The sequence below is a fragment of the Trachypithecus francoisi genome, unplaced genomic scaffold (genome assembly GCF_009764315.1).
Source record: "Trachypithecus francoisi isolate TF-2019V2 unplaced genomic scaffold, Tfra_2.0 Lachesis_group5, whole genome shotgun sequence".
NCBI classification, from domain to species: Eukaryota; Metazoa; Chordata; class Mammalia; order Primates; family Cercopithecidae; genus Trachypithecus; species Trachypithecus francoisi.
Window position 1 is genome coordinate 132373615 of NW_022681470.1, and position 68417 is coordinate 132442031.

Genomic DNA, 68417 nt, shown 5'->3' on the forward strand with positions numbered 1-68417 from the left:
GACACCCTGGCTTTCTTTGTTATCTGCGATGATTTGGCTCCTTCATTTGCTCATTGTCTCGGGGCCAGATCACAAGTTCCAAGAGGCCAGGCCGGATCCACCTGGTTTTTTAGGACTGGGCCCAGGGCACCACAGGCAGAAGTGGGTCATTATCTCTCCCTGAGTCTTTTTTTTTTTTTTTTTGAAACGGAGTCCTGCTCTGTTGCCAGGCTAGAGTGCAGTGGTGCCATCTCGTCTCACTGCAACCTCTGCCTGCTAGGTTCAAGCAATCCTCCCACCTCAGCCTCCCGAGTAGCTGGGATTACAGGCATCACCAGGCCTGGCTAATTTTCCTATTTTTAGTAGAGATGGGGTTTCATCATATTGGCCAGGCTGGTCTCAAACTCCTGACTTCAAGTGATCCGCCCACCTCAGCCTCCCAAAGTGCTGCCACAGGCCACCACGCCTGGCTAATTTTTGTATTTTTAGTAGAGACGGAGTTTTGCTATGTTGGCTAGGCTGGTCTCAAACTCCTGATCTCAAGTGACCGCCTGCCTCAGCCTCCCAGAGTGCTGGGATTATAGGCATGAGCCACTGCGTCCAGCGTCTCCCTGAGTCTTAAGGGAGAAATACCTCAAAGAAGAACTTGACCTTCCTCTGGGGCAACTTCCCTGCTTCCCTCCTGGGCAGATCCAGCCAGGTTTCCTTCCCCGGGTGCAAAATTAGTTCCACTGGGTGCTCAACTCACACATGCTACAGATGGATTAACTGAGGCAACAAGGGACGGGCCAGAGCCCCCACTTAACAAGTGGGTCTAGAGTCAGCTGAGCCCCTGGTGTGACCCAGACCCTTCTCTGTGTTATCATCAGTTCCTCTGGGTTAGGGGTCTCCAGCAGCCTGTCTGAGCGGGGCGGCTGCTGCAGAGGCTTCCGGAACTTTCTGCCCCTCCTTGGCCACCTCCCCGCCCCCGTCTCCCACAGGGCCCTGACTTTCGGTAAATGACAGTGGCTCAGGAAACCAAGGGGCCCACACAGGAAGGAGCCGAGTGGGACTTTCCTCTTGCTGCCTCCCGGCTCTGCTCTCCCTTCGAAGGCCCAGGGTCCCTGCCTGCTAGGTAAGAGCTGGTGATGCCGCAGGGCTCTGCCCAGACACTGGGGGAGGACGGTGGTGGCTGGGGATGGCTGGGCTGGCACAGGGGGCTGCCAGGGCAAAGGTGAGCTCGCCTTCCAGGCCTCAGAGGAAAGCTGCCAGACAGATGCGAGCTGGGACTCGCATCCTCCGATTGCTCGCTTCTCTGGACCTCAGCTTTTAATAAGACCCGGAGTTGCCCGCCTTGCGGACCTGGAGGGGTCACTGCGCATGCGCAATGGGGGCTGTGCGGTTGAGGGGTGGGAAGGAGGGGTTGGGGGGCGGAGCTCCCATCCCCGACCCTCGGAGCCTTCCCGGTCCAGACACAGGGTGCCCGACCATGCCAGGATGTAGAACGCTGGGGATTATAAACGGGATACCGAGGCAGAAGGATAGCTTGAGGCCAGGAGTTCAAGACCAGCCTGGGCAACGTAGCCAGACCCCCATTTCAACAAACATTTTAAAAAAACCAAACCAAAACAAAACAAAACAAAAATGGCGTTTTCTAGGCCCAAACATCACCTCTGACTTCATTGTTTTCGTTCAATATTAAAAAAAATAATATTTTGTTAAGTTTTTTTTTTTTTTGGAGACGGGGGTCTTGCTATGTTGTTCAGGCAGGTCTGTAACTCCTGGCCTCAAGCCATCCTGCTGCCTCAGCCTCCTGAGTAAGCTGGGATTGCAGTGGGGTGCTATTGCCACTGGAGCTTTATTTTAAACTTGATTGGGGCTGGGCACAGTGGCCCATGCCTGTAATCCCAACACTTTGGGAGGCTGAGGCAGGTGGATCACTGGAGGTCAGGAGTTTGAGATCAGACTGGTCAACATGGTGGAACCCCATCTCTACTAAAAACACAAAAATTAGCCAGGCATGGTGGTAGGTGCCTGTAATTCCAGCTACTCGGGAGGCCGAGGCAGGAGAATTGCTTGAACCTGGGAGGTGGAGTTTGCAGTGAGCCGAGATCATGCCACTGCACCCCAGCCTGGGAGACAGAATGAGAATCCGTCTCAAAAAAAAAAAAAAAAAAGGCTGGGCAAGGTGGCTCACGCCTGTAATCCCAGCATTTTGGGAGGCCGAGACGGGCGGATCACCTGAGGTCAGGAGTTTGAGACCAGCCTGGCCAACATGGTGAAACCCCGTCTCTACTAAAAATACAAAAATTAGCCAGGCACAGCGGTGTGCACCTGTAATCCCAGCTACTCGGAAAGCTGAGACTGAATAGCTTCAACCCAGGAGGCAGAGGCTACAGTGAGCCAGGATCGTGTGACTGTACTCCAGCCTGGGTGACAGTGCGAGACTCCGTCTCAAAACAAAACAAAACAGCTTGATTGACTGATGTTGAGGGGAAGATAAAGAGGACATGCTGTGTGATTTTATTTCTATAAAGGGCAAAACTAGGCATCATCTCTCTTTGGGAGACATGGGGCTTCTCCAAGGTTCCTGGGACGAGGAATGTGCTCATTCTTGGTCTGGGCATTGGTGACATCAAAGTGTCCCTTTGGTAAGGTTCTTTCCCCCACAAGACTTCCCTTCCCATGGTAACCACCATACCGCTGTGCCAACTGCCCTTCCTGTTTGGTTTAACAGGCGCTTGTTGATTGCTTACTGGCACATCATCAAGAAGTATACAAATTAATGCAGATTAATTGAGTTGACACTTTAGGCCTGGACTGGGCTCAGCAAAGCGCCTCACTGAGGCTGCTGTGGAGTCAGCCCATTTCACAGCTGCAAAAGCTGAGTCCTAGGGGTCCTAGTCCTCTGGTTGTCTTAAACCTCATTAGGCCACGAGCAGTTTCTCACACTGGTAATCCCAGCACTTTGGGAGGCTGAGGCGGGAGGATCACTTGAGGTCAGGAGTTCCAGACCAGCCTCGCCAACAAGGTGAAACCCCGTCTCTACCAAAAATACAAAAATTAGCCGGGCATGGTGGCATGCCCCTGTAATCCCAGCTACTCGGGAGGCTGAGGCAGGAGAATCACTTGAACCCAGGATGCAGAGTAAGCTGAGATTGTGCCACTGCACTCCATCCTGGGAGACAGAGCTAGATCCTGTCTCACAAAAAAAACAAAAACAAAAACAAAAAAGACCCTTATTAATGCCGCCCCACCCCAGCCCTGGGGCATTATTTTGGATCATAGTTTTGTATCGTGTTGTTGTTGTTTTTTTTTCTAGAGATAAGGTCTTGCTCTGTCAACCAGGCTGGAATGCAGTGGTGTGATCATAGCACAATGCAGCCTCAACCTGCAGAGCTGAAGGTATCCTCCCGCCTCAGCCTCCCAAGTAGCTGGGACTATGGGGGTGTGCCACCGTGCCTTGCTAATTTTTTAGAGATGAGGTCTCAATTTCCTAGCCTCAAGTGATCCACCCGACTCCGCCTGTCAAAGTGCTGGGATTACAAGGCATTTTTTTCTTTTTAAGAGGCGGTCTCACTATATTGCCCAAGCTGGTTTCAAACTCCTGGTCTCAGCCAGGCGTGGTGGCTCACACATTAATCCAGCATTTTGGGAGGCTGAGGCAGGCAGATCACTTGAGGCCAGGAGTTTGAGACCAGCCTGGACAACATAGTGAAACTCCATCTCTACTAAAAATACAAAAAAAATTAGCTGGGCATGGTGGTGCCCACCTGTAATCCCAGCTACTGGGGTGGCTGAGGCACGAGAATCTCTTGAACTTGGGAGGCGGAAGTTGCAGTGAGCTGAGATCACACCACTGCACTTCAGCCTGGGCGACAGCACGAGACTCTGTCTCAAAAAAACAAAAAACATAAAACAAACTCCTGGTCTCAAGCTATCCTTCCTACTTGGCCTCCCAAAGTGATGGGGTTACAGGTATGAGCCACTGCCCCCTGCTGGAACATAGGTTTTTGTTTGTTTGTGTTTGTTTTTCCCGATATTTTCTTCAGATCTTCTTCATTCAGGTCAATTTGAGTGACCTGCTTTTTCTCCCCGGTTTTTCTCAGGGGACTCGAAGCCCCACCACTTGCCCCACCCAGCTGGGGGCCCTGAGCGCTGAGGTTTCTGAGGGCAAGTGAGCGAGAGGGTGGGAGGTGTTGGGAGCTGGGAAGCAGGGAGTCAGTTTCCTCCTGGGCCCATCCCAGGGAGGCTTTCCTTCTTTATTTCTTTTCTTTTTTTTTTTTTTGAGACAGAGGCTCACTCTGTTGTCCAGGCTGGAGTGCAGTGGCATGATCTTGTCTCACTGCAAGCTCTGCCTCCCGGGTTCAAGTGATTATCCTGCCTCAGCCTCCTGAGTTGCTGGGATTACAGGGGCACATCACCACACCCGGCTAAGTTTTGCACTTTTTAGAGACAGGGTTTTGCCATGTTGGCCAGGCTGGTCTCAGACTCCTGACCTCAAGTGATCCCCCTGCCTTGGTTTCCCAAAATACGGTGATTACAGGCATGAGCCGCCGTGCCTGGCCTCCATTACTCCTTTCCATGCCCTCCCCGCTCAGAAGTCCAGTCCTCTCTGAGCAGGACTGAAGGGCTTTTTCTCTCCGTGGCCCAGGCAAGTTGCACTCATGGCACCTCCAAGTGAGGAGACACCCCTGATCCCTCAGCGCTCCTGCAGCCTCTTGTCCACGGAGGCTGGTGCCCTGCACGTGCTACTGCCCGCTCGGGGCCCCGGGCCCCCCCAGCGCCTATCTTTCTCCTTTGGGGACCACTTGGCTGAAGACCTGTGCGTGCAGGCTGCCAAGGCCAGCGGTGAGTGCATCCCTAGTAGATCAGGCCAGAGGGAAGGATAGGGCTGTGTGGGGCCGAGATTGGGAGCTGGAATAGTTGCCTGCAGAAGTCAGCATTGGAGTTGGGGCTTTGGGGGATGAGTAGGAGTTTGGTCATGGAGAAGGGTGTGCAGAGGGAGCCTCTGAGGCAGTAGGAATGGCCTGTGCAGACTGCGAGGTGTGACGGCACATGAAGGGAACAGCTGGTCATCTCTTGAGGTATGGAACGATCTGGATGGTTGGGTATGATCCTGGCACTCCTGAAGCCACCGATGGGGTGACTCAGGAGGGAGCTGATGGGACCGTCACCTGTAGGCATCCTGCCTGTGTACCACTCCCTCTTTGCTCTGGCCACGGAGGACCTGTCCTGCTGGTTCCCCCCGAGCCACATCTTCTCTGTGGAGGATGCCAGCACCCAAGTCCTGCTCTACAGGATTCGGTAGGAAGTGCCCCCTCCAACCCCCAGGGATTGATCATCTCCTTGCATCTCGAGGTGCCCACACCCCTGCCCCAGGGAGGATATGATCACTACCCATTTCTCAGATGAGGAAACGGAACAGAGAGGGTGGGTCACTTCCCAAGGTCACACAGCAAATTAAAGGTACAAGCTGGGCTCTGTGAGGCCTCTGCAGAATCTGTCCCCCCCTCCCCCGCCCCACCACCATACTGTCACTCCTACTGAGGCTGGGTTGCACTTTCATCCCAGGGTTCTCTCCTCTCCTAACAGCTTTTACTTCCCCAATTGGTTTGGGCTGGACAAGTGCCACCGCTTCGGGCTACGCAAGGATTTGGCCAGCGCTATCCTTGACCTGCCAGTCCTGGAGCACCTCTTTGCCCAGGTGAGGTTCCGCCTGGGGTTTGACCCAGGGGTTGGGGGCCCAAGGGACAACATCAGGGCTGGCTTGCAATCAGGTGGGGCCTCGTCTGACCCTCCCTGTGGCAGTCCAGGGGTGGGGGTCAGCCCAGGATTGGGGGGATCTGCAGGTTAACATCAGGGCTTGAAGTTGGGTGGCCTCAGTTGATGCTCCCTGTGGCGGCCCCCCAGCACCGCAGTGACCTGGTGAGTGGACGCCTCCCTGTGGGCCTCAGCCTCAAGGAGCAGGGTGAGTGTCTCAGCCTGGCCGTGCTGGACCTGGCCCGGATGGCGCGAGAGCAGGCCCAGCGGCCAGGAGAGCTGCTGAAGACTGTCAGGTGAGAGCCACCAGACTGTGGAGACGGCCTCTGCTTGGGAGTAAACAACATGGGCTCCATTGGGGCTTTGCCGGGCTCCCAAAATGGAGTTCCCCTGCAAGCTTTCAGGGTGTTCCTATGACCCAGGGCCTCCCACGAACCCAGCCCTCTCCACCTCCAGGCTCCAGCTGGAAAGACACCTGACCTCCCCCAGCTAAAAGGCCTGTGGGGTCCCTGTCCGACCTGTGGGCACCAATGGCCCTCCCCTACTCTGAGGTCCTGTCCCCATATCTGACCCTGAATGAGAGTCTGTATGTGCCTCTTGCTCCAACTGGGGCCGCACCCCAGCCCCTGGCCTAAAGCCTGGGTTTGTGTGTGTCCTCCCGACGCTGAAGACCGGCTCCCTCCCCTCCAACCCCCGCAGCTACAAGGCCTGCCTACCCCCAAGCCTGCGCGACCTGATCCAGGGCCTGAGTTTCGTGACGCGGAGGCGTATTCGGAGGACAGTGCGCAGGGCCCTGCGCCGCGTGGCCGCCTGCCAGGCCGACCGGCACTCGCTCATGGCCAAGTACATTATGGATCTGGAGCAGCTGGATCCGGCTGGGGCCGCCGAGACCTTCCATGTGGGCCTCCCTGGGGTCCCTGGTGGCCAGGACGGGATGGGGCTGCTCCGCGTGGCTGGTGACGGAGGCATCGCCTGGACCCAGGGAGAACAGGAGGTGAGGGTAGACCCTCCGCTGGGCGGGGCCAAAGTGGGGTGGGGCTCGGGAGGGGCCGGAGAGTGGGCGGGGATGTGGGGCGGAGCCAAAGCGAAAGAGATGGGGAAGTGGGCGAGGCTTAACGAGGGGCGGGGCTTAGGAAGGGAGGAGACTACGGGAGTGGGAGGGGCAAGATGAGTGAAGGGTGGGGCTGAACGACGCCGGAATGAAAATGGGAGGGGTTGAGGAGGGGAGTGGGTGGGTGGGCGCTGGAACGGGGCAGAACTAAGAGACGGAGTGAGGCTCCGAAAGCTGGGAGGCTGCGAAGTGGGGCAGGGATCAAGGAGCGGGGTACCAGCAGAGAGAAGGAGGCGGGGATTGGCAGAGTGGGTGGGAGATGTTTGGGGATGGGCAGGGGAGGGGTTGAGAGGGTTAGAGTTGATAGGAGGGGGCACGGCTTGGAAGGGTTGAGTGGGAAAGGGGTAGGGAAGGGGATGGCGTGGTTTGGGGAGCTCATGGGCATGGTTTGGTGGGGTCCAGCAGGGCCCCCACTTCGGTATCCCCCTCCTTCCCAGGTCCTCCAGCCCTTCTGCGACTTTCCAGAAATCGTAGACATTAGCATCAAGCAGGCCCCGCGCGTTGGCCCGGCCGGGGAGCACCGCCTGGTCACTGTCACCAGGACAGACAACCAGATTTTGGTGGGTACAGGATCCCCCTCCCCTCCAGCCTTACCCCGAGGGCGGGACCGGCACCCTCCGGTTGCACTGGGCTCTGACGCTTGTCCCTCGCAGGAGGCCGAGTTCCCAGGGCTGCCCGAGGCTCTGTCTTTCGTGGCGCTCGTGGACGGCTACTTCCGGCTGACCACGGACTCCCAGCACTTCTTCTGCAAGGAGGTGGCACCGCCGAGGCTGCTGGAGGAGGTGGCAGAGCAGTGCCACGGCCCCATCACGTGAGAACCTGCCCCCCATTCCCGGCCTCTGCGGCCACGCAGAATGTCCATGCTTCAGTGTTCTCACCTTCCAGGAGCCCTGGACAGGGGTCAAGTGCTCAAACCACACCTGCGGCACAGTCAGCGCTCAGTGAAGCTGAAGTATTCCTTCTGCTGCACAGGGCGACTACTACTCTCTCTCTCTCTCTCTGACCCCAGGGCCATTTCCTGGAGATGGATAAGTCGCCTACCTTCACCTACAGCCTCTTGTTTAATCTCCCAGGAAGGGCCAGGCATAGTGGTGCACACCTGCAATCCCAGCACTTTGAGGAGCCAAGGCGGGAGGATTGTTTGAACTCAGGAGTTGGAGACCAGTCTAGGCAACAAGAGAGACCCCATCTCTACAAAAAAAAAAAAAAAAAAATAGCTGGCTTTGATGGTTGACCTGTAGTCCCAGCGACTCTGGAGGCTGAGGCAGGAGGATCACTTGAGCCTAGGAGTTGGAGGCTGCCGTGAGCTGAGATAGCACTCCAGCTTGGGCAACCAAACCGAGCAAGACCCTGTCTCTTAATACAAACAAACAAACAATCTCTCGGGAAGACTCCAAGACTTACGGCCGATTTTTTTTTTTTTTTTTTGAGATGGAGTCTGGTTCTGTCGCCCAGGCTGGAGTGCAGTGGCGTGATCTCGGCTCACTGCAGCTTCCGCTTCCTGGGTTCACACCATTCTCCTGCCTCAGCCTCCTGTGTAACTGGGACTCGCCATCACGCCTGGCTAATTTTTTGTATTATTAGTAGACACGGAGTTTTACCGTGTTAGCCAGGAAGGTGTTGATCTCCTGACCTCGTGATCCGCCTGCCTCAGCCTCCCAAAGTGCTGGGATTATAGGCTTCAGCCACCATTCCCTGCCTGTGGCTGATTTTATAAATGGGGGGAGAGTATCACCTGGCAAGGATCCCAGGGCTACAGAGGTACCTGAATTTGAGCCCAGGTCTCTCTGTCTTCTTCTGTTTCTGACTCCTCCCCATTCCCTCTCACCTTTTCCCACAGTCTGGACTTTGCCATAAACAAGCTTAAGACTGGGGGCTCACGTCCTGGCTCCTATGTTCTCCGCCGCAGCCCCCAGGACTTTGACAGCTTCCTCCTCACTGTCTGTGTACAGGTCGGTCTACGGCTAGGGTGGGTAGTGGAGGGCTTTCTGGAGGAGGTGACGTTTGAGTTGAGATTTAAAAGATCAGTCAGCATTTGGTTCCTGAAGAATAGGAGGGAAAAGACACCCTCAGTGAACAGAACAGCATATTCAAAGGTCTAGAGACTGGAATGAGTTTGTGGTGCTTTAGGAGGAAGGACTGAGACTGGGCATGGTGGCTCACGCCTGTAATTCCAGCATTTTGGGAGGCCAAGGCAGGCAAATCACCTGAGGTCAGGTGTTCGAGACCAGCCTGGCCAACATGGTGAAACCCTGTCTCTACTAAAAATACAAAAATTATCTGTGCGTGTTGGCACAAGCCTGTAATCCCAGCTACTCGGGAGGCTGAGGCAGGAGAGTCGCTTGAATCTGGGAGATGGAGGTTGCAGTGAACAGAGATCATGCCATTGCACTCTAGCCTGGGGCAACAGAGCGAGACTGTCTCAAAAAAAAAAAAAAAAAAAGGCCTGGCACAGTGGCTCACACCTGTAATTTCAGCACTTTGGGAGGCCAAGGCAGGCGGATCACAAGGTCAAGAGATCGAAACCATCCTGGCCAGAATGGTGAAACCCTGTCTCTACTAAAAATACAAAACTTAGCTGGGCGTGGTGGCACACACCTATAGTCCCAGCTACTCGGGAGGCTGAGGCAGGAGAATCGCTTGAACTCAGGAGGCGGAGGTTGCAGTGAGCCGAGATCGCACCATTGCACTCCAGCCTGGGCAACAGAGCCAGATTCCGTCTCCAAGAAAAAAAAGGAAGAAGGACTCAGAGGAAAAGTGTCACTCACTCTCACTCAGGGTTCACTCTTCTTTTGCAGAGCCCCCTTGGTCCTGATTATAAGGGTTGCCTCATTCGGCGCAGCCCCACAGGGACCTTCTTTCTGGTTGGCCTCAGCCGATCGCACAGCAGCCTTCGAGAGCTCCTGGCAGCCTGCTGGGATGGGGGGCTGCACGTAGATGGGGTCGCAGTGACCCTCACCTCCTGCTGTATCCCCAGACCCAAAGGTGAGCCCCCTCCTCCCCTGAAATGAGTGGCTGATCTGGGACCCTGGCTTTCTATGTCTGTGACAACTCCTGTGTGGGTGGCAAATGGCAGAAACTGCAGATCAAGGTGGGTTAGGGAAGAAAAGGTGATTTATTGGCTCAGGAAGTTAGAGATATATAACCTTTAGGTCTGGCTTGATCTAGGCACAGCTAGATGTGAGCCATGTCACCTGCACCTAGTCTGTCTCCATCTCTCAGCTCTGGGTGAATTTCACTCTTCAACAAACCCCTCTGATGGGACAACTATGAGATGTGAGTTCTTCAGAGTCTCCCAGAATCCCTAATAGAACCGAGCTCTGGTTGTCCACAGTGCCACTTGCTCATTAAAGCCCCCTGCAGGGCTCTTTCCTTCCTTGTCTCTCATCTGAAATCCCTATGAGGGCTTTCTGGATCTCCTTTCAAGTAAACCATATGCCAGCCAGGTGCAATGGCTCACATCTGTAATCCCAGCACTTTGGGGGGCTGAGGCAGGTGGATCACTTGAGGTCAGGAGTTTGAGACCAGCATGGCCAACATGGTGAAACTCCATCTCCACTAAAATACAAAAATTAGCCGGGTGTGGTGGCGCACACGTGTAGTCCCAGCTACTCTGGAGGCTGAGGCAGGAGAATCACTTGAACCTGGGAGGCAGAGGTTGCAGTGAGCTGAGATCGCGCCACTGCACTCCAGCCTGGGTGACAGAGTGAGACTCTGTCTCAATAAAGAAAAAAAGATTAGCCGGGCATGGTGGCACACACCTGTAGTCCCAGCTACTCAGGAGGCTGAGGCAGGAGAATCGCTTGAACCTGAGAGGCGGAGGTTGCAGTGAGCTGAGATCTCGCCACTGCCCCCCTAACCTGGGTGACAGAGTGAGACTCCGTCTCAACAACAGCAGCAACAACAAAACAAAAGCAACAACAACAGAAAACCATGTGCCCTGGAGTCTTCATCAGGGGCGGCTTCTAGAGGTACCCCAAACTAAGGCATGAGTTAGCTAACCCTTGGGGACTTTTCACCTCTGATTTCTGGTTTTTGTCCCTCATCCTCTCCCCATAGAAAAGTCCAACTTGATCGTGGTCCAGAGAGGTTGCAGCCCACCCACGTCCTCCCTGGTTCAACCCCAATCCCAATGCCAGCTGAGTCAGATGACATTTCACAAGATCCCCGCTGAGAGCCTAGAGTGGGTAAGCAGCCCTGGGAAATGGGACGATAGCTCAGTCTGTGGACCAGAGACTCAGATGTGTGGCCGCAGCCACACGCTATCACTTTGCCTTGCTTCGGTTTTCCCATCTGTAAAATGGGGCCAGCAGCTGTGTATCACTTGGCCTGGGATCCTGCAGGAACCCCCTCACTGGCCCCTTCTGCTGTCCCCTCACCATTCAGCATGAGAACCTGGGCCATGGGTCCTTCACCAAGATTTACCGGGGCTGTCGCCACGAGGCGGTGGATGGGGAGTCCCGAAAGACAGAGGTGCTGCTAAAAGTGATGGATGCTAAGCACAAGAACTGCATGGAGGTGAGAGCGGTGGGGACCAGACATTTGGAGTCAGGGCTGGCTGGAGAGGGGGTCATGGATACAGAGAAATTTAAAAACACACAGGGGCCTGGGCGCGGTGGCTCATGCCTGTAATCCCAGCACTTTGGGAGGCTGAGGCAGGAGGATGCTTTGAAGCCAGGAGTTCAAGAACAGCCTAGGCAACCTAGCGACACCTCATCTTTATAAATTTTAGGCCGGGCACAGTGGCTTACGCCTATAATCCCAGCACTCTGGGAGGGTGAGGCGGGCAGACCATCTGAGGTCAGGAGTTGGAGACCAACCTGACCAAAATGGAGAAACCCGGTCTCTACTAAAATTACAAAATTAGCCAAGCATGGTGGTGCACGCCTGTAATCCCAGCTACTCGGGAGGCTGAGGCAGGAGAATCGCTTGAGCCTGGGAAGTGGAGGTTGCACTGAGCCAAGATTGCGCCACTGCACTCCAGCCTGGGTGACAGAGGGAGACTCCATCTCAAAAAAAAAAAAAAAGAGAAAAGGTAGATGATAGTGGGAGCTTCCGTCCTGTATCAGAAAATCATGCTGCTGTGTGCACTAATGGCAGACTCCAGGGCCAAAGGTGAACTGTGGCCAGATGTTCACCTAAGGCAGGTTTGTGAGCCCAAAATTTGGGATTGTTGGAGTGGAAGGAACCCACGTTATCTTCTCTCCCTTCCCATCTTCCCCAGTCATTCCTGGAAGCAGCGAGCTTGATGAGCCAAGTGTCATACCGGCATCTCGTGCTGCTCCACGGCGTGTGCATGGCTGGAGACAGTGAGAGCCCCTCACCCTCCCACCCCACCCCTGCCTCACCCAAGTCCAGGCTGTTCTTCCCGCCTCTGTTCTGAGCCTCTATATGACAGCACCGGCAACACACTAGGCCTCCGTGGATGGGGACCATGTTCATAACCCTTTATTTATGTCTCTTCATCATCACTGCTTGGAAAGTGGCTCCAGGTTCCCACCCATACCCAGCCCCAGAATGATCTGAAGTCAGACAAACCTGAATTTCTAATCTCTGCAGCTTTGCACGGGTCACACAACCTTTCTGAGCCTTGGTTTCATTGTTTGGGAGTCCAAGATGGGCCAAGAGCTGGGGACAGAGGCTAGAATGTGACAGGCAGGGCATGATGAGGGGCGAGGAGGGCAGCATGGGGCACTGTGGATGATCAGAGAGGCTGCTGGGCCAGCCTGGGGGTCAGGCAATGCTTGTGGGTAGACAGAGATGCATTCTAACCTGGAAAGATAAGGACAAGTGTGAATTAGGAAAGGAAGAGGGGTGTTCTAGGCAGAGGACACAGAACATGCAAAGGGTTAGAAGTAAGATACAAAGGCTGGGCATGGTGGCTCACGCCTGTAACTGAAAAGCCAAGGCCGGGCGCGGTGGCTCAAGCCTGTAATCCCAGCACTTTGGGAGGCTGAGACGGGCGGATCATGAGGTCAGGAGATCGAGACCATCCTGGCTAACACGGTGAAACCCCATCTCTACTAAAAATACAAAAAAAAAAAAAAAAAAAAAACTAGCCGGGCGAGGTGGCGGGCGCCTGTAGTCCCAGCTACTCGGGAGGCTGAGGCAGGAGAATGGCGTAAACCCGGGAGGCGGAGCTTGTAGTGAGCTGAGATCCGGCCACTGCACTCCAGCCTGGGCCACAGAGCGAGACTCCGTCTCAAAAAACAAAAAACAAAAAACAAAAACAACAACAACAAAAAAGAAAAGCCGAGGCGGGTGGATCACCTGAGATCAGGAGTTCAAGACCAGCCTGGTCAACATGGCAAGACCCTGTCTCTACTAAAAATACAAAATCAGCTGGGTATGCTGGCATGCGCCTGTAGTTCCAGCTACTTGGGAGGCTGAGGCAGGAGAATAGGTTGAATCCAGGAGGCAGAGGTTGTAGTAAGCCGAGATCACGCCACTGCACTCCAGCCTGGGCAACAGAGTGAGACTGTGAAAGAAAGAGAAAGAAAGAAAAGAAAGAGAAAGAAAAGAAAAGAAAGAAAGAGAGAGAGAGAGAGAAAAGAAAGAAAAGAAAGAAAAGAAAAGAAAAGAAAAGAAAAGTGAGATACAGATACAGAGAGGGCTCAGCACCTTCCAGGCATTGCAGGCAAATCATTCAGAGATGGAGGTGGGAGGAGAGGTGAGTACAGTATGAACAGAGGTAGCAGGGGAGGGAACAGAGATGAGAGTTTGAGAGACCCTGAGAGCCAGGGTGTTGGCAGAACCTGCTCAACAAACCCAATCCCGCCTCTCCCTGCTGCCAACCAGGCACCATGGTGCAAGAATTTGTACACCTGGGGGCGATAGACATGTATCTGCGAAAACGTGGCCACCTGGTGCCAGCCAGCTGGAAGCTGCAGGTGGTCAAACAGCTGGCCTACGCCCTCAACTATCTGGTGAGTGCTCCTCTGCCTGCTCCACCCTCCATTCCCAGGGAAGGCTTTCTCTGGGTGGAAGAGGAATTGGGAGTGGGCTCTGTAGTGTGCATAGGAGTTTGGTACGTGTTCAAGGGGAGGGCATTTTAGGTTGAGGCTGTGAGAACACTAGAAGACAACAAGTCATTTATGGATGTCAGGGGCTGTAGTGAATGATAAGGCTGGGCACGGAAAAAGGCTTCCTAGAAGAAGGAACACTGGAGATGGGGCCTTGAAGATTGAGTAGAAGTTCATCAAGAGAAGAAAGGAGGCCGGGCGCGGTGGCTCAAGCCTGTAATCCCAGCACTTTGGGAGGCCGAGACGGGCGGATCACGAGGTCAGGAGATCGAGACCATCCTGGCTAACACGGTGAAACCCCGTCTCTACTAAAAATACAAAAAACTAGCCGGGCGACGAGGCAGGCGCCTGTAGTCCCAGCTACTCGGGAGGCTGAGACAGGAGAATGGCGTGAACCCGGGAGGCGGAGCTTGCAGTGAGCTGAGAGCCGGCCACTGCACTCCAGCCTGAGCGGCAGAGCAAGACTCCGTCTCAAAAAAAAAAAAAAAAAAAAAAAAAAAAAAAAAAAAGAAGAAAGGAAGGCAGGCACGTCAGGCTGTGGGAACAGCCTAGGCAAAGGCCTGCAGGCTAGATAGTGTGTGGCATCCCCTGGGGTCTATCAGGCAGTTCTGTTGGCAGGAGACCAGGGTGCAAGTGTGGAAGGGAAGTTCATTGGAAGCTTGAGCAAGGGCCTTCAATGCCAGGCTGAGGAGCTTCACTTTGTGTCAAAGGCACTGGGGAGTCACAGGATGGGGTGGTGTTTGAGAAGGGGAGGGACATAGCCAGGTCAATGTAGGGGGTGAACTAGAGGGGCAAGACAGGATGTCAGGAATCATTGGAGCATGTCTGAGCAGTACCAAATGGGCTTTGAAGGATGTCTAGGAGTTTGCCAAACAGACTCTTCATTCATCAAACCCTCCCTGGCATTTCCCTATGCCTGGCCCCCTTAGGAGGACAAAGGCCTCCCCCACGGCAATGTCTCCGCCCGGAAGGTGCTCCTGGCTCGGGAGGGGGCTGATGGGAGCCCGCCCTTCATCAAGCTGAGTGACCCTGGGGTCAGCCCCGCTGTGTTAAGCCTGGAGAGTAAGTTCCTGGAGGTGGAGGAGGGAGGGGCTGAGCAGGGTAAGGAAGTGGATGCCTGATCCCACTTCCATTCCTCAGTGCTCACCGACAGGATCCCCTGGGTGGCTCCCGAGTGTCTTCGGGAGGCCCAGACACTTAACTTGGAAGCTGACAAGTGGGGCTTCGGTGCCACGGTCTGGGAGGTGTTTAGTGGCGTCACCATGCCCATCAGCGCCCTGGATCCTGCTAAGGTCAGAGTCCCTCACCTGGCATCGGTCTCCGAGCCCCTACTTTGATAGAGGGTAGACTGATATCCAGTTTGGGGAGATTGGGGTGCATCTGGTGGGATGGGGATTACCAACTCCTCCTCTCACCCTCAGAAACTCCAATTTTATGAGGACCGGCAGCAGCTGCCGGCCCCCAAGTGGACAGAGCTGGCCCTGCTGATTCAACAGTGCATGGCCTATGAGCCGGTCCAGAGGCCCTCCTTCCGAGCCGTCATTCGTGACCTCAACAGCCTCATCTCTTCAGGTGCCTGCTGGGCCGGGTTGGGTGGGAAGGGCTGTGATGTCATATTAGGCCCAGGGGAAGCAGTGTGGTTTGCAGCAGGCCACACCTTGTGTGTCTGGCAAGGTTGGAGGGGTTGGTGACTGTGACAGTGTGAGCTTCAATGGCTGCTGTAACAAACAGTCCCCTCAGTCAAGGTTCAACATGATGATATTTTATTTATGTATGTATTTATTTATTTTTGAGACGGAGTCTCGCTCTGTTGCTCAGGCTGGAGTGCAGTGGCACAATCTCGGCTCACTGCAACCTCTGCCTCCTTGAACCTCTGGTTCAAGCGATTCTCCTGCCTGAGACTCCCAAGTAGCTGGGATTACAGGTGCATACCATCATGCCCAGCTAATTTTTGTATTTTTGGTAGATGTGGGATTTCACCATATTGGTCAGGCTGGTCTTGAACTCCTGACCTCAAGTGATCCTCCCGCCTCGGCCTCCCAAAGTGCTGGGATTACAGGCATGAACCACCATGCCTGGCCCATTTTATTCTTTTAAAAAAATGTTTGGCTGGGTGCAGTGGCTCATGCCTGTAGTTCCAGCTATAGGGAGGTGTATCACTTGAGCCCAGGAGTTCCAGACCAGCCTGGGCAACATGGCAAAACTCCATCTCTCAAAAAAAAAAAAAAAAAAAAAAACATTTAGCCAGGCATGGTGATGCATGCCTGTATGCATTTTTATTTTATTTTATTTTATATTTTTGAGACACCATCTTCCTCTGTCACCTAGGCTGGAATGCAGTGGTATGATCTTGGCTCACTGCAACCTCCCTGGTTCAAGCAATTCTCGTGCCTCAGACTCCCAAGTAGCTAGGATTATAGGGGTGTGCCACCAAACATGGCTACATTTTTGTATTTTTTAGTAAAGACAGGGTTTTGACATGTTGGCCGAGCTAGTCTCAAACTCCCGGTCTCAAAAAGATCCATCCACCTCAGCCTCCAGTATTGGGATTACAGCCATGAGCCACCACACCTGGCTGGATTTTTTTTTTTTTTTTTTGTGATGGGGTCTTGCTATGTTCCCCAGGCTGGTCTTGAATTACCGGCTCAAACAATCCTCCTGCCTTAGTCTCCCAAGTAGCTGGGATTACAGGCACACACAACCATGCCCAGTGTGATATTTAATCTTCGTTCGATGAGGGTGTCCAGGCCCACAGGAACCTCTCACCTTGTGGCTACACTCACCTCTGGTGTTGGGTCTCTGTTGGATCCTTTGCGGATAAAAGAGAGAGTGTGGAGGGCCCCATACTAAGTTTCCATGGGCCAGGACTGGAGGGGCACCCAGCATATCTTGTCCATCAGCCTGAGCTCAGTCATGTGGCCACATTTCATAGCAGTGGAACTGGGGAAATGAGTTCTCATTATATCCTCCATCTTTGTAGCCATGTGGAGTTGCACAGGGTGTGCACTGCACAAGGAGGCTTCCTTTGCCTGGGATGGGGTGCGAGACAACTTTTTCCAGTCTCCTTTGGCTTGCAATGGCCCTGCCATAGTGCACAGAGAGGGTCAACATGCAGATGGAGGTTGCACAGCAAGTCAACTCAGGAGTGGGGCGCAGGATGAGAGGCGCTGCTTACCACTGCCCATGCCCCCACCCCAGACTATGAGCTCCTCTCAGACCCCACACCTGGTGCCCTGGCACCTCGTGATGGGCTGTGGAATGGTGCCCAGCTCTATGCCTGCCAAGACCCCACGATCTTCGAGGAGAGACACCTCAAGTACATCTCACAGCTGGGCAAGGTAAGGTGGGCAGGGCCAGGATGGGTTGGAGAGGGCAGAGCAGCATCCAGATGCCTGGACGCCAGTCCTGCTATCCCCCAGGGCAACTTTGGCAGTGTGGAGCTGTGCCGCTATGACCCGCTAGGCGACAACACAGGTGCCCTGGTGGCCGTGAAACAGCTGCAGCACAGCGGGCCAGACCAGCAGAGGGACTTCCAGCGGGAGATTCAGATCCTCAAAGCACTGCACAGTGATTTCATTGTCAAGTATCGTGGTGTCAGCTACGGCCCGGGTGAGCCAGGTCCCGAATGAGTGAACTGAGACGTATGGGTGCTTTTCTTTTTTTTTTTTTTTTTTTTTTTTTTTTTTTTTGAGGCGGAGTCTCGCTCTGTCGCCGGGAATGGAGTGCAGTGGCCAGATCTCAGCTCACTGCAAGCTCCGCCTCCCGGGTTTATGCCATTCTCCTGCCTCAGCCTCCCGAGTAGCTGGGACTACAGGCGCCCGCCATCTCGCCCGGCTAGTTTTTGTATTTTTAGTAGAGACGGGGTTTCACCGTGTTAGCCAGGATGGTCTCGATCTCCTGACCTCGTGATCCGCCCGTCTCGGCCTCCCAAAGTGCTGGGATTACAGGCTTGAGCCACCGCGCCCGGCCATGGGTGCTTTTCAAAGTGCACATTCGTACCTTCCTGCCAGGCCACTTTATATAGGCTGGGAACGTGATTATTGATTGATCCAGATTCACATGAGTTACAGGTTTGAATCCTGACTCTACCCCTTACCAGTTGTGCAACCTTAACTTCTCTGAGCCTGTTTCTCTAGCTGAAAAATGGGTCATTGTGATATTTACTTTGTTATTGTTGTTTGTTTGTTTGTTTTTGAGACGGAGTCTCGCTCTGTCACCCAGGCTGGAATGCAGTGGCTCAATCTCGGCTTACTGCAACCTCTGCTTCCCAGGTTCAAGTGATTCTCCTGCCTCAGCCTCCCGAGTAGCTGGGATTACAGGAGCATGCCACCGCACCCAGCTAATTTTTATGTTTTTAGTGGAGATGGGTTTTCACCATGTTGGCCAGGCTGGTCTTGATCTCCTGACCTCAAGTGAGGCTTCAAAGTGCTGGGATTACAGGCGTGAGCCACTATGCCTGGCCGTGATATATAAACACATCAATGTATGCTGTAGAAAGTACTCAAGAGATATTAGCAATGTGTAATTGTCGCGGTTCCCATATTACAGTCAGCAAAACTGAGGGCGAGAGGGACACAAGGTCCCACTGTGAAACGGGGAAGAATGAGGGGAGGAGCACAGCTGGGCCCTGCTGTGACAGCTCCTGCTTTCTCCAGGCCGCCAGAGCCTGCGGCTGGTCATGGAGTACCTGCCCAGCGGCTGCTTGCGCGACTTCCTGCAGCGGCACCGCGCGCGCCTCGATGCCAGCCGCCTCCTTCTCTACTCCTCGCAGATCTGCAAGGTGCGAGGGGGCGCTCCGGGACTTGTGGGGATTCAGCTGGCTCGGCCTGGGCAGGGGTCTGCGTGGAGGTTGTGGTGAAGGCTGAGGAGTGAAGTTTGGGGTCCAGGTCTCGGAGGTGGTGGGGCTGGCTTAGGGTTCAGGATCAGAACTTCAGTGAAGGATGGCTCGAGGGTAGGGTTAGAGTTGGGGTCTGGGTTAGGGTTAGAGTCCAGGTCAGGCTAAGGGTGCCTGCCGGATTATCCTGGGATCCTCACTGCACGCTCACACCGCCCGCCCACAGGGCATGGAGTACCTGGGCTCCCGCCGCTGCGTGCACCGCGACCTGGCCGCCCGAAACATCCTGGTGGAGAGCGAGGCACACGTCAAGATCGCTGACTTCGGCCTAGCTAAGCTGCTGCCGCTTGACAAAGACTACTACGTGGTCCGCGAGCCGGGCCAGAGCCCCATTTTCTGGTGGGGAACCCGCGCCCAGGCTCCGCCCCTACTCCCCACGGCTCTGGCTCCTCCCCTAACATGGCCCCGCCCCCTGCCGCTGCTTTGTTCCCCAGCCTTAGCCCCGCCCTTCTCTCAGCTCTCGCCCCGCCCAAACATCAGAGCCCCGCTCCTCCAACACCCTGGCTCCGCCCCTCAGTGCTGGCCCCTTCTTAGTTCCGCCCTTTCCCCAGTTCTGGCCCCTCCCCCTCCCTCGGCTCTGGCTCCGCCCCATCTCCGCCCCTCCACGCTGGCCCCGCCCCCTCCCCTTGGCTCTTCCCAGGCACCTCCCAGGGCTGGAGAATCCGCCCATCCCACAGCCAGGGAAACCGAGACCCTGGAGACGGGACTGACCTGCTCACAGTCCCCACCTACCCTGACCAGTTAGTTCCCCATTCCAAGGCTGCCCCCCTCTTCCTGTCTTTTCTCCACTCTCGCATCTCAAGACCTCCCTGTCCCCTCTCCAGGTATGCCCCCGAATCCCTCTCGGACAACATCTTCTCTCGCCAGTCAGACGTCTGGAGCTTCGGGGTCGTCCTCTACGAGCTCTTCACCTACTGTGACAAAAGCTGCAGCCCCTCGGCCGTGAGTCGGCTCCCGTAGGCCCCCAGCCTCCTTCTCCCTCCACGCCCCTCGTGGCCAGTCTCCAACCTGTCTGCGCCTGCGTCCCTCTTTAGCATGGGGTCACTTGGTCCCAGCATCATAGGCCTCAGTGGGGAGGACCCTACCTCACCTTTCTGACCCCTTCACGGTGCAGGCAGCCCCTCCCCGCTCCATCACATGGCCCCTCCCCACGCCACGGGTGGCCCCTCCCCCACCACATGCGCTCCCCCTTGGCTCCAGGAGTTTCTGCGGATGATGGGATGTGAGCGGGATGTCCCCGCCCTCTGCCGCCTCTTGGAACTGCTGGAGGAGGGCCAGAGGCTGCCGGCGCCTCCTGCCTGCCCTGCTGAGGTGAGCACCGCAGGGCCAGCCTCAGTTTCCCAGTCTGTAGATTGGGCCGGGGTTTCGGGCCAGCCAGCTGGCGCCTAAGTGTCTGGACTGAGAGGAGAGGCTAGAGTGTGAGGCTGATGAGGATCCTGACCCCCCACTTGGCTACTTTCTCACTGTGAAGCAAGTCAGAGCACTTTCAGAGCCTCAGTTTACCCTTTTCCAAAATGAGCATAGTAACGCCTTATAGCGTGAGGGAAGATCAGACTCCTGAACACCTGTGCCTATGAGGGCTCAGCTCAAAGCCGAGCACACAGTCTATGCTCCGTAAATGTTGGTGAGGTTCATGTTTTTTTTTTTTTTTAAGAGATGGGGGTCACTCTGTTGCCCAGGCTGGGGCACAATTATAGCTCACTACAACCTCCACCTCCTGAGCTCAAGTGATCCCCCTAGTTCAGCGTCTGTAGTAGCAGGGACTACAGGTGTACACCACCACGCCTGGCTAATTTAAAAGTAATTTTTTAGAGATGGGGGGGGGGGGTCTCATTATGTTGCCCAGGCTGGTCCTGAACTTGTGAACTCAAGTGATTCTCCTTCTTCGGCCTCCCAAAGTGCTGGGACTACAGGTGTACACCCCCATGCCTGGCTAATTTAAAAATAATTTTGGCCAGGTGTGGTGGCTCACAGCTGGTAATCCCAGCACTTTTGAAAGCTGAGGCAGTCAGACCACCTGAGGTCAGGAGTTCGAGACCAGCCTGGCCAACATGGTGAAACCCTGTCTCTACTAAAAATACAAAAATTCCCCGTGTGTGGCGGTGGGTGCCTGTGATCCCAGCTACTTGGGAGGCTGAGGCAGGAGAATTGCTTGAACCTGGGAGGGGAAAGTTGCAGTGAGCTGAGATCATGCCACTGCACTCCAGCCTGGGCAAAAGAGAGAGTCTCCATCTCAAAATAAATAAATAAATAAAATAAAAATAATTTGCTTTTTAGAGACGGGGGTCTCGCTATGTTGCCCAGGCTGGTCTTGAACTCCTGGACTCAAGCGATCCTCCCAAAGTGCTGGGATTTACGGGCATGAGCCACTGTGCCTGGCTAATTAAAAAAAAAATTTTTGGCCGGGCGCGGTGGCTCAAGCCTGTAATCCCAGCACTTTGGGAGGCCGAGACGGGCAGATCACGAGGTCAGGAGATCGAGACCATCCTGGCTAATACGGTGAAACCCCGTCTCTACTAAAAAATACAAAAAACGAGCCGGGCGACGAGGCGGGCGCCTGTAGTCCCAGCTACTCGGGAGGCTGAGACAGGAGAATGGCGTGAACCCGGGAGGCGGAGCTTGCAGTGAGCTGAGAGCCGGCCACTGCACTCCAGCCTGGGCGGCAGAGCAAGACTCCGTCTCAAAAAAAAAAAAAAAAAAAAATTTTTAGAGATGGGGTCTCTCTGTGTTGCCCAGGCTGGTCTTGAGCTCCTGGGCTCAAGTGATCCTCCTGGTCTGGCCTCCCAGAGTGCTGGGATTACAGATGTGAGCCACCACATCCCACCCTCTCATGGTTTATAATCATGTAATCATAACCTTTGTGGAAGTGTCTAACATGCGGTTGGTTGGTCATTGATAAATTAATTCACTCAGGCCAAAAACATTTATTGAGTGCCAACTGTGTGCCAGGACTTGTTGGGTGCTGAAGACCCAGATAGGGAGAGAACCCTGTCCCCCCAGTAACTAGCAGAAGCTGATAAGAACATTCTAGGCTGGGTGTGATGGCTCATGCCTGTAATCCCAACACTTTGGGAGGCTGAGGCGGAAGGATCACTGGAGCCCAGGTGTTCAAACCAGCCTGGGCAACATAGTGAGACCCTGTCTCTACAATAGTACAAGCATTAGCCGGTGTTGTGACATGCACCTGTGGTTTCAGCTACTAGGGAGGTTGAGGCAGGAGGATTGCTCGAGCCCAGGAGGTCAAGGCTGCAGTGAGCCATTATTGTGCCACTGCACTCCAGCCTGGACAACAGAGTGACACCCTGTCTCAAAACAAAACAAAACGAAACAGAAAAACAAAATTCTGGTAATGATAAGTGCCTTGAAAGAGATGAACAGAGGGAAATGGTGGGGTGGGGGTGGTCAAAGAGGGCCTCTTAGGGGGGCAATGCTGGAAGGAGGAGAAGCCTACCTACGAGTAAAGCTAGGAGAAGAAATTTCCAGTGGGAGACACAGAAGGAACAAAGGCCTTGGGGAGGGAATGAGCTGGGTGCGTTTAAGCACCAGTGCGATGGAGGCAGGTGTGACTGCCTGGAACAAATAAGGCAAGGAGGGATGGAGATGAGCAAAGGAGGGCATCAGGGAAGACGTTTTTTTTTTTTTTTTTTTTTTTGAGACCGGTTTCGCTCTTGTTGCCCGGGCTGGAGTGCAATGGCGTGATCTTGGCTCACTGCAACCTCCACCATCCAGGTTCAAGCAATTCTCCTGCCTTAGACTCCTGGGTAGCTAGGATTATAGGCGCACGCTACCACGCCCAGCTAATTTTGTTTTTTCTTTTTTTTTTTTTGAGACGGAGTTTTGCTCTGTCACCCAGGCTGGAGTGCAGTGGTGCAATTTCGGCTCACTGCAAACTCCGCCTCCCGGGTTCACGCCATTCTCCTGCCTCAGCCTCCCGAGTAGCTGGGACTACAGGCAACTGCCACCACACCCGGCTAATTTTTTGTATTTTTAGTAGAGATGGGGTTTCACCATGTTAGCCAGGATGGTCTCGATCTCCTGACCTCATGATCTGCCCGCCTCGGCCTCCCAAAGTGCTGGGATTACAGGCGTGAGCCACCGCGCCCGGCCTAATTTTTTTTATTTTTATTTTTAGTTAAGACGGGGTTTCTCCATGTTGGTCAGGGTGGTCTCGAAAGAAGTGTGTTCTAAGATCCATAGGGGCTGGGTGCGGTGGCTCATGCCTGTAATCCCAGCACTTTGGGAGGCCGAGGCGAGTGGATCACATGAGGTCAGGAGTTCAAGACCAGCCTGACCAACATGATGAAACCCCATCTCTACTAAAAATATAAACTTAGTCAGGTATGGTGGTGTGTACATGTAATCCCAGCTACTTGGGAGGCTGAGGCAGGAGAATCACTTGAACCCAGGAGGCAGAGGTTGCAGTAAGCCGAGATCGTGCCACTGCATTCCAGCCTGGGCAACAAGAGCGAAACTTTATCTCAAATAAATAAATAAATAAATAAGATCCCTAGGGAGCCATGGGAGGTTTTGGAGCAGAGATGGGATGGAATTTAATTTGTGTTTTAAAACTGAATGGGGCTGGGTGTGGTGGCTCATGCCTATAATCCAAGCACTTTGAGAGGCCGAGACAGGTGGATCACCTGAGGTCAGGAGTTTGAGACCAACCTGGCCAACATGGTGAAACCCTGTCTCTACTAAAAATACAAAATTAGCGGGGCGTGGTGGCACGCACCTGTAATCCCAGCTACTTGGGAAGCTGAGGCAGAATAATTGCTTGAACCCGGGAGGTGGAGGTGGCAGTGAGCCAAGATCATGCCATTGCACTCCAGACTGGACAACAGAGCTAGACTCCGTCTCAAAAAAACAAAAACAGGCCAGGCGCGGTGGCTCAAGCCTGTAATCCCAGCACTTTGGGAGGCCGAGATGGGCGGATCACGAGGTCAGGAGATCGAGACCATCCTGGCTAACACAGTGAAACCCTGTCTCTACTAAAAAAATACAAAAAACTAGCCGGGCGAGGTGGCGGGCGCCTGTAGTCCCAGCTACTCAGGAGGCTGAGGCAGGAGAATGGTGTAAACCCGGGAGGCGGAGCTTACAGTGAGCTGAGATCCGGCCACTGCACTCCAGCCTGGGCGACAGAGCGAGACTCCGTCTCAAAAAAAAAAAAAAGAAAACAAAAACAAAAACTAAAACAAATACACTGAATGGGAGTCGTGTCCTCCTGATTGCTCAGGCATGACCCCATTCTCTGTCCCCCGCCTCTCAGGTTCACGAGCTCATGAAGCTGTGCTGGGCCCCTAGCCCACAGGACCGGCCATCATTCAGCACCCTGGGCCCCCAGCTGGACGTGCTGTGGAGCGGAAGCCGGGGGTGTGAGACTCACGCCTTCACTGCTCACCCAGAGGGCAAACCACACTCCCTGTCCTTTTTGTAGCTCCTGCCCGCAAACCTCTGGATTAGGTCTCTGTTGACTGGCTGTGTGACCTTAGACAGGGAGCTGCCCCTCTCTGGGCCTCAGAGGCTTTATAAGGGTCCTCTACTTCAGGAACACCCCCATGACATTGCATTTGGGGGGCTCCCATGGCTTGTGGAATAGCCTGTGGCCTTTGCAATTTGTTAAGATTCAAGACAGATTGGCAGATGTGTCAGTGAGGCTCTCTGAGTCCTGGCCCAAAGAAGCAAGGAACCAAATTGAAGACCCTCCCATCTTCCTATCCCCTCAAGCCCTGGCCCCCTGAGTTTCCTTTTCTCTCTCTCTCTTTTTATTTTTATTTTCATTTTTGAGACAGAGCCTCGCTCTGTTACCCAGGGTGGAGTGCAGTGGTGCGATCTCGGCTCAGCGCAACCTCTGCTTCCCAGGTTCAAGCGATTCTCCTGCCTCAGCCTCCTGAGTAGCTGGGATTACAGGTGTGCACCACCATACCCAGCTAATTTTTTTTATTTTCAGTAGAGATGAGGTTTCACCATGATGGCCAGGCTGATCGCAAACTCCTGACCTCAAGTGATCCTCCCACCTCAGCCTCCCAAAGTGTTGGAATAATAGGCGTGAGCCACCACAACCGGGCTTTTATTTTTTTAATTTGTAATTATTAATTTTAAGAGACAGGATCTTGCTATGTTGCCCAGGCTGGTCTTGAACTCCTGGGCTACAGTGATCCTTCTGCCTCAGCCTCCCAAATAGCTGGGACTACAGGCACCCAGTTTTGAGTTTCCTGTCTTATTTCCAAGGGGACATTCATGTATGATCTGACTTCTGCTCTCCAATCTCTTGTTTCTCTGGAGGAAGCCCAGGACAAGAGCAGTTGCCCTGGCTGGGACTCTGTCTTTTGGGATAGCCCATGTATCTCTTTGGTATCCTGTAAGGGGGCAGGAGGGGCTGGGGTCCCAGTCCACCCTAATGGTACCTGAGCGTCCCAGGGCTTCAGTTTTCCCACCTGTCCAATGGGACCCCTTCTGTCCTCACCCTACAAGGGGCACAAAGGGATGACACCAAACCTGGCAGGAACTTTTCATGCAATCAAGGGAAGGAAAGGCATTCCTGGCAGAGGGAACAGCATGCCAAGTGTGAGAAGGCTCAGAGTAAGGAGGTTAAGAGTCCAGGTATTGGAGCCTATGGTTTTGCCCCTTCCACGCTGTGTGACGGTGGGCAAGTTCCTTTCCCTCTCTGGGTCTCAGTTCCATCACCTGCAAAATGGGCAGAGCTTACCCCTTGGCTGTGCAGGGTCAACTTTCTGACTGGTGAGAGGGATTCTCATGCAGGTTAAGCTCCTGCTGCTCCTCCTCACCTACCTGCAAAGCTTTTCTGCCACTGTTGCTCCTTGGAAAACTCTTATACATCTCTCTAAACTCCAGCTACCACATCTTTGCAGCCTTCCCTCATATACCCCCACCACTATTGCACCCCTGTCCTTCCCTCCAGCCCCACTGTGACCCTGGGGTTGGGGAAGTGTCTGTGTCCAGCTGTCTCCCCTGACCTCAGCGTTCCTTGAGGCCTCAATGCAGAGCGGGCTCTGGGAGTTTGTTGACTGAATAAAGGAATTCAGTGGAAACGATGGTTTGTGCTGGACTTGGGGCGATGGGGAGCCTTAGAGGGCGTGTGAGCTGGGAGGGATGTCGTTAGGGCTGTGGGCCAGAGACCTCTCAGGGAGCCACTGTGGGGGCCCCAGGGCAGGCTGGTGGAGGAGGACCACTGGGTAGGGCTTGGCTGGAGCCCTCGAGGACAGAGCCCCCTTACTCCCAGGCCCAGCTGCTGGCCTTGGCTGCAGCCTGGGGGAGCTGATTGCAGGCTCTCTGTGGGTGGGGAAGGAACAGGCTGCTCTCCCAGTGGTCAGAGGACAAGGCCAGGTTGGGGGAGCGAGGCTGTGGAGAGGGGACCAACATCACTGGGGCTAGGCCGCCTCCCCCACACCGGCCCCCGTCATGTGCACCTCATAACTGCTAGAAAGATGTGGAGAGTGGCCAGGTTCAGTGGCTCACGTCTGTACGTCTGTAATCCCAGCACTTTGGGAGGCCGAGGCGGGTGGATCACTTGAGGCCAGGAGTTCAAGACCAGCCTGGCCAACATGGCAAAACTGTCTCTACTAAAAATACAAAAATTAGCCTGGTGTGCTGGCACATGCCTGTAATCCCAGCTACTCAGGAGGCTGAGGCAGGAGAATTGCTTGAAACTGGGAGGTGGAGGTTGCAGTGAGCTGAGATCATGCCATTGCACTCCAGCCTGGGTGACAGAGCAAGACTTTGTCTCAATAATAATAATAAAAGTAATAATAGTCCAGGCACAGCTCATGCCTGTAATCCCAGCACTTTGGGAGGCCAAGTCAGATGGAATGTTTGAGATCAGGAGTTGGAGACCAGCCTGGACAACATGGCAAACCCCAGTCTCTACTAAAAAAAAAAAAAAAAAAAAAAAAAAAAAAAAAAAAAATTAGCCAGACATGGTGGTGTGCACCTGTAATCCCAGCTATTTAGGAGGCTGAGGCAGGAGAATCTCTTGAACCCGGGTGTCAGAAGTTGCAGTGAGCTGAGATCAAGTCACTGCACTCCAGCTTGGGCAACAGAGCCAGATTCCATCTCAGAAGAAAAAAAAAAAAGAAAAAAGAAAAAGCCTCATTGCCTAGTGCTCCCTCTGGGAGAAATACATGTAAGGGCCTGGCCCTGGGAGAAAGGCCCTGGCACTAACCCCACCCCTGACCTTCTTCCTGGGCGGTACCGAAGAATGTTCTGTCCCTTCTCCAAGGCTCCCAGCTGGGGCGTCCCAGGCGCCTATAAAGGGGGTCCCCGCTTGGCCTAGGCGCCACCCACCGCCATGGACCCCCGTCTGCCTGCCTGGGCGCTGGTGCTGCTGGGCCCTGCCCTGGTGTTCGCGTTGGGGCCCGCACCCACCCCAGAGATGCCTGAGAAGTTGTGCGGCCACCACTTCGTGCGGGCGCTGGTGCGCGTGTGCGGGGGCCCCCGCTGGTCCACGGAGGCCAGGAGGCCTGCAGCAGGAAGCGACCGTGAGTGGGGACGGGCAGGGGCAGCCCTCTGGGACGCTGAGGTGGGGCAGGCGCACGCAGGCGCAGGTGCACACGTGCAGGGCAGGTGGGCAGGCTTGCATGCGTGTGCCCAGGGCTCATCTGCCGGCTGCGTGCACAGATCGTGGATCCGCACTGGAGTCTGTGTGAACCCGCCTGTGAAAGTCCCCGGAGCCATTAGCCAGGCGCGGTGGCTCGTGCCTGTAATCCCACCACTTTGGGAGGCTGAGGCGGGCGGATCCCCTGAGGTCAGGAGTTCCAGACCAGCCTGGCCAACATGGTGAAACCCCATCTCTACTAAAAATAATGAAAAAAAAAAATTAGCCGGGCGTAATGGTGTACATCTGTAATCCCAGCTACTTGGGAGGCCAAGGCAGGAGAATTGCTTGAACCAGGAAGGCGGAGGTTGCAGTGGGCTGAGATCATGCCATTGCACTCCAGCCTGGGCGACAGGGTGAAACTCCATCTCAAAAAAAAAAAAAAAAAAAAAAAAAAGAAGAAGAAGAAGGAAAGAAAGTCCCTGGAGCATGAGTCCCCTGAGGGGCCAGAACAGTGTGAGGCAGGAGAGGTAGGCTCTTGCAAGTACACGGTGAGATCCTGTCTTAAAATTTCTATATTTTGATCTTCATGAATTTTTGCCTTAATTTTGCTTTGTTTGTTTGTTTTTCGAGACAGGGTCTCACTCTGTCGCCCAGGCTGGAGTACAGTGGTGTGATCTTGGCTCACTGCAGGCTCAACCTCCTGGGCTCAAACGATCTTCCTGCCTCAGCCTCGGAGTAGCTGGGATACAGATGCTGTCACCATGCCCAGCTAATTTCTTTTTTTTTTTTTTTTTTTGAGACGGAGTCTTGCTCTGTCGCCGGGGCTGGAGTGCAGTGGCCGGATCTCAGCTCACTGCAAGCTCCGCCTCCCGGGTTCACACCATTCTCCTGCCTCAGCCTCCCGAGTAGCTGGGACTATAGGCGCCCGCCACCTCGCCCGGCTAGTTTTTGTATTTTTAGTAGAGACGGGGTTTCACTGTGTTAGCCAGGATGGTCTCGATCTCCTGACCTCGTGATCCGCCCGTCTCGGCCTCCCAAAGTGCTGGGATTACAGGCTTGAGCCACCGCGCCCGGCCTTCTTTTTGTTTTTTTGTAGAGAGGGAGTCTCACTGTGTTGCCCAGGCTGGTCTCAAACTCCTGAGCTCAAGTAATCCTCCCACCTTGACCTTCCAAAGTGTTGGGATTAGGGACGTGAGTCACTGTGTCCAGCCTTAAAGGTATTTAAAAGTATTGCTTTTGAAAAGTATTGCTTTTTACAATTATTTTATTTTATTATTTTTATTTATCTATTTATTTTGAGACGTAGCCTTGCTCTGTCACCCAAGTCAGAGTGCAGTGATGTGATTTTGTCTCACTGCAACCTCTGCCTCCCAGGTTCGAGCAATTTTCCTGCCTCAGCCTCTGGAGTAGCTGGGACTGCAGGTACGCACCATCACACCCGGCTAATTTTTGTATTTTGTTTGTTTGTTTGAGATAGAATCTCACTCTGTCACCCGGGCTAGAGTGCAGTGCCATGATCCTAGCTCACTGCAACCTCCGCCTCCTGAGTTCAAGCAATTCTCCTGCCTCAGCCTCCTGAGTAGCTGGGATTACAGACCACTGCCCAGGCCACCCACCACCATGCCCCGCTGAGTTCTGGGATTTTTAGTAGAGATGAGGTTTCACCATGTTGGCCAGGCTGGTCTTGAACTCCTGACCTCAGGTGATCTGCCTGCCTCGGCCTCCCAAAGTGCTGGGATTATAGGCCTGAGCCACTGCACCCGGCCTAGTTTTTGTATTTTTAGTAGAGACAGGGTTTCACTATGATGGCCAGGCTGGTCCTGAACTCCTGACCCTGAGTGATCTGCCCTACCTTGGCCTCCCAAAGTGTTGGGATTACAAATGTGAGCCACCGTGCCTGGCCTTTTTACAAATATTTTAAATTTGATTTTAAAAGTATTGCATTAAAATACTTATCTTGCTGGACATGGTGGCTCACACCTGTAATCCCCGCTACTCAGGAGGCAGAGGAGGGAGGATCACTTGAGGCCAGGAGTTTGAGACCAACCTGGGCAATATGAGACTCAGCCTGAGACAGAAACCCTTGTCTCAAAAAAAGAAAAATTATTATTATTATTATTATATTTTGAGACAGGGTCTTGCTCTATCACCCAGGCTGGAGTGTAGTGGCATGATCTCGGCTCACTGCAACCTCTGCCTCCCAGGTTCAAGCAATCCACCCACCTCAGCCTCCTGAGTAGCTGGGACTATAGGCACATGTCACCATGTTTGGCTAATTTTTCTATTGTTAGTAGCGATGGGGGTTTCACCATGTTGCCTAGGCTGATCTCAAACTCCTGAGCTCAGGCAGTCTGCTCGCCTTAGCCTCCCAAAGGCTTGAATTACAAGGCCTGGCCACAAAGTTTTTTTTGTTTGTTTTGTTTTTCCGAGACAGAGTTTTGATCTTGTTGCCCAGGCTGGAGTGCAATGGCATGATCTTGGCTCACCACAACCTCTGCCTCCCGGGTTCAAATGAATCTCCTGCTTCAGTCTCCTGACTAGCAGGGATTATATAGGCACATGCCACCACGCCTGGCTAATTTTGTGCTTTTAGTAGAGAAGGGGTTTCTCCATGTTGGTCAGGCTGGTCTTGAACTCCCGACCTCACATCTGTAATCCCAACACTTTGGAAGGCTGAGGCAGGGAAGTCACTTGAACCCAGGGGTTCAAAAGCAGCCTGGCCAACATAGGGAGACCCCATCTCTATTTTATTTAAAAAAACTAATGCTGGCTGGGTGCAGTGGCTCATGCCTGTAATCCCAGCGTTTTGGGAGACCCAGGCGGGCAGAACATGAGGTCAAGAGATAAAATCATCCTGGCCAACATGGTGAAACTCCGTCTCTGCTAAAAATACAAAAATTAACTGGGAGTTGTGGCGCGTGCCTGTAGTCCCAGCTACTCAGGAGGCTGAGGCAGGACAATCACTTGAACTCAGGAGGTGGAGGTTGCAGTGAGCCAAGATAATGCCACTGCACTCCACCCTGGCACTAGAGCAAGACTCCATTTCAACAAAAAAAAAGCTAACGCTGACATTTGGGGATGTATATGGTAGAGGGGCCGTCCTGTGTATTGTAGGGTGTTAGATAACATCTTTGTCTTCTGCCCCCTAATGCCACGAATAGCCTCACACCCCACGGAAGTTGTGACATCCAAAACTGTCCCCAGACAAGTATACCCTGGAAACAAGATCATCCTGGTTTGAGAACCACTGGTGTCAATTGTAAACTGCAGATTGGGTAGGCGGTAAATAACCCTCTAAATTTTCATAAGTCCTTTTTTTTTCTTTTTCTTTTGAGACAGTCTTGCTCTCTCACCCAGGCTGGAGTGCAGTGGCATGATCTCGGGTCACTGCAGCCTTGCCTTCCCAGGCTCAAGTGATCCTCCCACCTCAGCCTCCCAAGTAGCTGGGACTACAGGCACGCACCACCACGCCTGGCTGATTTTTGTATTTTCTGCAGAGACGAGGTTTTGCCGTGTTGCCCAGGCTGGTCATGAACTCCTGGGCTCAAGCAACGCACCCACCTAGGCTTCCCAAAATGCTGGGATGACAGTTGTGAGCCACGGTGCCTGGCCTCAAAAAAATATCCTGATGGCTTCATGCTTCCCTCTCTGTACCCTAGTCCTGGCCCTGGTGCCGGTATATAAGACAAGTTTGTGCAGATGTGTTAACGTGTGTCCACATGCCTCTGTGTGCCACTCCACTTGGGGCATTAGGGATCCAGGAGAGGGGGTCTGCAAGGGTGTGTCCACGTAGGGGTGTGTGTGTGTCTGTGGGTCCACCACACATGCGTGGGTGACCAGGAGGTGGACCCACAGACACATGCACACCCCTGCATGTCTCTGTGCCATGAGGAGCCTGTGGGTGGGTCTCTGACCTGTTCTGGGTGCCTCATGGACCCTCAGACCTGTTGGGGAAACTGACACCATCTGTAGCTCTAAGACCCCCGACACTCCCTGGGCAGGGGTTGGGGCACTCAGGTGGCATATGGGGACACACGCAGCTGGGGATGTGAGTGTGGACATAAGTTGAGTGGATGAGAGGATTAACCAGGTGCCTGGTGTACAGTAGGTGCTTAATAAGTGCTTTTTTTTTTTTTTTTGAGACAGTTTCATTCTTGTCACCTAGGCTGCAGTGCAACGGTACGATCCCAGCTCCCTGCAAACTCCACCTCCTGGGTTCAAGTGATTCTCCCACCTCAGCTTCCCAAGTAGCTGGGATTACAGACGCCCGCCACCACACCTGACTAATTTTTGTATTTTTTAGTAGAGACAGGTTTTCACCATGTTGGCCAGGCTGATCTCAAACTCCTGACTTCAAGTGATCCGCCCACCTCAGCCTCCCAAAGTGCTGGGATTACAGGCGTGAGCCACTGCGCCTGGCCAGTGCTCACTTTTCTTTTTTTTTTTTTTTTTTGTGAGACGGCGTCTCGCTCTGTCGCCCAGGCTGGAGTGCAGTAGTGGGATCTCGGCTTACTGCAAGCTCCGCCTCCTGGGTTCACATCATTATCCTGCCTCAGCCTCCCGAGTAGTTGGGACTACAGGCGCCCGCTACCACACCTGGCTAATTTTTTGTATTTTTTTGTCGAGATGGGGTTTTACCGTGTTAGCCAGGATGGTCTCGAACTCCTGACCTCGTGATCCACCCACCTCAGCCTCCCAAAGTGCTGGGATTACAGGCGTAAACCACTGCGCCCCGCCAGTGCTCACTTTTTATTTGCATGCGTGATGCGTGTTTGGTGGGCCACTCAGTGGGATGTGTGTGGATTCGTGCACATGCAGCATGGGGTGGCGTGTCCTCTGTCGTTTCCGTTCCAGTTGAGTTTCACTCTGTCCCCAGGTGAGTTGCTGCAGTGGCTGGAGAGACGACATCTGCTCCATGGGCTGGTGACCGACAGTAACCCTGTGCTGGGACCTGGCCTGCAGCCCCTGCCCCAGACTTCTCACCATCACCGCCACCACCGTGCAGCTGCCACCAACCCTGCACGCTACTGCTGCCTCAGCGGGTGTACCCAACAAGACCTGCTGACCCTCTGTCCCTACTGATTCCTCCTTGGGTGCAGCCTCAGAGTGGCCTGAGGCCCAGAGGGTCTGGTCTGCTGAGCTCCTGAGGCCACACAGCACCATAAAGTCTCGTGTCTGCAAGCCTTTGATTACCTCCTGGGATGGGGTGCTCACTACCTACCCCAGACCAATGCCACCTGCAGCCTGTTGAGTCAACTGCAGAATAAATCACACCCTAGCCCTGGCTTGGAGGATCCCCACTTTCACAGATGCTGGACACTGAGAGCCAAATGTCTTTACTCCAGAGGCGCCCCAGACACTCCGCTCCCTGCATGTGTAACACCCCTTCTTGCTGTCTCCTAGTAAATAAACGACCCAAAGCAGCTTCCTGCATTTTTCTCTAGAAAAAGGGACAAGCCGGCCGGGCACGGTGGCTCAAGCCTGTAATCCCAGCACTTTGGGAGGCCGAGACAGGCGGATCACGAGGTCAGGAGATCGAGACCATCCTGGCTAATACGGTGAAACCCCGTCTCTACTGAAAAATACAAAAAACTAGCCGGGCGACGAGGCGGGCGCCTGTAGTCCCAGCTACTTGGGAGGCTGAGGCAGGAGAATGGCGTAAACCCGGGAGGCGGAGCTTGCAGTGAGCTGAGATCCGGCCAGTGCACTCCAACCTGGGCGGCAGAGCAAGACTCCGTCTCAAAAAAAAAAAAGAAAAAGAAAGAAAAAGGGACAAGCCTCAGTCAGTCCCTGTGTGGGCTTGTCCCCCAGCAGCCACAGACCCACCGGCACTTCCAGGAGCTTGATAACTAGAGAGGCATTGCGACGCAAAGTGGGGAACCTGAGGCCCAGGGTGAGGGCTGCTTGCCAAGGTCACCCAGGGAGGGAAGGGTTAAGTGCAGGACTTGAGCCGAGGTCTCTACGAAGGCCCATGGGAGTCCTTAGCATTGAGGACTTAGAATGGCAGACATTAGACACAAAACAAATGTCTGAAAATGATCATCACAAAACACACTGGTCTTTTTTTTTTTTTTTTTCAGACAGGGTCTCACTCTGTTGCCCAGGCTGGAAAGCAGTGGCACAATCATAGCTAACTGAAGCCTCCAACTCCTGGGCTCAAGTGATCCACTTCAGCCTCCAAGGTAGCTGGGATTACAGGCGCCCGCCACCACACCCGGCTAATTTTTGCATTTGTAGGAGAGACGGGGTTTCACCATGTTGGCCAGGCTGGTCTTGAACTCCTGAACTCAGGTGACCTGCCCACCTCAGCCTCCCAAAGCATTGAGATTACAGGCGTGAGCCACTGCACCTGGCCCAGTCATTGGATTTAGGGTTCACCCTAATCCATGATAACCTAATCCACCCTAATCCTCATCTCTGTCTACAAAGACTCTATTTCCAAGTAAGCCCATATTCTGAGGTTCTGGGTGGACGTGAATTCTTGCAGACACTACTCAATCCAGTGGAGCAGGGGAGCTGGGACTCTCCCCCGAGGGCAATAGGGAGCCACAGAGGGCGTGTGAGCAGGGGCAGAATGAGGTCAGATGTGCCTGTTAGAAAGACCTGCAGCTCCATCTCATCCAGGCCTGATTGTCCTGCTTGGATGATGTCTCAGCCTCCCAATTCCCTCCAGTCCCCACAGCAGCCATTTTTAACCATCTTTTTTTTTTTTTTTGAGACTGAGTCTCTCTCTGTCACCTAGGCTGGAGTGCAGTGGCACGATCCTCGGCTCACTGCAACCTCCGCCTCCCAGGTTCAAGTGATTCTTTTGCCTTCAGCCTCCTGAGTAGCTGGGACTACAAGCACACACCACCATGCCCGGCTGATTTTCCTACTTTTAGTAGAGACGAGGTTTCACCATGTTGGTCAGAATGGTCTCTATCTCTTGACCTCGTGATCTACCCACCTTGGTCCCCCAAAGTGCTGGGATTACAGGTGTGAGCCACCATGGCCGGCCTACTTATTTTTTTGAGATCGAGTCTCACTGTGTTGCCCAGGCTGGAGTGCAGTGGCTTAATCTCAGCTCGCTGCAAACTCCGTCTCCCAGGTTCAAGTGATTCTCCTGCCTCGGCCTCTCAAGTAGCTGGGATCACAGGCATGAGCCACCACACCCTGCTAATTTTTGTATTTTTCGTCGAGACGGAGTTTCGCTATGTTGTCTAGGCTGGTCTTAAACTCCTGACTTCAGATGACCCGCCCACCTTGGCCTCCCAAACTGCTGGTATTACAGGCGTGAGCCACCATGCCCAGCCTCATTTTATGTTTGAAACAAGGTTTCCCTCCCACCCAGGCTGGAGTGCAGGGGCATGGTCCTGGCTCACTGCAACCTCAACCTCCCGGGCTCAAGTGATCCTCCCGCCTCAGCTTTCCGAGTAGCTGGGACCATGGGTGGGCACTACCGCACTGAGTTAATTTTTTTCTGTAGAGACAGGGTCTTGCTATGTTGCCCAGGCTGGTCTCAAACTCCTGGGCTCAGGTGATCCTCCCACCTCGGCCTCCCAAAGCCCTGGAATTATAGGCATGAGTCACTGTGTTTGGCCCTATCACCCCATTTAAATTCTGTTCAGGCTGGTGTAGTGGCTCATGCCTATAATCCCAACACTTTGGGAGGCCGAGGCAGGTGAGTCCCTGGCACTCACCTATGCTCAGATCACAAAGGTCTCAGCTTCCTGGGAGGAAGGTGTCACCCCTTCCTATGGATAGGAGCCCAGAGGCTGGGGACCCTGATGCTGACTCAGTAGATCCGTGTCTGTTTGCCGCAGGTGAGGTTGGGCTGGTTCAGTGCATCCCACATGAGCAGCATCTCATAAGGCAGGAAGCGGTGCACCAGCAGCAGGTCTCGGTAGAAGCAGGGGTCAAAGGCGGACAGGTGTTGCGATGGGGCATGCACACCAGCCGTGCGGATGCCGCTGTGGGAGGTAGGCTTCAGTCCCTCGAGCTCCAGACACATACCCAGGAAGACATCATCAATAGGGAAGAGGTCCAAGACAGGAGCGGCACGGCGCAGGGCAGCGGCAGTGAAGCGGGACAGCAGGAAGCCACCACCCGCACAGTAGGGTGGGTACCGCTCATTCTGAGTCACCACCTTCGGCACATAGTACTTGCTCCACAAAACCCGGATGGGGCCCACGTTTCGGATCAGTTGCCCCACGAAGAGGTGGCGGCCAGGGTCATGGTCCTGCAGGTAGGAGACCATGTTGTCTGTGTGTGCAAAGACGTCATCATCGCCGTTGAGCACGAAGCTGGCATTGGTGCACCTCGTCTCCTGCCACTGTAAGAACAGCACCTGCAGGCAGGGTGGGCAGGGCATGCTTGCTTGAGGGCTGGAGAAATTGGCCTTGGGTCTCTGTTGGCCACTCCAGTCCAGTGAGCCCAGGAAAGAGAGTGTCCACAATCTGGCCTGGGTTTGAAGCCCTGCCCTGTGGGGTTACTTGGGAAAACCCTCTCTGTGCCTTAGTTTCCAACTCTCTAAACAGGCCTTATCATGTGCCTCTAGGAGTGTTGGGGAATCCATGGAGACCATGCTCCATGAAGCACCAAGAAATGCTGGAAAATTGTTACATTTACATTTATTGCTATTTCTTCCAACTCTGCCTGGCAAAGCCCTGTTGTTAAATCATCATTTGTGTGAATTTTGTTTGTTTGTTTCTGAGATAGGGTCTTACTCTATTACCCAGGCTAGAGTGTAGTGGTACGATCATAGTTCATTGCAGCCTTGAATTCCTGGGCTCAAGTGATCCTCCCACCTCAGCCTCCCAAGTAGCTGGGACTACAGACACATGCCACTACTCCTGGCTAATTAAAAAATATAAATTTTTTTAGAGATGGGATCTTGCTATGCTGCCGAGGCTGGTCTTAAACTCCAGGCCTCAAAGGATCCTCCCACCTCAGCCTCCTAAAGTGCTGAGATTACAAGCATGAGCCACCACCCCTGTGTAATTAATTAATTAATTAATTAATTATTTTTTAGATGGAGTTTTCGCTCTTGTTGCCCAGGCTGGAGTGCAGTGGTACAATCTCGGCTCACCGCAACCTCCACCCTCTGGGTTCAAGCAATTTTCCTGCCTCAGCCTCCCAAGCAGCTGGGATTACAGGTATGCGCCACCACGCCTGGCCAATTTTTTGTATTTAGTAGAGACGGGGTTTCACCATGTTGGTCAGGCTGGTCTTGAACTCCTGACCTCAGGTGATCCACCTGCCTTGGCCTCCCAAAGTGCTGGGATTATAGGCATGAGCCACCGTGTCCTGCCTGTGTGATTGTTAACATCCACCTCTCCCAGCAAACACTGGGCTTCCCTACTTGGGTCTGTGTCTCTCTCTTTCTATTCATGCCATCTCCCTCAGCACCCAGCATAGTGCCAGTGCTTCACGGGTGCTAGGTTCATATTTGTCAAGTTGACGTTTATCACAGACTTTTGCGGGTTATTTTTTTGAGACAGAGTCTCACTCTGTCAACCAGGCTGGAGTGCCGTGGCAGGATCTTGGCTCACTGCAAACTCCACCTCCAGGGTTCAAGCAATCCTCCTGCCTCAGCCTCTTAAGAAGCTGGTTTCGAACTCCTGGCCTCAAGTGATCCACCCACCTCGGCCTCCCAAAGTGCTGGGATTATAGGCATGAGCCACTGTGCCCGGCCACTTTTGTGTTTTCAGAACACAGCACGTTGAGAGGCCGTGGCCCCTACCCACCTCAGCCTCAGTTTCCCCTATGGTAACCTACATGGGCTGGGTATCTGCTTGTTGCTGGGTGCTGTGTTTAGTGCTTACCTACCTTGAATCCTGAATTCACCGTTAGGAGGCAGAAGTGGTCCTCAATCTTATTTACAGACGAGGGAACAGAGGCTCTCCAGAGAAGACTGCAGTAAGGTCACCCGCAGAGAAACGGCTACCAGAGGCCTTGAGCCCAGGCCTGCCTGTACCTCCTACGAGCAGGAACCTGCAGAGTTCCCTGTTCCTCCTTGAAAACGTTATCTCTACTTGTCTTGCTCTACTTGAGGACCTAGGAGGGGTCCTTGGAGTCCTTCCATTTCCTCATCTGCAGATGGGCAGGATTTTCTCACCTCTCCTGGGTTCTTTTATTAAAAAATAGAGACGAGGCTGTGTGCCGTGGCTCATGCTTGTAATCCCAGCACTTTGGGAGGCCAATGCAGTGTGGATCAACTTAGGTCAGGAGTTTCAGACCAGCCTGGCCAACATGGTGAAACCCCATCTCTGCTAAAAAGTACAAAAAAAATTAGCTGGACTTAGTGGCATGCACCTGTAATCCCAGCTACTCAGGAGGCTGAGGCAGGAGAATCACTTGAACTTGGGAGGTGGAGGTTGCAGTGAGCTGAGATCACACCACTGCACTCCAGCCTGGGCGACACAGCCAGACTCCATCTCAAAAAAAAAAAAAATAATAATAATAATTAATTTAAAAACATAAAAATTAATTAAAATTAAAAAAAAAAAAAAAAGACAAAGTCTTGCTATGTAGCTCAGGCTGGCCTGAAACTCTTGGGCTCAAGCAATCCTTCCTCCTTAGCCTCCGACAGTGCTGGGATTACAGGCATGAGCCACCACGCCCAGCTACCTCTCATGGCTTCTTGTCCATCAAAAAGGTCTCTACTGAGCACCTGTTGTGCACCTGAATGTATTCTAGGCATTAGGGACACAGCAGTGAGTGAAACAGACACAGCCCCCAGTCTCATTGGGAGACAGAACCAGAACAAATAAACAAGGAGATGTTGGCTGGGCACAGTGGCTCACGCCTGTAATCCCAGCACTTTGGGAGGCTGAGGTGGGAAGATCGCCTGAGGTCAGGAGTTCGAGATTACCCTGGCCAACATGGTGAAACCCAGTCTCTACTAAAAATACAAAAATTAGCTGGGCATGGTGGCGAGTACCTGTAATCCCAGCTACTTGGGAGGCTGAGGCAGGAAGATTGTTTGAAACCAGGAGGCGGAGGTTGCAGTGAGCCCAGATCACACCACTGCACTCCAGCCTGGGCAACAGAGCAAGACTCCATTGAAAAAATAAATAAATAAACATAAAAATAAACAAGAAGATGTGTCTCTGTCATTGCCAAGATGAGTTGGACATTCAGCACTGGTCTGGGTGCCTTATAAATGCCATCTCCTGTAAACCTCACAACAGCCCTCAGAGGTGGGTGGGACTCATTCACATCCCATTTTCCAGGTGAGAAAACTGAGGCACAGAGAGGTGAATGAACTCCTCCAAGGTCGAACAACAAGTAAGAGGCAGAGCTTGGATTTGAACCCGCATCATCAGGCTTGAGCTCTGTGCTAGTAACCTAGCTCCTTTACCCTTCCCCCCAGCCACCCTGGGAAGAAGACGATTTGGGGTCACCACGAGGCTAGTGAGGACAGCGGAGGGACACAATGGGCTGTGATGGACTGATGAGAGCTTCTGGTCCCCTGGGTCCCTCAGGAGTGGGTGGCAATTTGGACAAGAAGGATAGGTGGCCCTGATCAGGTGACCCCAACCCAGCGCACCTGCTTGAGCGTGAGGTTGAAGAAGGAGTCGTGGAAGTCCCACTGCAGGATGTCTCCGTGAGTCTGTGCCTCCAGCTGCAGCAGCCAGTTGACCTTGCGGGCCTGGTGTGGGTCGGGGGCTGTGCCCACCAGGAAGAGGAGGCGCAGCTGCAAACCCCGCACCTTGCGCTCGCGGCCCCACGTGCGCCGCAGCAGCTCGCGGCGCTCATAGTTGGTGGGGGAGGACTTGATCACCAGCAGCAGGAAAACCGGCTGCGCGCACTTAGAAGGGGGCACGTCCAGCAGCAGGGGAAAGTCGCGGCAGTGTTTGTACAGCAGGAAGTCCCGAACATTCTTCGGCTGCTTGGCGAAGTCCGAGTGGTTGGCCATAGAGGTGTTGGCCTGGCACGGGGCCCGGGCTGGGTGGGTGGGTGGAGTGGGCCAGGCCAGGGCCTTGGGGGTCGCCGGTGGCTGCTCCTGGACCTTGCAGGTGGGTGGTGACACTTGCAGACTGAAGAGGAGGAGGAGAGTAAAAGCGACAATGGCCAGAATGAGGGTGGCATTCGGCCGCAGGTGCCGGAGATACTTCATCCTGGCCAGCCAGGGTCTGGGGTCAGCCTGAGGAGCCCCCGGGCGGCTCCTGTGGAAAACAAAACTCACTGAACGCTCATCTTGAGCAAAGTGCTTTTCCTGTGACCCCCAACACCTGGTTGCACCTATACAGTTGCTCAGGTTGGCAAAATATTGAAATTCACCCCTTACTTAACTCCTCCACCCCTTAAAAGATCCACTTCAAGGCATTCCAACCCCTGTTGGCTCTGACAGGTGCCCTGGCCCTCCCTGCTGGGGATTAATTAATTAATTAATTTTTTTTTGAGACAGCATCTCTCTCTCGTTCTGTTGCCCAGGCTGGAGTACACTGTCTTAATTTCAGCTTACTGCAGACTCCACCTCATGGGTTCAAGCGATCCTCCTGCCTCAGCCTCCTGAGTAGCTGGGATTACAGGTGTGCACCACCGTGCCTGGTTAATTTTTTTGTATTTTTAGTAGAGATGGGGTGTCACCATGTTGGCCAGGCTGGTCCTGAACTCCTGGCCTCAAGTGATCCACCTGCCTCGGCCTCCCAAAGGGCTGCAATGACAGGCATGAGTCACCGTACCCTGCCTTTCCATGTGAAGTCTTAGTTTCCTTATTAGGACATGGGGGTGCTGAGATTCCCTGCTCCAGTACACACACACACATACAATGGGGCCACTGCTCCCTGACTGCAAAGGGCTTGACACATATTAGCTGTGTGGTGACCACCTCAGTGACTGTCAGTCTACCACCCTGGCTACCTTAATTCCCCAACTATTCCCTACTTACAGACAGGGACAGTGAGGCTCAGCATGGAGCAGTATCAGAACCCAGGACTTTTTTTTTTTTTTTTTTTTGAGACGGAGTCTCACTCAGTCGCCCAGGCTGGAGTGCAGTGGCACAATCTCGGCTCACTGCAAGCTCCGCCTCCTGGGTTCATGCCATTCTCTGCCTCAGCCTCCCAAGTAGCTGGGACTACAGGCGCCTGCCGCCACGCCTGACTAATTTTTTGTATTTTTAGTAGAGATGGGGTTTCACCGTGTTAGCCAGGATGGTCTCGATCTCCTGACCTCGTGATCCACCCGCCTCGGTCTCCCAAAGTGCTGGGATTACAGGCATGAGCCACCGCGACCGGCCAGGACTTTTTTTTTTTTTTTTTTGAGATGGAGTTGCCCAGGCTGGAGTACAGTGGTGCAATCTCGGCTCACTGCAACCTCCGCCTCCTGGTTCGAGTGATTCTCTTGCCTCATCCTCCAGAGTAGCTGGGACCACAGGCACGTGCCACCACACCCGGTTAATTTTTTTTTTTCTTTTTTCTTTTTTTTTTGAGACGGAGTCTCGCTCTGTCGCCTGGGCTGGAGTGCAGTGGCCGGATCTCAGCTCACTGCAAGCTCTGCCTCCTGGGTTTAGGCCATTCTCCTGCCTCAGCCTCCCAAGTAGCTGGGACTACAAGCGCCCGCCACCTCACCCGCCCGGCTAGTTTTTTGTATTTTTTAGTAGAGACGGGGTTTCACCATGTTCGCCAGGATGGTCTTGATCTCCTGACCTCGTAATCCGCCTGTCTCGGCCTCCCAAAGTGCTGGGATTACAGGCTTGAGCCACCGCGCCCGGCCCACACCCGGTTAATTTTTTAGAGATGAAGTTTCACCATGTTGGCCAGGATGGTCTGATATCCTGATCTCATGATCTGCCCACCTTAGCCTTCCAAAGTGCTGGGATTACAGGCATGAGCCACCGTGCCTGGCCAGAACCCAGAACTTTGACAGGTAAGGTATGCCCACCTCATACGTCCCTCAACTCGGGGTCACTGGGAGACTCCCTTCCCAGACCTCAGGGCCTCCCAGAATCTATCACAAGGGACTGCGTAATGGATGGCACCAAACATCCCTCAAAGAGAACCTGGCCAACTCTCAGCCACCTGGGGCACAGACAGGTGAATATCTGTGAATATGCATGAGTCCAATCCTGTTAACTGTCACAGTGACTCAGCAGCCCTAGAGTGTTAACTGAGCACCTACTGTATGCTAGATGCTAGGGAGGCAGCCGTGACCAAGCCAGCCCTGCCCTCACTATAATAAGTAGAACAGCTTAGGCACATGGTGAAACCCCATCTCTACAAAAAACACAAAAATTAGGCTGGGTGCAGTGGCTCACACCCATAATCCCAGCACTTTAGGAAGCCAAGGCAGGTGGATTACTTGAGGTCAGGAGTTCGAGACCAGCCTGGCCAACATGGGGAAACTCACTCTCTACAAAAAACAAACAAACAAACAAACAAAAAATTAGCCAGGTGTGGTGGGCGCCTGTAGTTCCAACTGCTCGGGAAGCCGAGGCAGGAAAATCACTTGAACCCAGGAGGTGGAGGCTGCAGTGAGCTATGATCACGCCACTCCACTCCAGCCTGGATGACAGAGCAAGACTCTGTCTCAAAACAAAACAAAACAAAAAATTAGCAGGCTGTGGTAGCATGCACTTGTGGTTTCAGTCACTTGGGAGGCTGAGGTGGGAGGATTACCTGAGCCTAGGACTTCATGGCTGCAGTGAGCTATGATCACACCACTGCACTCCAGCCTGGGCAACAGAGCAAGACACTGTCTCAAAAAAAAAAATTGTAAATGATATGAACAATTAGTGACAGCCATATTAATTGCTACTGAGGCAGGTCCACAGGGGACCTGAGCAACGTAGGATCAGGGAGGTCCTGAAGGATGATGGGAATTCACTTGGGCAGACTGTGGGGAAGGGCATTCCAGACAGAGTGGAGTACGAGCAAAGGCCCTGAGGTGGATATAAATTTAGGGTGTTGGTGGCAGAGCAAGGAGGCTGATGTGATTGGGACAGGGGGTGAGAAAGGAGGTGATGATGGAATTATGGGACCCTGCTGGGGTACCAGAATAGAATGGGCAGGCCAGGAAGAATGTCTTGTTTCCTGTGAGAAGCAATGGGGAGCCATGGAGGGTCTATGAGCAGGGGAGGGATCAGATTTATGCCTTTAAGAAGTCCCCTGTGGGCTAGGCAAGGTGGCTCAGGCCTATAATCCCAGCACTCTGGGAGGCTGAAGTGGGAGAATTGCTTGAGTTTAGTTCGAGACCAGCCTGGGTAACATGGTGAAACCCCATCTCTACCCAAAATACAAAAGTTAGCCAGTTTGGTGATGCATGCTTGTAGTCCCAGCTATTCAGGAGGTTCAGGTGGGAGGATGGCCTGATCCCAGGAGTTTGAGGCTGCAGTGAGCTATAATCACATCACTCCAGCCCGGGCAGGAGAGAGAGACTGTCATTTCAAAAAAAAAAAAGTTCCCTGTGGTCACTAAGGGATTAGGAATATTTCAATCAGGGTAGGGCAACAAAAGGAGACCCTGTCTCTGCTAAAAGTAAAAAAAGGAAACAAAATTAGCTGAGTGTGGTGGTGTATACCTGTAGTCCCAGCTACTCGGGAGGCTGAGGTTGGGGGAGATTGGGTAACATCTGGGTGGAAGAGTTTGGTGGTCTAGACAGAGGCTGGCTGCTGGGGTATAGGAGAGTAGGCAGGTTTAGAAAATAAGGTGAAGGGCAGGCGCATTGGCTCACAACTGTCATCCCAGCACTTTGGGAGGCCAAGGTGGGTGGATCACCTGAGGTCAGGAGTTCAAGACCAGTCTGGTCAACATGGCGAAACCCCTGTCTCTACTAAATACAAAAAATTAGATACAAAAATTAGCAGGGCATGGTGGCTCATGACTGTAATCCCAGCTACTCCGGAGGCTCAGGCAGGAGAATTGCTTGAACCCAGGAGGCGGAGGTTGCAGTGAGCCAAGATCACACCACTGCACTCCAGCCTGGGTGACAGAGCAAGACTATGTCTCCAAAAAGAAAAGAAAAGAAAAAAAAAGATTACATGCGTGTAATCTCAGCACTTTGGGTGGCCAAGGTGGGTGGATCACTTGAGTTCAGGAGTTCGAGATCAGCCTGGCCAACATGGCAAAACCCAGTCTCTACTAAAAATACAAAAATTACCTGGCTGTGGTGGTGGGTGTCTGTAATCCCAGCTACTCAGGAGGCTGAGACAGTAGAATCACTTGAATCTGGAAGGTGGAGGTTGCAGTGAGCCAAGATCACGCCATTGTACTCCAGCCTGGGCAATAGAACAAGACTCTATCTCAAAAAAAAGAAAAAAAATAAATAAATAAGATGAAGAAACTCATCAATGTTTTGATTACAGCCCAGATGTTAGGAGATGTTGGGGGTGGAAAAAGAAGGATCAAAAGGAGCAGAATGTGAGGAACATCTGGGCAGTGGGAGACTCAGTCTGGTATCCAGGTGAGAGCGACTGGCACACGATGGCCTATAAGCCAGGAAGGCCCAACAGGTATTGATTGTGTGTGCTGTATTTTAAGAGACGGGGTCTCACTATGTTGTCCAGGCTGGTCTTGAATTCCTGGCCTCAAACAATCCTTTTGCCTTGGCTTCCCAAAGTGCTGGGATTATAGACATGAACCACCTTGCCAGCTAATTTTTTAAATTTTTTTTTTTTTTTTTTTTTGAGATGGAGTCTCGCTCTGTCGCCCAGGCTGGAGTGCAGTGGCCGGATCTCAGCTCACCGCAAGCTCCACCTCCCGGGTTTACGCCATTCTCCTGCCTCAGCCTCCCAAGTAGCTGGGACTACAGGTGCCCGCCACCTCGCCCGGCTAGTTTTTTGTATTTTTTAGTAGAGATGGGGTTTCACTGTGTTAGCCAGTATGGTCTCGATCTCCTGACCTCGTGATCTGCCCGTCTCGGCCTCCCAAAGTGCTGGGATTACAGGCTTGAGCCACCGCGCCCGGCCTTTTTTTTTTTTTTAAGCAATAGGATCTCACTTGCTCTGTTGCCCAGGCTGGAGTGCAGTGGCGATATAGCTTACTGCATCCTCCAGCTCCTGGGCTCAAGTGATCCTCCTGCCTTATCCTCCCAAGTAGCTGGGACCACAGGCACCAGTCATCACCCCTGGTGCCAACAGTTGATTGATGGAGGAGCACATCAGATGTTCCCTGCATGTAACAGTGCCTCTCCTGCACTCCTGTTCAGGTGGGTGAAGAAACTTCACCCCAAGCCAGACATGGTGCCACCAGTGTCCAGCAGTGATGTCCAGGCTGATTCTTGGGGACCCTCGCCTGGCCGCCCGCTGCCAGACCAGTCTGTCCTGCCTGGAGCTGTTTGCCCTTCAAGTGCCAGTGTGATTTTGCCATTCTCCAGAACCCACTTCCTCAAATGCACACAGAAAAGCCACTTATTTCCTCTGCCAAGACCCAGAAGCCTCCGCCTGGGGTGTGCCTGCAGGATGTGGGTCCTCTCTGCTGCCATCTTTCCCGCACAATCTCTGCCCTCACTCATCTGCTCCAGCTGTACCAGCCCCTTAAACATGGCCCGGTGCGGTGGCTCACATCTGTAATCCTGGCACTTTGGGAGGTCGAGGAGGGCAGATCACCTGAGGTCAGGAGTTCGAGACCAGCCTGCCCAACATGGTGAAATCCTGTCTCTACTAAAAATACAAAAATTAGCCAGGCATGGTGGCACGCATCTGTAATCCCAGCTACGCAGAAGGCTGAGGCAGGAGAATCACTTGAATCCAGGAGGTGGAGGTTGCAGTGAGCCGAGATCGTGCCACTGTACTCCAGCCTGGGCAACATAGCCAGACTCTGTCTCAAAAAAAAAAAAATTCTTTAACACCCAGGCTCAGGCCGGATGCAGTAGCTCATGCCTATAATCATCGCACTTTGGGAGGCTGAGGCAGGAGGATTGCTTGAGCCCAGGAGTTCAAGACCAGCCTGAGCAACAAAGGGAGACTCTTTATGTGCTAAAAATAAAAAAAAAGAAAAAGAAAAAAATTAGCTGAGTATGGTGGTGTATGCCTGTAGTCCCAGCTACTCAGGAGGCTGAGGTGGGAGGATCACTTGAGCCCTGGAAGTGAAGGCTGCAGGGAGCTGTGATTGTACCCCCAGCCTGGCAAGAAAGCGAGACCCTGTCTCAAAATAAACAAAAACCATCTAAGCTCAGCCCTGTCTGAGGGCCTTTGCACCAGTCACTGCCTCCACCAAAGACCCCGTTCCTTCCAGCTCTTTCCCCAGTCTTCATATTTGGGCTTCTCCTGAAATGTCACCTCCAAGAGGCTTCAACCTCCCAGCTAAAACATCTAGCCCCAGCACTGCTGATGTCTGTAGCATTCACCACCATCAGACACGGGAAATCTCATCGCTTCTCTCCTGTCCGTCTGCTCAGCCAGCCTGAAGCCCCAGGGCTGCACATCTTATCTCCTGCAACTGTGCTCCCACGGGATGCTATCTAGTTTGTTGCAGAAGGCAAAAAATATGACAGCCATCACCTCCTATCTCACTGCAACCTTGCCCCCACTCCACGAGGCAGCAGCCACAGTCCCCTGCCGCACAGGTTCTGCCTCAGAAGACAAACAGATTTATAGCTTGGGAGACTAGTAAGCCTTGGGCAGCCATGATTCAGTCAAGATAAGTCACCTGTAATCCCAGTGCTTTAGGAGGCTGAGGCTGAGGCAGGAGGATCACTTGAGCTTAGGTTCTCAAGACCAGCGTGGGTAACATAGCAAGACCCTGTCTCTACAAATTTTTTTTTTTGGAGACAGAGTCTTGTTAGGTCACCCAGGCTGGAGTGCAATGGTATGATCTCGACTCACTACAACCTCTGCTTCCCGAGTTCAAGCGATTTTCCTGCCTCAGCCTCCCGAATAGCTGGGACTACAGGCACGTGCCACCATGCCTCACTAATTTTGGTATTTTTAGTAGAGACAGGGTTTTACCATGTTGGGTAGGCTGTTCTCGAACCCCTGACCTCAAGTGATCCACCCACCTCGGCCTCCCAAAGTGCTGGGATTACAGGCGTGAGCCACCATGCCCGGCCAAAAAAACCTTTTTTAAATTAGCCTGGTGTGGTGGTGGTGAGTGCCTATAGTCCCAGCTACTCAGGAGGCTGAGGTGGGAGGATCACTTGAGCCCAAGAGTTCAAGACCAGCTTGGGCAACATGGTGAGACTCTGTCTCTACAAAAAATTTAAAAATTAGCCAGGTGTGGTGGCGTGCACCTGTAGTCCCAGCTACTTGGGAAGCTGAGGCAGGAGAATCGCTTGAGCCCAGGAGTTCGAGGCTGCAGTGAGCTATGATAGCACCACTGCACTCCAGCCTGGGCAACAGAGCAAGACCCTGTCTCAAAACAAAAAAAACAAAAAACAACTGGGTGTGGTGGCTCACACCTGTAATCCCAGCAGTTTGGGAGGCTGAGATGGAAGGATCACTTGAGCCCAAGAGTTTGGGCAACATGGCAAAACTCCATCTCTACAAAAAATACAAAAATTAGCCAGGCATGGTGGTGTGTGCCTGTAGTCCCAGCTACTTGGGAGGCTGAGGTAGGAGGATCATTTGAGCCTGGGAGGTCAAGCTGCAGTGAGCCATGATCTCGCCACAGTACTCCAGCCTGAGGAATAGAGCAAGACCTAGTCTTTAAAAAAAAAGTGCTATGTGTTAGTGAAGTACTGAATATTAACAATCTATTAACTATAGAGGAGGTGCCTAGTATTTGTAACATACAAAATAGTTGCAAAGCAACAATTAAAAGTTGCAAGTTGTGTCCAAATATAGGTTCTGAATTTTTTTTAAAGTTGCAACTCACATACATGATACATTAATATTAATAGTATTATGAGGAATATATATATATTTTCAGACAGAGCCTCTGTCGCCCAGGCTGGAGTGCAGTGGCGGGATCTCGGCTCACTGCAACCTCCGCCTCCTGGGTTCAAGTGATTCTCCTGCCTCAGTCTCCTAAGTAGCAGGGACTACAGGCATGTACCATCACACCTGGCTAATTTTTGTATTTTCAGTAGAGACGGAGTTTCGCCATGTTGGCTGGGCTGGTCTCGAACTCCTGATCTCAGGTGAATCCACCTGCCTTGGCCTCCCAAAGTGCTGGGATTATAGGTGTGAACTACCGCGCCCAGCCTAATAGTATCATGAGGAATATTAACAAGCCATAAACAGTCTTCAGATACCACATATTCATGGTCACTGAATATTCATGCTTCAATGCACAGATGATACTAAGTATTAATGACTCATTGAAAATTAACGACCACTAAATATGCAGAAGGGTTGTCTGCCCAGCAGAATCGTGGGCATTGGCGGCTGCATCCTGGCCCCATGTCCTCTGCCACTCTCAGGGGGCAGTCAAGGCTGGGCCCTTGCCCCAGGTGCAAGTGGCTCCAGGCACCTCTGTCGTCCTCAGCCCTGTTTTTTTTTTTTTTTATTCTGGAGACAGAGTCTTGCTCGCTCTGTTCCCCCAGGCTGGATTGCAGTGGTACGATCTTAGCTCACTGCAACTTCTGCCTCCTGGTTTCAAGCGATCCTCCTGCCTCAGCCTCCCAAGTAGCTGAGATTACAAGTGTGCACCACCACACCCGGCTAATTTTTGTATGTTTAGTAGAGACAGCGTTTCATCATGTTGGCCAAGCTGGTCTCAAACTCCTGACTTCAAGTGATCTGCCCGCCTCGGCCTCCCAAAGTGCTGGGATTACAGGCATGAGCCATTGCGCCCGATCTCAACCCTGTTCTTGTCACTGTCTCTAAGAGACGTGGGGCATGTGAAAGTCATCGAGGACCCTGCTGGTACCACCCAGGGCTAGATCTGCCCCCCTCACTCCCAGGACTGTTTGGAGACCACGGGTGACGGGGAGTGGCACAGGGGGGCGGGGAATGTCCTGCCTGACACTGACTCAGAGGTCTCCATAGCATTAAGGTAATTCTCCCTGTGTAACTCCCACTTTCCAGATGAGGAAACTGAGGCCCAGTTAGGGCTACTTCTGGATGCCTCTTCAGCTACTCCCAGGCCCGGATACCCCTAACTGGTCTGGTCGCTGGCTCTCGGTCTCTGCCTTGCCTGCAGCTGGGAGGACTGGTCTGTGAGCTGATGCCTTTGAAGCAGCCATGGGGACCCCCGACAGCCCTTGAGAAAGGACCTTCTGACCCAGCTACTGACCATCCATGGGACGTGGGCCGAGTACGTGGGGCCACCCAGACCTTAGCATCCTCCTCTGCAAAGCTGGGATGGTCAGCTGGGTGTGGTGGCTCATACCTGTAATCCCAGCACTTTGGGAGGCAGAGGCAGGCAAATCATGAGGTCAGGAGTTTGAGACCAGCCTGGCCAACATGGTGAAACCCCATTTCTACTAAAAATACAAAATATTAGCTAGGTGTAATGGTGGGCACCTGTAATCCCAGCTACTCAGGAGCCTGAGGCAGGAGAATCTCTTGAACCCAGGAGGCGGAGGTTGCAGTGAGCTGAGATCGCGCCACTGCATTCCAGCCCGGGTGAAAGAGTAAGAATCCGTCTCAAAAAAAAAAAAAGCTGGGATGGTGGCAGAGCCACCAACTGACAATCAGCATTGTTGTCCGCCGCTGTTTCTCCAATTCTCACCAATCCTAAATTGGGATTTGGATGGAAGTGTGGAACATTCTGAGGCCGCCAAAAGGCAAGGCAAGGAGTGGAGGGTGAGAGAAGCTTCTGGAAGAATCCTGTTTGAATACATAAGGTCCTGGGAAAGGCTAGAGGGTCAAGTGGCAGATCCAAGCAGTGGCCTTTTCTCCAAGTGGCACATATGTGAAGTGCCAACAATGAGGTTTTTTTTTTTTTTTTTTTTTTTGAGACAGGGTCTGGCTCTGTCACCCAGGCTGGAGTGGTGCAGTGGCACGATCATAGCTCACTGCAGCCTCCAACTCCAGGGCTCAACTGATCCTCCTGCCTAAGCCTCCTGAGTAGCTGGGACCACAGGCGTTCATCACCACCACTGGCTAATTTCACTTTTGTAGAGATGGGTCTAGCTATGTTGCCCAGGCTGGTCTCCAACTCCTGGGCTCAAGTGATCCTCCCACCTTGGCCTCCCAAAGTGCTGGGATTACAGGTGTGAGCCACCACACCCAGTCATGATTTTTTTTTTTTTTTGAGACAGAGTCTCTGTCGCCCAGGCTGGAGTGCAGTGGTGCTATCTTGGCTCACTGCAACCTCTGCCTCCAGGGTTCAAGAGATTCTTCTGTCTCAGCCTCCAGAGTAGCTGGGATTACAGGTGTGCATTACCATGCCCAGCTAATTTTTGTATTTTTAGTAGAGATGGGGTTTCACCATGTCGCCCCGGCTGGTCTCAAACTCCTGACCTCAGGTGATCTGCCCGCCTTGGTCTCCCAAAGTGCTGGGAATACAGGTGTGAGCCACCGCACCCAGCCACAATGAGATTTAATGGCAACTGCCACCACCCTTATCACTCGCATAGTTGTGACTGTTACTGCTCTGAGCAAGTGCTGAGCACCTAGTGTGTGCCACATCTGGGTCTAGGTTCCGAGGACACAGCCAAGATAATGGAGAGAAACACTCGTGTGCACAGGATGCTAATACACTAACAGGGGACAGAGAAGTGGCAAACAGGACAATTTTCCAGAGGAGTGCAACCTCTGGGGGTGAAGAAACTCCAGGGTGGAAGTTGGGGATGCTTGCAAGAGAAGGTGTGAGCCCCTGGCCTGTGGAGGAACCCGAGGAGTCTCACTGAGCCTTCCAGAGGGGAGCCTAGGGTCCAGGTGGGCGATCTGTGCAGAGGGTGCACCTCTATCCAAGATCACACAGCCGACTGACGCCAGGGCGGGTTGGTGGGATTTGAACCCTGACCTGAGGGTGGTTCCTCATCTGTTCTTACCAGTTTGGGTTTCCCAATAATGATGCACTGGTCGCTTTTTACAAGGAGCAGGAGTTGCTTTTGCAAACAGAAGGGGAAGAAAAGAAGAAGAAATAGCCCAGTAAATTCTTTAGGTTCACAATGGCCGGACCCTGCTTTAGTGAAACCATGTGTGCTAGTGAGTTCTATCAATATACACCCAATATTCACACCGGGGAACGCCTGGATGTGGAAAAAGGGGTGGGGCGGGGCAGGATGACAGATGACACACACACTTTAGACCTTGGTGTCCTGGGTTTCTAGGTCCCGAGGCTCCGTCATGGATGACTCATTGTATGTCACCCATGCCAGCCCTACCCCGTTGCAGGAACTGCCTGGGGCACCTGTGTGAGACGGGAAAGGGGCCAAATAAACCCCAGACCTGGCCCAGTGGAGTCTCAAAGGACATCTCTGGGATCACTCCATAGATGGGGAAACTGAGGCTGGGAAGCCAGGCCGTGCATTGCAGTTCAACCTCAGACCCTTCCCACAATCCAGGAGTGATGGGGGAACTGAGGTATCATGGGCCCCTCCTCTGGGGACTTCCTGGACCCCCATGCCCTCAGGCCAATCAGGGCTCTTCTCCAAGCCTTGTGCTTAGAGCCCAGAAATATTCATGATATTATTTCTGTCGTGCAAAGATACATGTTATAAACGAGAACATAATGAGCTGCGTAATCAGGACTAGAATCAATATGCCAGGTCGTGTGTGCAGCCTGGCCACCATCTGTCCATCTAAACTCCATATCTGTGCTGAGAAGTAGGGCTGTATTTGCCCCATGTTTATGGACAGGAAAATTGAGGCACAGAGAGATCTAGAAATCCATCTAAGAAAGGTTGGGTGGGAGCCTAGTTCCTGTCTTTAACTCCCAGCTGATGAGACTTCCTTTAGTTTGCCATGTTGTTAGTGAGCTCACCATCATGAGGAGCAATCAAGCCAAGCCAGATTCCCACCAGGAAGAGGGTCCACAATATGCATCCTCCCTGGCTCATGGGGTTGGGGGAGTGAGCAAATTCCTGCCTTGCTCTGGGCCTCAGAGGCTGGTGGCAGGAGGAAATGTCACTCAGTGAGCCCTTACTTGCTCCTCCTGGGCCGACCTGGCTTGTCTGGATTCCCTGAACTCTGACCTGGAACACAGAAGCACCAAGGCCCCCTTTTGGTTCCCCCACACCCAGAGCACCTGCCAGGAACTGCCACACCTAGGGGTGAGGATCAGGGAAGGTGTCCAGGCTGGGCTGGGCAAACAGCCAACTGATAACCTAGGCCAGGTGGGGGCCCAGCTGCCTGACCTGGGGACCACACCTCATTACTCCTGATTCTAGGCCCTGATACCAGCCCTGCCTGGTGTCACCTTGAGAACAGGGCAGTGGGAGGAAGTGATGGCCCCCAGGGTGGCTGCCCCTGGGTCCTGAATCCCAGATCTGGACTGCAGGAGGCCCTGGCCCAAGTTGAGGGGTGACCTCAGTTTCCTCTTGAGAAGTGTCCATTTAAAAAAATCAAGGCTGGGCATGGTGGCTCACGCCTGAAATCCCAGCACTTTGGGATGCCAAGGCAGGAGGACTGCTTGGGTCCAGGAGTTTCAGACCAGCCTGAACAACATAGTGAGACCCTGTCTCCACACACACAAAAATTTTAAAATTAGCTGCGTGTGGTGTGCACCTGTGGTCCCAGCTGCTCGGGAGGCTGAGGTGGGAGGATCACTTGAGCCCAGGAGGTTGAGGCTGCAGTGAGCAATGATCGAGCCACTGCTCTCCAGCCTGGGTGACAAAGTGAGACCCCCCAACCTCTACAAATAAAACAGACAAACAAATAAAGTTTAAATCTGACCCAGAGGAAAAGGTAGTCAGGATCCTTGGAACAGGAATGAATCTGAACAGTGGCTACAGACATTATTATTAATATAATTATGATGACAGCTGACTGTCCCCGGGCACCCACTGAGTGGCCACAGCTCTTATCCACTCAACTCATCCTCGCCAAGGTCCCATGCCATGAGATCCCCCCTTGACACATAGGGAAACTGAGGCTCAGAGACCTAACGCCACTCACGCAAGGGCCCCCAGCGGCTAGCAGTACACCTCATCACAAAAACTTCCTCTGACTGAACGCTTCGGGCATCCTCATCCCAGCTGAGTCACTGTTCCACCTCACGGAGGGGAAACTGAGGCCGGTTCAGAGAACAAGAGCAGTGTGTCCATGCCACACAGCCAGGGCCCCTGGAATGCCGCCCAGCACCTGGCAGGGCCTGCAGCACCGGAGCCGCAGGGAGAGAATGGGGGTCACCTGCAGTTCCAACCCAACCAGGGGACCCTGGTGCTGGCTTGCCCAGCTACTGCCAACCAAGGGGCCAACAATCTCAACAACGCAGGCAACAGTAATAGTTAACAGCCATGGCTGACTGAGCGGCATCTGCCTCGGGGTATGATCCCGCCCAATCTGGGAGGGGCGCCGGGGTCCTGGGTCGCCAGCCGTGGGAGAGGCTTCCTCCGCGACTTAGGTTCTAGCTGGCCTTGGGAACGCCGGAGACAATTACGGATGGGTGAGGGCAACCGGGTTCCTGAGACTCGGGGCTCCTGAATGTTCCCACATCTGCAGGGTATACGCGGTGGAGACCGGCAGGGGCTTTTCCAGAGCCCCAACTTCCCCACCCCGAAATCCCCACCACTGGGGTCCGCCAGATCCTCCGGGGGCTGCCGACACTCACCCCGACGACAGTCACGCTTCTGCCCCTCCACCTGCTCCTGTCCGCTTGCCAGCCGAAGACTTTTCACCTGAGCCAGAGCTCCCGCCCCTCCCCCGATTCTTCCCTCCCACCGGACTCACGCCTTCCCGCCTCCCTCTGCCTTCGCCTCCTGCCAGGCCCCCTCTTCCAGCTGGGCTGAGTTTCCTAGTGGCCCAGGCGAGTTCCCCGCCGGCTCCTCCCTCCCCGGCCACGCCCCTTCTCCTCCCTGGGCCCGGCCCCCACCTCTGCCATCCCCCTCTTGCCACCTTCGCCCCTCTCGGGGCGCACGACCCCACCCTGGGTCTGGTCCGCTGCTAGGGAATCTGGGGAATGAGTTCCCCGTGGCTGGAGATGAACAAGCAACGCCTCGTGGGTTCCTGGCACAGAGCCCGGTCGGCGATGGCCCACGTGTGTTCGGTGAAGAAATGATTGGATAAGGCCGTGGAGGAGGGAGGGAGGCAGGTTAAACCTTGCGGAGCCTCTGCTCTCTGCAGGGGATTCAAAGATTCCTGAACCACCCCCCCAAAAAAAAAAAAAGATTCCTGAACTCAGGGCGGGGCGCGGTGGCTCACTCCTGTACTTTGAGAGACCGAGGGGGGCGGATCGCTTGAACCCAGGAGTTTGAGACCAGCCTGGGCAACATAGTGAGATTCCATCTCTATATTTTAAATAATTCCAGGACCCAAAAACCTACGATGTGCCCCCAGACATCCAGATGCCACCTGCTGGCATTTGGAAAGGTTCTGGAAGTCGAAAATCAGACAGATTTGTAGTGTTTTCTTTTTCTTTTTTTCTTTTTTTGAGAGACAGGATCTCGTTTTGTCACCCAGGCTAGAGTGCAGTGGTGTGAAATCGGCTCGCTACAATGTTGACCTTCCCAGTTCAAGCGATCCTCCCACCTCAGCCTCCTGAGTAGCTGGGACTACAGGCACCCGCCAGCATGCCTGGCTAATTTTTTGTCATTTTTCTAGATATGGGGTTTTGATATGTTGCCCAGGCTGGTCTTAACTGTGGGCCTCAAGTGACCCGCCTGCCTCAGATCCCCAAAGTGCTGAATTATAGACGTGAGCCACTGCATCTGGCCTCAGATTTGTAGATTTTTAGGTTTGGGGTTGGCTAGGATTCAAACCCTGCCCTATGCTGCCTCTGAATCTCTAGAATATTCTAGCCTGGACCCTGCGTTGGGAGCTCTTGGGTTGGGGAAGTCCAGGTGTGTGAGCTGGGCTATGGTTTCAGGAAGCCCCTCCTTTCTCCTTCATCCCTGTTTCTTCCCGAGGAGGAAGCCGAGATGTATACGTGGCCTGGCTGTGCCTCAGTTTCCTCACCTGTAAAATGTAAGAAATAGCTCCTGGGTCATTTAGATGGGAGAGGTTTGGGAGTGAACCCTCAGAGCAAATGCATGATTAAAACTGTATGGAGGGCAGTTACCGGAAATGTCATAGTGTCAAATGTGGCTTTACTGTTCCCAGTGGTACTGGGAGCACACACTTTCTTACTGATAAATCCTCGGACTTTGATTCAGAGTCTATGCTCACCCTATTGGCCCCCTGGGTTCTCCAAGTCATGGGCCCCAGGAAGGGAGTTGCTGGCTGGGAAGGAGCCGGAACAGAGCCGAAACCAAAAGTCCCGTGTTGGCTGGGCGGGGTGCCTTACCCCTGTAATCCCAGCACTTTGGAAGGCCGAGGTGGGCGGCTCATGCTGGTAATCCCAGCACCTGCCAAGGCCACAGTGGGTGGGTCACCTGAGGTCAGGAGTTCGAGACCAGCCTGGCCAACATGATGAACCCCTTTCTCTACTAAAACATACAAAAATTAGCCAGGCATACTGGCGGGCACCTGTAATCCCAGCTATTCGGGAGGCTGAGGCAGGAGAATCACTTGAACCTGGGAGGTAGAGGTTGCAGTGAGCAGAGATCATGCCACTACACTCCAGTCTGGGAGATAGAGCGAGACTCCATCTCATAAAAAACAAAAAGACAAAAAAACTAGCCAGGTGTGGTGGCGGGCGCCTGTAATCCCAGCTGCTCAGGAGGCTGAGGCAGGAAAATCGCTTGAACCTGGGAGGCGGAGGTTGCAGTGAGCAGAGATCGCACCACTACACTCCAGCCTGCGCGACAGAGTGAGACTCCATCTCAAACAAAAAAAAAAAAAAAAAAAGTACCATCCTGTGACAGGATCCCCGCCCATCCCCTCCTCCACCAGGTGCTGGATCTCCAGAATTGAGGGTGCTGGAAGGATGTGAGCTCTAGCCCCGCCCCACTCACCTAGGAAACTGAACGCTCCCACCCTTTTCCCATGTGTAAGACATGCAGACACCTGAGCCCCTAGTCCTTTTACACCAGGTGATTCTGGGGTTCACTGGATGCAATAGAGTGAATTCTGGTGCTGGAGGGCCTGGGTTCAAATGCGGACTAGAATGACCCTATGATCCCGCCATTGCCCTCTTAGGTATCTACCCAAAGGAACTGAAAACAGGTGTTCAAACAAATGCTTGCATAGGCAAGTTCATAGCATGATTCACAATGCTCTTTTCAGCTGTTTGGGTGGAGCTAACCCACCCAAATGTCCAGTGGATGAATGGATAAACAACGTGTGGTCCATCAGTGGAGTCTTGAGTCTTTTTTTTTTTTTTTTTTGAGACGGAGTCTCGCTCTGTCACCCAGGTTGGAGTGTAGTGGCAGGATCTTGGCTCACTGCACCCTCTACCTCCCAGGTTCAAGTGATTCTCCTGCTTCAGCCTCCCGAATAGCTGGGATTACAGGCACCTGACACCATGCCCAGCTACTTTTTGTATTTTTAGTAGAGACGGGGGGTTTCACCATGTTGCCCGGGCTGGTCTTGAACCCCTGACCTCAAACAATCCACCTGCCTTAGCCTCCCAAAGTGCTGGGGTTACAGGTGTGAGCCACTGTGCCCTGCCTGGAGTCTTATTCAGCCATCAGAAATACTAAAGTCCTGGCCAGGCGCGGTAGCTCATGCCTGTAATCCCAGCACTTTGGGAGGCTGAGACAGGCAGATCACTTGAGGTCAGGAGTTCGAGACCAGCTTGGCCAACATGGCAAAATCCCGTCTCTACTAAAAATACAAAAATTAGCTGGGCATGGTGGTGCATGCTTGTAATGCCAGGTACTTGGGGAGCTGAGGCAGGAGAACTGCTCAAATCCAGGAGACGGAGGTTGCAGTGAGCCGAGATCATGCCACTGCACTCCAGCCTGGGTGACAGAGCGAGACTCTGTCTCCAAAAAAAAAAAAAAAAAAAAGAGAGAGAGAGAGATTGAAGTCCTGTTAAGATATTGAAGTCCTGATCCAGATGAAACTCAAAAACATGATGCTGAGTGAAAGAAGCCAGACACAAAAGGCCACGTGTTGTATGATTCCATTTATATAAAACGCCCAGAACAGGCAAATCCACAGAGACAGGAAGCGGATGAGTGGTTGCCAGGGTCTGTGGGAGGGGAAATGGGGCATGACTGCTGAAGGGGATGGGGTTTCCTTTCGAAGGGGATGAAAATGTGCTGAAATTAGGTAAAGGGTGTGGCTATACAGTATTACGAATATACTGAAACTCACTGAATTGTTCACCTTATAGTGGTTCATTTTTTGTTTTGTGAATTTCAGCTCAAAAGAAAATCCAATTAGGTCACTTACCAGCTGGTGGTGGCCTCTGACACGTGACCCAACTGATGGCTCAGTGCCAACAGATCACTGTGTCACAGCTGAGGTTTTAAGGCCACCCGGGTAGAAGAGACCAGGGCATGTAAACTAAATAATGAAATCACGCCTGCCCGGGGTTGGCAGGTTTAACGGGTTCCACGCCCTCTCTCTTCTCTCTGGAATTCACTCTTCTTTTTTTTTTTTTTTTTTTTTTTTGAGGCGGAGTCTCGCTCTGTCACCCGGACTGGAGTGCAGTGGCCAGATCTCAGCTCACTGCAAGCTCCGCCTCCCGGGTTTACGCCATTCTCCTGCCTCAGCCTCCCGAGTAGCTGGGACTACAGGCGCCCGCCACCTCGCCCGGCTAGTTTTTGTATTTTTAGTAGAGACGGGGTTTCACCGTATTAGCCAGGATGGTCTCGATCTCCTGACCTCGTGATCCGCCCGTCTCGGCCTCCCAAAGTGCTGGGATTACAGGCTTGAGCCACCGCGCCCGGCCTGGAATTCACTCTTCTAAGACACGTTATGTCACACCTGCTCTTGAAGTCCGGGCAGTTAGGATACCATACCTGGGAAAATTGCCTTCTGCGCTTTATTGTTTGCTTGTGTTTTTTGTGTTGTTTTTGTTGCTCTGTCACCCAGGCTGGAGTGCAGTGGCGCCATCTCGTCTCGTTGCAACCTCCGCCTGCCGGATTCAAGCAATTCTCCTGCCTCAGCCTCCCCAGTAGCTGAGATTACAGGCACCTGCCACCATGCCCAGCTAACTTTTGTATTCTTAGTAGAGATGGGGTTTCACCATGTTGGCCAGGCTGGTCTCGAACTCCTGGCCTCAAGTGATCCACCTGCCTGGGCCTCCCAAAGTGCTGGGATTACAGGCGTGAGCCAACGCGCCCAGCCCTGGTTGTTTTTTTTTTGAGATGGAGTCTCACTCTTGTCTCCCAGGCTGGAGTGCAGTGGCGTGTTCTCAGCTCACTGCAACCTCCTCCTCCTGGGCTCCAGTGATTCTCCTGCCTCAACCTCCTGAATAGCTGGGATTACAGGCGCCCACCACCACGCCTGGCTTATTTTTGTATTTTTAGTAGAGATGGGGTTTTACCATGTTGGCCAGGCTGGTCTTGAATTCCTGACCTCAAGTGATCTGCCTGCCTTGGCCTCCCAGAGTGCTGGAATTACAGGCATGAGTCACCATCCCAGATGACTTCTTCATTTTCAAAGGTGCCCAGCCTCATTTGTGTCCCAAGGAAGGCCAATTAAAACTACTCGGAGGTGCCATATACCTGCCACTTATCAGACAGGAAATAACCCACACCCAGATTAGGCTACATTATGAGGAGGCGGTGGCAAATAGATTTTGATTTTGTCACCTCTATAAAGCTACAGCTCTCTCCAACACCCAGGACCCCACTGCGCAGATGTGGTCTCTGAATTTACAGCCTAGGTGCTAAGACCTGCAACGGAGAAGACACGAAGGGCTTGGAAGTCCCTGGGCTGTTTGTAGCCAGACAGGGCAGGTGCTGCAGTCACTTCTGCCCCATTTGATGCCCCAACTCCTATAATCATCATTCCTTCCTACAGCTGATTTTTTTGTTGTTGTTTTTATTTTGTTTTGTTTTGATACAGGGTCTCACTCTCTTTGCCCAGACTGGAGCACAGTCTTGTGCGGGATATTGATTTCACGGAGGATGGTGAACAAGGGACACCTAATTGACTGGGATCATCCGTATTGTAAAGGACTGTTAATAAGGGCTTAGTGGTGATGTACCATGTCCGGTAAAGAATAGAATGTACTATGTACGGTGGTGGAGTTTCAGCTTAGTTGATATTCTAGTGGTTCATACCAGGGGCTTTGAGTACTTGAGGATTATGTGTTACAGTTGAGTTATTAGAACAGGGTTCTTGCTTGTAAGCATGTCTTAAAAGAAATTCTGGTAAATATGTAATTGTATGTTCTATGGACGGTTAAGCACTTATAGTACTATATAATATCCATGGTGACTAGCAGTAATGCACGAATTACATAGGGCATATAAAATTAAGTTGTACTTAAATTGTTCTTTAAGAGTTGTGTCCCCTTAGAATACAGAAAGTAGTTTAGATAGAACGCCAATTTTGGGTATTGGTGGCGAAGTTAGGTGCTTTCTTTCTGAGTTGTCCTAGGGAAAAGTATCCATCTCCGGTTTACAAGACCGGTATATTAGCTTATACTACGAGGGCAGGTTCATTTGAGGAGTTTATTTTCGATTAGGGAGGCCAGAGGTATTAGGATTAGGATTGTGATGAAATATATTATGGATGCTGCTTGTCCGATTATAATGAAGGGTTGGTTTACTGGTTGACTTCCAATTCAAGTGAGAGTTAGTAGAATTGTAATTAGGAATCATAGTAGGAATTGGCTGAGTGGGCGGAATATTATGCTTTGTTGTTTGGATTTGTGAAGTATGGGTATAATTGCCAGAATGAGAATGGATAGGAGAAGTGCTAGGACTCCTCCTAACTTATTAGGAACAGATCGCAGGATTGCGTACGCGAATAGGAAGTATCACTCTGGTTTAATATGGGGTGGGGTGCTTAGTGGGTTTGCTGGTGTGTAGTTATCCGGATCGCTTAAAAGATTGGGTGAAAATAATACTAATGTTATTAGGATGAGGAGTAGAAGGACTATGCCTAAGATATCTTTGATTGTGTAATAGGGGTGGAAGGGAATTTTATCTGAATCGGAGGGGATTCCACAGGGGTTATTTGATCCTGTTTCGTGTAGGAAAAGTAGATGTAAGACTGTGAAGATTATGATAATGAAGGGTAGGGTAAAGTGAAGGGTAAAGAATCGTGTAAGGGTTGGATTCTCGATGGAATACCCCCCTCAAACCCATTGAACGAGGTTAGTTCCAATATATGGAATTGCGGATAATAAATTTGTGATTACTGTGGCACCTCAGAATGATATTTGTCCTCATGGGAGTACGTAGCCCATGAAGGCTGTTGCTATGGTTATAAGTAATAGTGCAATGCCGATATTTCAGGTTTCAAGGAGAAGAAATGATCCATAATATATGCCTCGGCCTACAGAGAAATAGGCAGATAAAGAATATAGAGGCGCCGTTAGCATGGAGGTAGCGGATAATTCAGCCATAGTTTACGTCTCGGGTAATGTGTGTGATAGAGGAGAAGGCAGAGGAGGTGTCTGGTGAGTAATGTATTGCTAGAAATAGGCCTGTAATAAATTGTAAAATTAAGCAGGTCGCTAGTAGGGAACCGAAGTTTCATCATGCAGAGATATTTGATGGAGCGGGTAAATCAATAAGAGAATGATTAACTAGTTTTATAATTAAATTGGATTTGCACGTAGATGTCATTAGTGTTTTTGTAGTTGAATTACAACGATGGTTTTTCATATCATTAGTCATGGTGGGAGCCCATGTGAAAACGATGACATATATTTTATTTTTATTGAGTGTACTATTGGTTATAGGGTTTGTGGGGTTTTCTTCTAAGCCCTCTCCTATCTACGGGGGTCTGGCATTGATTGTTAGCGGTATCATTGGTTGTGTTATTATTTTGAATTATGGGGGTACTTATATAGGTTTAATAATGTTTTTAATTTATTTGGGAGGTATAATGGTTGTTTTTGGTTATACTACTGCAATGGCTATTGAGGAATACCCTGAAGCGTGGGTTTCAGGGTTTGAGGTTCTGGGTAGTCTATTAGTTGGATTAGCAATAGAGGCAGGGTTAATTTTATGGGTATTAGACTATGATGAGTTGGTGGTAGTTAACTTTAATAATATGGGGAGTTGGGTGATTTTTGAAGGAGAGGGGTCAGGGCTAATTCGCGAGGATTCTATTGGTGCGGGTGCTTTATATGACTATGGGCGTTGGTTAGTGGTGGTTGTTGGTTGAACATTGTTTGTTGGTGTATATATTGTCATTGAAATTACTCGAGGTAATAGGCTATATTATTAAAAGTGGAACTAAAATGAGGGGGATAAGGAAAGAGAGGAAATAAAGTTTAATTATGCCTTTTTGGGTGGTTGTGATTATGGAGGTAATAGTGTGGGTATATGACATTGTTTTGGGTATTGATTTTTCTAGTCAGATTAAGTCTAGTAAGAGAAAGGCCAGGTTTTGGCTTATGATTAAATTTTGATAAGGATTATTCGGTGAACTGTAGTCGGGTAATACCCCAACATGTTGGAGAATTTAAATATATGTGATGGAGTATCTGTTTTAAGATTATTGGTTATAAGGGTTAGGTCTAAGGCTATTAGAAAGCCTAAGGCGGCTACGCATAGGGCCAGGAGTTTTAGGTAAAGAGGTATTGTTAGTTGGGGGAGTATAGTGGGGGTGATATTATTGATGATGAGAAATCCTGCGAGTAAGCTGCCTATTGTTAGACGTTTTATAGGATTTAGTAGGGTTGGGTTATTTTCATTAATATAGACTGAGGTTGAAAAGCGAGGTTGTCCTGTTAGTGTGAGGATAATGGTCCGAGTGCTGTAGGCGCTTGTCAGGGAAGTGGCGATGAGAGTTATAGATAGGGCTCAGGCATTGGTATATGACGTGTTTGCAGTTTCGATGATAAGATCTTTGGAGTAGAAGCCTGTAAGAAATGGCATACCTGTAAGTGCTAGACTGCCAATAGTCAGGGAAGTTGAGGTAAGGGGTATTATTTTAAATAGGCCCCCTATTTTTCGAATGTCTTGTTCATTGTTTAGATTGTGAATAATAGACCCGGAACAAATAAATAGTATGGCTTTAAAGAAGGCGTGGGTACAGATATGTAGAAATGCTAGGTGTGGTTGATTAATGCCGATGGTAACTATCATTAACCCTAGTTGACTTGAGGTGGAGAAAGCTACAATTTTTTAAATATCATTTTGTGTTAGAGCGCAGATTGCTATAAAAATGGTGGTAATGGCTCCTAGGCATAGTGTGAGGCTTTGAATTAGTATATTGTTTTCTATTATGGGGTGAAAGCGGATGAGTAAAAACACTCCAGCTACTATTATAGTGCTAGAATGGAGTAGGGCTGAAACTGGGGTTGGGCCTTCTATAGCAGAGGGTAGTCAAGGGTGAAGGCCAAGTTGAGCTGATTTTCCTGTTGCTGCTAAGAGGAGACCTACTAGTAGTAGAAAATTTGGGCTAGAATCCAAGATGAATATTTGTTGAAAGTCTCATGAGTTATAATGAAGGAGAAATCATGTTATAGCTAGAACGAGGCCAATGTCACCAATACGATTATATAAGATTGCTTGAGTTGCTGCTGTGTTGGCGTCTGTTCGAGCATATCATCAGCTAATTAGTAAAAAGGATATAATTCCTACACCTTCTCATCCAATGAAGAGTTGAAAGAGATTATTGGCGGTAATTAAAATTAATATAGTGATGAGGAAAATGAGGAGATATTTGAAGAATTGATTGATGTTTGGGTCTGAGCTTATATACCATAGTGAAAATTCTATAATGCACCAAGTAACGAATAGTGCAATTGGGATAAATATTATGGAGAAATAGTCCAGTTTGAAGCTCAGTACTAGTTCTAGTGATTGAATAGTTGTTCAATGTCAGTTTGAGATAATTGTATCTTGGTCTAGGAAAATGTATAGAGCTGTAGGAAGGAGACTAATAACAAAGGCATATATTGTAGTTGTTTTTACATAGTTAGGGTATAAGTAGTTTTTGCTGGGTTTAATAAGGGTTATAATAGCCGGGAAGACTAGGGAAGTTAGGGTTAGCATAACAATGGAGGTGTGCATGTTACTACTTTTATTTGGAGTTGCACCAATATTTTTGGTTCCTAAGACCAATGGATAGCTGTTATCCTTTAAAAGTTGAGATAGCCATCTTATTAAGTACGGGGGCATGGATTAGCAGTCCTTGCAAGCTTTCTCGGTAAATAAGAAGTAGTGGGCTTCTGTATTTAGATTCACAATCTAATGTTTTGGTTAAACTATATTTACAGGGGGTGAAACCTATAATAATACTGGGGTTGAGGGATAGAAGAATTATAGGGGAAATATGTATAAATATTAGTATATTTTCTCGTGTGAAGGAGGGTTTTATATTAGTGATGTGGAAGGTGAGTATTCCTCGTTGTGTTGTGGTAAATATATGCAAGGAATAAAGGGCAGTGATTAGTATATTTAGTCCTGTAAATATAATGGTAATGTGTGATCAAGAGAATTAAGTTATTACTACTAATAATTCTCCAATTAGATTAATAGTAGGGGGTAAGGCTAAATTAGTGAGGCTTGCCATGAATCATCAGAAGGCTATGAGTGGAAGTAGGGTTTGAAGTCCTCGAGAAAGTATTATAATGCGACTATGGGTTCGTTCGTAGTTTGAATTTGCTAGGCAGAATAATATAGATGAAGTAAGTCCGTGGGCAATTATAAGGATAATAGCGCTGGTAAAGCTTCAGGGGGTTTGGATAAGGGAGGCCATAATTACCAGGGCTATATGGCTTACGGAAGAGTATGCGATAAGCGATTTCAGGTCCGTTTGTCGGAGGCAAGTTGAGCTTGTTATAATCATGCCCCATAGAGATAATATAAGGAATGGATAAGCCATATATTCTGTTAGGGGATTGAGGATTGAGGTGAGTCGGATTATACCATAGCCACCTAGTTTTAAAAGTACTGCGGCAAGGACTATTGATCCGGCGATAGGAGCTTCAACGTGGGCCTTGGGAAGTCATAAGTGTAGGCCATATAGAGGTATCTTCACTATGAAGGCTATTATACATGCTAGTCAAGTTAAGTTGTGGGATCATGTGGTTGTTAGTTTTTGGGCTGTGAGTGTTAGTAGTGTAATATTTAATGAGCCTAGACTGTTTTGTGTGTATATCAATATAATTAGTCAGGGGAGAGAACCAGCTAGTGTATAGAATAGAAAGTATGTACTTGCGTTGAGGCGTTCTGCTTGATTGCCCCATCGAGTAATAATAATTAGGGTGGGGATGAGGGTGGTTTCAAATAACATATAAAATAAGATTAATTCTGTGGCTATAAATGTTATGATTAGGGAAGTTTGTAGAAAAATTATTATGGAGAGATAGAGCTTTTTTCGTAAAGGACTCTCGTCGTGTAGATGATATTAGCTTGCTATAACCATGAGGGGTAAGAGTCAGGCGGTTAGTGTTAGAAGGGGTGTTGATAGTGGGTCGGAAGACAAATAAGTTGAATAACTAATAAGATTGTTGTTAGTTTGGTTGAAGAATAGAATAGGGATGAGGCTAATTAAGCTGTGTGTGGTTAAGTTAATTCAGATTATATTGTTTTTAGAAAATCATGTTATTGGTAATAATATAATTGTGGGGCAAATTATTTTTAACATTGAAGTAAGCTTAGGTTGTGAATGTGGTCTAGGCCATATGTGTTTGAGATTGAAATTAATAAGGCAAGACCTACTGCTGCTTCACAGGCGGCGAACACTAGTAGGGCAATGGGTACAATATTAGCCAGAGGAAAGTGTATGTTTAAGGCTATGAGGGTAGTTATAATAAATAGTGAGAGTATTATTCCTTCCAGGCATAGTAGGGATGATATTAGGTGCGAGCGGTAGGTTAATATGCCTAGGAGCGAGATGATGAATGCTAGCATAATATTTATATAGACAATGGGCATTTGGTTAGTATGATTATCATAATCTAATGAGTCGAAATCATTTGTTTTATTTAAACTACTTACCAATTCAGTCCAGTCTAGCCCTTTTTGGGTTCATTCATAGGCTAGGCTAAGGGTTAGAATGGTAATTAATATAATTGATGACTTAACTATTATAGGAAGATTTGTTGATTGGAGGGCTCATGGTAGGGGTAATAGTAGGGCAATTTCTAAATCAAATAGTAGAAAGGTGATGGCGACTAGAAAGAACTTTATGGAGAAAGGAATGCGGGCAGAGTTTAGTGGGTCAAATCCACATTCATAAGGGTTAGCTTTTTCTGCGTAAGAACTCAGCTGGGGTAGCCAGAATATGATGATTATCAGTAGCAGGGTTAGAAGGGTATTAATTGTTAGGGCTAATACTAGGTTAATTATCCTTTTTCGAATATCGTCGAAACTAGTTGATTGGAAGTCAGCTGTACTAATTATACTAAAAGGATAAGAACCTCATCAGTAAATAGAGATATAGAGAAAGAGTCAGACGACGTCTACAAAGTGTCAATATCAAGCGGCGGCCTCAAAGCCAAAGTGGTGATTTGATGTAAAGTGATATAATAGTTGGCGAATAAAACAAACGATGAGAAATGTAGATCCAATAATGACGTGGAGTCCATGGAAGCCGGTAGCAATAAAAAATGTTGAGCCATAAATACCGTCAGAGATAGTAAAGGGTGCTTCATAGTACTCTGAGATCTGTAGTAAGGTGAAGTAGATGCCTAATAAAATTGTAGTGAATAGGGCTTGGATTATTTGTTTTCGGTTATTTTCTATTAAGCTGTGATGGGCTCAAGTAATTGTAACTCCTGATGCAAGTAGTACGGAGGTATTTAGAAGGGGTACTTCTAGAGGATTTAGGGGGATAATGCCTGTCGGTGGTCAGTGTCCTCCTAAGTGTGGTGTGGGGGCAAGGTTTGAGTGGTAAAATGCTCAGAAGAAACCAGCGAAGAAGAAGACCTCTGAAGTAATAAATAAAACTATTCCATAACGGAGGCCTTTTTGAACTGGTGTTGTATGGTGGCCTTGATAAGTACTTTCTCGGACAATATCACGTCACCATTGGTATATCGTTAACATGTTGGTTAATAGTCCTAATGTTAGTAGGGTTATAGAATAAAAGTGGAATCATATAATTAAGCCTGATGCTATTAAGAGGGCTGAGAGAGCTCCTGTCAGTGGTCATGGGCTACGTTTGACTATATGGTAGGGGTGAGTTTGGTGAGTCATTAAGTGTTGTCATGTAGGTAAAGGCTTACCAAGAGTGTGAAGACGTAGGCCTGGATTAGGGCAACTGCAGTCTCTAGAATTGTTAGTAATATTAGGAGTGCTAGAACTAGTGGGGTTGCAAGGAAATTGCTGATTGATAATGTCAGTGCAGCATTTCCGATTAGATGTATAAGCAGATGTCCTGCTGTAATATTAGCGGTTAGGCGTACAGCTAGGGCTACTGGTTGAATAAATAAGCTAATAGTTTCGATAACTACTAGTATGGGAATAAGAGGTGTGGGTGTGCCCTGTGGTAAAAAGTGAGCTAAAGAGCTTTTGGTTTTGAAACGAAGACCTGTAATCACTGTAACTGCTCACAGAGGAATTGCCATGGCTAGATTTATGGATAGTTGAGCGGTAGGCGTAAATGAGTGAGGTAAGACTCCAAGGAGATTTGTTATAGCAATGAAAATAAATAGAGATATTAATATTAGAGATCAGGTTTGTCCTTTGGTGTTCTGTGCTGCTATTATTTGTTTTAGAATTATTTGAGTTAGATTTTGTTGAATAGTAATTAGTCGGTTATTGATAAGATCCTTAGAAGTTGGAATTAATAATACAGGAAATAGAATGATGGGAATCACAACGGGCAAGCCTAGGAGTGATGGAGTTGTAAAGGGGGTAAATAAATTTTCGTTCATTTTAATTGTCAGGGGTTGTTAAATTTTTGTATATTAGAGGTTTTTTGTGATGGGGAAAAATAATAACTTATATTTAATAGTTTTAGTTGTATAATAAGGTATAGTGTGGGTAGCATGGTTATGATAGTAATAAATCATGTAGATGTGTTTAGTTGGGGCATTTCACTGTAGAGAAGAATGTTTTTCCCGGTCTTTAACTTAAAAGGCTAATGCTGTGGCAGCTATACAGTGGGTCTTGATATTTTAGGAGCAGACTAAGTAGAATAAGTGCAGTATATTTATAGGGTGAATACAGGTCCTATCTCAAAAATTTTTAGGGGAATTAGTTCTGCAACAATTGGTATAAAGCTGTGGTTCGCGCCGCAGATTTCTGAGCATTGTCCGTAGTAGACACCTGGTCGTATGGCAGTAAATGTAGTTTGGTTTAAGCGCCCGGGAATTGCATCTGTTTTTAGGCCCAGTGTGGGAATGGTCCATGAGTGTAAGACGTCTTGGGATGTAATTATTATACGGACAGGAGCTTCGATTGGAAGTACTACTCGGTTATCAACTTCTAGAAGTCGAAGGTCCCCTGGGTTTAAGAATAGTGGTGGAAGTATATAAGAATTGAAGATTAAGCCCCCATAGTCTGTATACTCATAGGTTCAGTACCATTGATGTCCAATTGATTTGATGGTAAAGGAGGGGTTATTAATTTCGTCTGTTAAGTAGAGAATACGTAGGGACGGGAGAGCAATTAAGACCAGGATAACTGCGGGCAAGATGGTTCAAATAGTTTCTATCTCTTGGGCATCTGTAATATTAGTATTGGTTAGTTTTGTTGTGAGTACAGATGATAGGACGTACAAGACTAGGAAGCTGATTGAGGCTACGATTATAAAGGCATGGTCATGGAATGCGATTAGTTCTTCTATGATAGGGGATGTGGCATCTTGTAGGCCTAGTTGAACTGGATGGGCCATATAAGATATATAGGGCATATCCTATAACTTAGCTTTGACAAAGCTATGAAATAATTTTTCTAATATCTTATTGAAAAAGTTATAAGGGTTATAGGATTGGCTTGAAACCAGTCTCAGAAGGTTCGACTCCTTCCTTTTTTATTTAACTTTGATGAAAGCTGGTTCATCAAATGTATGGTACGGTGGAGGAGAGCCATATAGTCACTCTAGGTTAGAGGTAGGTTGTTCAATTAATAGCACTTTGCGTTTTGAGGCAAAGGCTTCTCAGATTATATAAACCATTAATAGTATTGCTACTAGGGAAATGAAGGAGCCTACAGATGATACAATATTTCATGTAGTGTAGGCATCAGGATAGTCGGAATAGCGTCGCGGCATTCCGGATAAGCCAAGGAAGTGTTGTGGGAAGAAAGTTATATTTACGCCTACAAATATGATAGTAAAGTGGGCTTTGGCGCAGACCTGATCCAGAGTATGGCCTGAGAACAGGGGGAATCAGTGAATAAAGCCTCCTATAATAGCAAAGACAGCTCCTATTGATAGGACATAATGGAAATGAGCTACTACATAGTAGGTGTCGTGTAGTACGATGTCTAGTGATGAGTTTGCTAGTACAATGCCAGTTAGACCCCCCACGGTGAAGAGGAAGATGAAACCTAGGGCTCAGAGTATTGCGGGAGATCACTTGATATTTCCTCCGTGTAGTGTAGCGAGCCAGCTAAAGACTTTGACGCCAGTTGGAATTGCAATAATTATAGTGGCAGAAGTAAAATAGGCTCGTGTATCCACGTCTATACCAACTGTAAACATGTGGTGAGCTCACACAATAAAGCCTAAGAATCCAATTGATATTATAGCTCAGACTATTCCTATATACCCGAATGGCTCTTTTTTTCCAGAGTAATATGTTACGATGTGAGAGATTATCCCAAACCCAGGCAGAATAAGGATATAGACTTCGGGGTGACCGAAGAATCAAAATAGGTGTTGATATAGAATAGAATCTCCTCCTCTGGCAGGGTCGAAGAAAGTGGTATTGAGGTTACGATCCGTTAATAATATTGTAATGCCGGCGGCTAATACAGGGATGGACAGGAGAAGCAGGACTGCCGTGATTAGGACTGATCAAACGAATAGGGGGGTTTGATATTGAGATATTGCAGGAGGTTTTATATTAATAATAGTTGTAATAAAGTTAATAGCCCCTATGATAGAGGAGATGCCTGCTAGGTGAAGCGAGAAAATGGTTAAGTCTACAGAAGCTCCTGGGTGGGATAGGTTTCCTGCTAAAGGAGGATAAACCGTTCAACCTGTTCCTGCACCTGCTTCTACTATGGCTGATGCGAGAAGAAGTAGGAAGGAGGGTGGAAGAAGTCAGAAGCTTATGTTGTTTAGAC

General features: G+C 51.0%; 3 protein-coding genes, 1 long non-coding RNA gene and 3 pseudogenes across 7 annotated transcripts; 2 read left to right on the plus strand and 5 right to left on the minus strand.

Annotated features, from left to right (window-relative positions):
* The first annotated feature begins 944 nt into the window (after positions 1–944).
* Positions 945–25797, plus strand: JAK3 (Janus kinase 3). Of its 2 annotated transcripts, XM_033199979.1 has the most exons (24): positions 945–1093; positions 4613–4809; positions 5142–5265; positions 5554–5665; positions 5872–6017; positions 6421–6715; positions 7270–7392; positions 7486–7643; positions 8673–8784; positions 9631–9817; positions 10892–11019; positions 11219–11350; positions 12057–12141; positions 13631–13758; positions 14784–14916; positions 14995–15146; positions 15276–15426; positions 17053–17192; positions 17274–17463; positions 18510–18634; positions 18915–19087; positions 19573–19690; positions 19949–20059; positions 24015–25797. In XM_033199979.1, the coding sequence occupies exons 1-24, from the start codon at positions 978–980 to the stop codon at positions 24180–24182; spliced, it is 3504 nt and encodes a 1167-aa protein (XP_033055870.1). In that variant the 5' UTR covers positions 945–977; the 3' UTR covers positions 24183–25797. The 2 variants fall into 2 exon arrangements, with proteins under 2 accessions (XP_033055870.1, XP_033055871.1); XM_033199980.1 differs by lacking the exons at positions 18510–18634; positions 18915–19087; positions 19573–19690; positions 19949–20059; positions 24015–25797 and adding an exon at positions 17828–18108 and having other exon boundaries at positions 17274–17501.
* Positions 25798–26811: 1014 nt separating this feature from the next.
* INSL3 (insulin like 3) lies at positions 26812–32726 on the plus strand. The gene is made up of 2 exons (XM_033200006.1): positions 26812–27243; positions 32179–32726. The coding sequence occupies exons 1-2, from the start codon at positions 27054–27056 to the stop codon at positions 32382–32384; spliced, it is 396 nt and encodes a 131-aa protein (XP_033055897.1). The 5' UTR covers positions 26812–27053; the 3' UTR covers positions 32385–32726.
* Positions 32727–34795: 2069 nt separating this feature from the next.
* Positions 34796–53348, minus strand: B3GNT3 (UDP-GlcNAc:betaGal beta-1,3-N-acetylglucosaminyltransferase 3). 3 transcript variants are annotated; one of them, XM_033200002.1, is made up of 4 exons: positions 52826–52911; positions 50103–50159; positions 38833–39451; positions 34796–35628 (listed from the first exon to the last, which is right to left on the minus strand). In XM_033200002.1, exons 3-4 carry the CDS (start codon positions 39400–39402, stop codon positions 35077–35079), a joined length of 1122 nt encoding a protein of 373 aa, XP_033055893.1. In that variant the 5' UTR covers positions 39403–39451; positions 50103–50159; positions 52826–52911; the 3' UTR covers positions 34796–35076. The 3 variants fall into 3 exon arrangements, with proteins under 3 accessions (XP_033055893.1, XP_033055894.1, XP_033055892.1); XM_033200003.1 differs by lacking the exons at positions 50103–50159; positions 52826–52911 and adding an exon at positions 52945–53348; XM_033200001.1 differs by lacking the exon at positions 50103–50159.
* Positions 53349–53610: 262 nt separating this feature from the next.
* LOC117076463 lies at positions 53611–59591 on the minus strand. Its single transcript, XR_004434371.1, has 3 exons — positions 58383–59591; positions 58145–58147; positions 53611–53622 (listed from the first exon to the last, which is right to left on the minus strand). It is a non-coding gene; the product is annotated as an uncharacterized LOC117076463 (long non-coding RNA).
* A 469-nt stretch (positions 59592–60060) lies between these two features.
* On the minus strand, positions 60061–62917 carry LOC117076458 (annotated as a pseudogene).
* A 1679-nt stretch (positions 62918–64596) lies between these two features.
* LOC117076461 lies at positions 64597–66073 on the minus strand (annotated as a pseudogene).
* Positions 66074–66329: 256 nt separating this feature from the next.
* LOC117076460 lies at positions 66330–67035 on the minus strand (annotated as a pseudogene).
* Positions 67036–68417: the final 1382 nt, after the last annotated feature.

Bases quoted from the DNA above. Each gene is read 5' to 3' on its own strand.
- B3GNT3 (XM_033200003.1), bottom strand. From the start codon at position 39,402: ATGAAGTATCTCCGGCACCTGCGGCCGAATGCCACCCTCATTCTGGCC. The intron at 35,629-38,832 runs GTGCGCTGGGTT...CCCTGCCTGCAG, and splicing joins TCAACCTCACGCTCAAGCAG to GTGCTGTTCTTACAGTGGCA.
- INSL3 (XM_033200006.1), top strand. From the start codon at position 27,054: ATGGACCCCCGTCTGCCTGCCTGGGCGCTGGTGCTGCTGGGCCCTGCC. The intron at 27,244-32,178 runs GTGAGTGGGGAC...CTCTGTCCCCAG, and splicing joins GCCTGCAGCAGGAAGCGACC to GTGAGTTGCTGCAGTGGCTG.
- JAK3 (XM_033199979.1), top strand. From the start codon at position 978: ATGACAGTGGCTCAGGAAACCAAGGGGCCCACACAGGAAGGAGCCGAG. The intron at 12,142-13,630 runs GTGAGAGCCCCT...GCTGCCAACCAG, and splicing joins CGTGTGCATGGCTGGAGACA to GCACCATGGTGCAAGAATTT. The intron at 15,427-17,052 runs GTGCCTGCTGGG...CCCCCACCCCAG, and splicing joins CAACAGCCTCATCTCTTCAG to ACTATGAGCTCCTCTCAGAC.